This window comes from Pipistrellus kuhlii, unplaced genomic scaffold, assembly GCF_014108245.1.
Source record: "Pipistrellus kuhlii isolate mPipKuh1 unplaced genomic scaffold, mPipKuh1.p scaffold_m20_p_8, whole genome shotgun sequence".
Taxonomy (NCBI): domain Eukaryota; kingdom Metazoa; phylum Chordata; class Mammalia; order Chiroptera; family Vespertilionidae; genus Pipistrellus; species Pipistrellus kuhlii.
Genome location: NW_023425584.1, coordinates 54,019,577 through 54,091,665, shown reverse-complemented (window position 1 = coordinate 54,091,665; position 72,089 = coordinate 54,019,577). Strand labels below are relative to the sequence as shown.

General features: G+C 41.8%; 3 protein-coding genes, 1 non-coding gene and 2 pseudogenes across 4 annotated transcripts; 2 read left to right on the top strand and 4 right to left on the bottom strand.

Annotated features, from left to right (window-relative positions):
• Positions 1-8,114: 8,114 nt before the first annotated feature.
• LOC118711600 (putative tripartite motif-containing protein 75) lies at positions 8,115-9,630 on the bottom strand. The gene has a single exon (XM_036424807.2). It carries the CDS (start codon positions 9,628-9,630, stop codon positions 8,224-8,226), a length of 1,407 nt encoding a protein of 468 aa, XP_036280700.1. The 3' UTR covers positions 8,115-8,223.
• A 7,714-nt stretch (positions 9,631-17,344) lies between these two features.
• Positions 17,345-19,111, bottom strand: LOC118711601 (putative tripartite motif-containing protein 75). The gene has a single exon (XM_036424808.2). The coding sequence runs from the start codon at positions 18,793-18,795 to the stop codon at positions 17,389-17,391; it is 1,407 nt and encodes a 468-aa protein (XP_036280701.1). The 5' UTR covers positions 18,796-19,111; the 3' UTR covers positions 17,345-17,388.
• A 6,172-nt stretch (positions 19,112-25,283) lies between these two features.
• LOC118711928 lies at positions 25,284-25,387 on the top strand. The gene has a single exon (XR_004985880.1). It is a non-coding gene; the product is annotated as a U6 spliceosomal RNA (small nuclear RNA).
• Positions 25,388-29,730: 4,343 nt separating this feature from the next.
• Positions 29,731-31,179, top strand: LOC118711110 (annotated as a pseudogene).
• Positions 31,180-35,927: 4,748 nt separating this feature from the next.
• On the bottom strand, positions 35,928-60,062 carry LOC118711103. Its single transcript, XM_036424057.2, has 2 exons — positions 58,645-60,062; positions 35,928-37,464 (listed from the first exon to the last, which is right to left on the bottom strand). The coding sequence occupies exons 1-2, from the start codon at positions 60,044-60,046 to the stop codon at positions 36,014-36,016; spliced, it is 2,853 nt and encodes a 950-aa protein (XP_036279950.2). The 5' UTR covers positions 60,047-60,062; the 3' UTR covers positions 35,928-36,013.
• On the bottom strand, positions 48,056-50,704 carry LOC118711107 (annotated as a pseudogene).
• Positions 60,063-72,089: the final 12,027 nt, after the last annotated feature.

Genomic DNA, 72,089 nt, shown 5'->3' with positions numbered 1-72,089 from the left:
GACATAATGGAAGCAAGTCCATATGTAGCTCCAGACCAGCTCCATAAGGCGTTTGACACCCGCTAAGATCCGGATGGGATCCTGGTTTCAGAAATTTTAGCAAGCATTCTATTAGACTTAGTACAAGATTCCCCATAAGGAAAGCATGTGTGCTCAAATAACCTCAATCGGAATTCGAATTCCCTCTGGTAGTGCGGACTGGGCCCTTCCAGGGCAGCTGCACAGAAAGCAGTTTTTACCGCCCACAGCTCTGGGCAACTGTGAGCAGCGGGTGTCTGAGGACCTTGGCCTTGGCTTTACCACAAACCAATGTTCTCATTCCTGACTCCTGGGGCATCACGTCTGGATGGATAAAATTTTAAAGGGCATTTAGGTGACTTAAGGTTCCCACGGGGTTGGGGGAAGGGGAGAAAACATAACCGCTTATGTTTTAAAACTAGCCAGTCCCGAGTTTGAATTCCCTTTGGAGGTCTATATCTTTCATTGGGGCACAGAGCAGGCCCTCGGGGAACCCACGGGTCTTCCTCACTCTGGCCTCCCGCACCCACTTGGTCCCAACTCCAGACTCACCAGTTGCAGAGGCGCTTCTCCGTTGTGAAACGCCAAAGGGAGAGGCGAATCTCCCACCAGGAGCTTTCCACAGCGCGAGGCACAGGACTGCCTGCAGGACTGCCTGAGCCCAGACCTGACCCAGGTATATATGCTCCAGTAGAAGCTCCAGCTATTATCCACGCCCACCAAAGCCTATTGGCTGGTCCCCCACCGGGGAGGGGTGAACCAGGGTAAGGGGATTTTCATTGCTTTCTTGAGGCTAAAAAGGATTAAAGCTGGTAATATGCATGATCTGATTTGCATCTTGGCTATTCTCACTTGATCTTCTCTACAATATTTTATTTGTTTAAATAAATTTTTTTACTTAATGTAATCTATCTATATATATTATTGATTTCAGAGAGAGAAAAAGAGAGAGAGGACACATCATTGATGAGAGAGAACCATTGATTGATGCCTCCTTCACACAGCTACTGGAGTAGAGCTGACAACCCAAGCTTGTGTCCTGGACTGGAATGGAACGGGGACACTAGCCTATAGACCACCCCTCTACCCACTGAGTCAAACCAGCTAGGACGTATTGAAATCTTTATTGGTGAGCCCTAGCTCGTTTTTGTCAGTGGATAGGGCTTTGCCTGCAGACTGCAGGTCCCAGCTTTCACTTGGTTCAAGAGTACCTATCTTGATTGCAGGCGCTTCTGCCACATGGAACATGGACAAGGCATGTGCAGGAGGCAACCAATTGATGTGTTTCTCTCACTGGGATGTTTCTGTCTTCTCTCTCCCTTCCACTGTCTCTTAAAATCATTGCTGTGAAAAAGAGTATGGAGTTTCCTCAAAAAGTTCAAAATGGAACTCCCATTTCACCCAGTAATCCCATTCTAAGATTTTATCCCAAGGAACCAAAAACACCAGTCAGAAAGGATATGTGCACCCCTATGCTCATAGCTGCACAATTCACCATAGCTAAGATTTGGAAACATCCTAAGTCCCCATCAGCAGATTAGTGGATTTAGTAATTGTGGTGCATCTACACAATGGAATACTACGCTGCTATAAAAAAAAGAAGAAACAGCCGAAACCGGTTTGGCTCAGTGATAGAACGTCCGTCTGTGGACTGAAAGGTCCCAGGTTCGATTCCAGTCAAGGGCATGTACATTGGTTGAGGGCACATCCCCGGAGGGGGGTGTGCAAGAGGCAGCTGGTGGATGTTTCTCTCTCATCGACGTTTCTAGCTCTCTATCCCTCTCTCCTCCTTCTATAAAAAATCAATAAAACATATTTTAAAAAATACAAAGTTAAATTAAAAAAAATAAATAAATAAAAGAACATTTACCATTTGCAACAGCATGGATGGAACTGGAGAAAATAATACTAAGCAAAATATGCCAGTTGGAGAATGATAAATATCACATGATCTCTCTCATATGTGGAATATAATGATCAACATAAACTGATGAGCAAAAATAGATCCAGAGACAAGGGGCAGGGGAGGGGTATAGAGATCAATCAAAGGACTTGAGTGCATGCATATTAGCATAGCCAATAGGGGGCTGTGGGCTTGCCTTCAGGGGTGGGAGTGGAAGGGTGGGATGTGTCAATCAAGGAAAAAAGATACATGTGCAATACTATAAAAAAAAAAAGATAAACATTAACCCTATTATTTGGAACATCCAAAAAAACCAAAAGAATAAAGAAAAAAGAAAGAAGTTAAAAAAAATAACAATCATTGGGAAAATATCTTCAGTTGAGGATTTAAAAAAATAGGGAAAGAAAAAGTGTGTTAATGTCGTTAAGGGTGTGAAAGTGCTCGCAAAATAACAAAGTAACAATAATAGCCATTGACAAGAAAGAAAAGCTGTTGTTGAATGGATAAACGAAAAGCTATTAGCCAGTGATTACATTTCTAAGACAGTTTTATAAAAAATCTTTTCAGTCTAGTAGGAGGTGATTGGATCAATTTAAGTATTTATTTATAGCAAGCATGTCAAACTCGATGCCCAAGAATACATTTTTCCACCCAGCCAATATAATGGTATATAGGAAAGGTTTTAATAAAAATGTCATTACTTAGCCTTGGCCAGTTTGACTCAATGGATAGAGAGTTGGCCTGTGGACTGAAGGTTCGCAGGTTAGATTCTGGCCAAGGGCATATGCCTGGGTTGCAGGCTTGATCCCAGTAGGGCATGTGCAGGATGCACCCAATCAGTGAATCTCTCATCAATGATATTTCTACCTCTCTCTCCCTCTCCCTCCCTTCCTCTCTGAAATAAATAAAAAAAATGTATTTTTTAAAATGTCTTAACTTAATTTTTACAGTATCCTATTATACATAATTATTAATAACAAACTACAATGTCCCTTATGACTTGATTACTATAATTGTGTTGCATTCATTTCCCTAACACACATTACCTGCAGGCGCACCATTTCTTCTTCTTCTTTTTTTTTTTTTTTACAGATAATAAGAATTATATTATTTTTATTATCACTATTGTTAGTTACCATAAGAGATTTTACTGTCCAGAAATTGACTGATTCATCATAATTCATCTCTTAATAACATTTAATCAATCATTTTGTATTACAACTATGTTTTTATGTACATCATATTTACTTTTCCCTTTTGAGTTTTATTTTTTTTTTCGTGTTAGTCATTTTATTTTATTTTATTTTATTATTTTTTAAATATATTTTATTGATTTTTTTTGCCCCCCTCCCTCCCATACATACCCTCCCTCCCCAGAGTTTTATGTCCATTGGTTGTACTTATATGCATGTATACAGTCCTTCGATTGATCTATTATCTCCCCCAGATCTCCCTCCCCTCCCCACTGTAATTTGACAATCTGCTTGTTGCTTTACTGTCTCTATATCTACCTTTTGGTTCATCAGTTAATGATGTTTTTTTTTTTTTATTATTCTTTTTTATACTTTATTTCTAAATATACTTAAAGTAACATCTTTAGTTTTCATATAGAACTATTGTGAAAATGGGTTTGGTGTTGATATATAGAACATGCAGGCATTTTATCTAAAATTTTAAATTCTGGAATATGTGATAGTATTGAGTGACAAGACGTAAGTTATAAATCTACATACATATACATCTAATTAAGTCCTCAAAGTTCACAGTAGTTATGATGACAAAATGTGACTTTCTAAAATAAAATTTATTGTTTTATAATATTGGAATTGAATAACCTGAGATGGAATTTTAAATATTGTCTGGATGCCTGTGGGTTAATGTGAAGTTTTATTTTCAAAATAAGGATTGGGTACCATAACTAGCTCTTATAGAAATTCCACCTGAAAGCTTACTTTTCTACAGTGTTTTTCACTAGAATATGGAGACCACACTGCTAAACAAATGGCCTGACTAGTTTTAAATCCAGAACTGTCTTAAGATGTATGATATCAGAGTATCTAATACAGTGCCTGACACATAGCAGGTGTGCAACTTGATCCCCTTCTCTTCTTGTAAACAACAGGATCCCTGTTTGAAGTTCCAATTTCCTCTTTACCGTATGCATATCACTAGCACAAAAATCGACTCATTGAAAGGTGGGCCGACCAATTCTCTGGCATAATGGTCCAGCCCAGCCTTCCAGGCTCAACATAATGATGTTCTTTATTATCCATAAATGAGTGAGGTCATGTGGTGTTTCTCTTTCATTGATTGGCTTATTTCACACAGCAAGATGTTCTCCAATTCCATCCAGGTTGCTGCAAATGATGAGAATTCCTTCTTTTTTATGGCAGCATAGTATTCCATTGTGTAGATGTACCATAGCTTTTGGATCCAATCATCTGCTGACGGGCACCTAGGCTGTTTCCAAATTCTGGCTATTGTAGATTGTGCTGCTATGAACATAGGGGTGCATATATCCTTTCTGATTGGTGTTTCTAGTTTCTTGGGATATATTCCTAGGAGTGGGATTACTGGGTCAAATGGGAGTTCCATTTTCAGTTTTTTGAGGAAACTCCACACTGTTCTCCACAGTGGTTGCACCAGTCTGCATTCCCACCAGCAGTTCACAAGGGTTCCTTTTTCTTTACAACCTCGCCAACACTTGTCATTTGTTGATTTGTTGATGTTGCAGGTGCACCATTTTTCCCCCTAATACTAGCAGCAGATATTTTAGCAGCTGACTGCCACATCATTAGTCTTGTACTAACTTGTTTGGTGTGACAAATAGGAAATATTTTGCTTCTAGAGAATAAGAAAAATAGGTTTATTGGCATTGCACTTTTCAATTTGTACATTTATTCTGTGTCAGGTAAGTTAATGTTCAAGAAAAAATATTATTATTTATTATTTTTAAAAAATATATTTTATTGATTTTTTACAGAGAGGAAGGGAGAGAGATAGAGAGCTAGAAATGTCAATGAGAGAGAAACATCGACCAGCTGCCTCTTGCACACCCCTACCGGGGATGTGCCCGCAACCACTGTACATGCCCTTGACCAGAATTGAACCTGAGCCCTTTCAGTCCACAGACCGACGCTCTACCACTGAGCCAAACCGGCTTTGGCGAAAATATTATTTTTTATTAAAATGCTCTATTTGGAACTCCCATTTGACCCAGTAACTGCACTCCTAGGAATATATCCTAAGAAACTGGAAACACCAATAAGAAAGGATATATGCACCCATATGTTCATAGCAGCACAATTTATAATAGCTAAGATTTGGAAACAGCCTAGGTGCCCATCAGCAGATGACTGGATCAGAAAACTATGGTACAAAAAAAAAAGAAAAGAAAAGAAAAGAAAAAGAAAACTACAGTACATCTACACAATGGAATACTATGTTGCCATAAAAAAGAAGGAATTCTTACCATTTGCAGCAACCTGGATGGAATTAGAGAACATCATGCTAAGTGAAATAAGCCAGTCAATGAAAAAAAAAAATACATGATCTCACTCATTAATGGATAATAAAGAAAATTATAAACTGTTGAACAAAAAGATAGATACAGAGATAGTAAAGCCTTAAACAGAATGTCAAATTATAGCAGGAAGGTTAGGGAGAGGTGGGGGAGATAAGAGATCAACAGAAAGACTTGTGTGCATGCATATAAGCATAACCAATGGAGGCAAAACTCTGGGGAGTGAGGGCATGTATAGGAGTGGGGTAGGGGGGCAATGGTAAGATATATACACATATAACACCTTAATAAAAAAAGAAAAAGAAAAATATAATACCTTAATAAAAGATGAAAAATAAAATGAACAAATGTTCTATTATTTTAATGATTACTCATTTAGTTCAGCCTTTGTATTCAGCATGTCTCTATAGAAATAAACCTATGTTTCTATGAAAATTGAAGCTTTTGTTTTTTTGTTTTTTAAAAAATATATTTTATTGATTTTTTACAGAGAGGAAGAGAGAGGGATAGAGAGTTAGAAACATCAATGAAAGAGAATCATTGATCAGCTGCCTCTTGCATACCCCCTACTGGGGATGTGCCCGCAACCAAGGTACATGCTCTTGACCAGAATCAAACCTAGGACCTTTCAGTCCGAAGTCTGACACTCTCATCCATTGAGCCAAATCCGTTTTGGCTGAAGTTTGTTTTTTGAGGGAACACATAAACTTATTAGGCCAGTGCAGGCTTTGAGTTTGACATGCTTGATTTATAGCTTAAGGATTACATGAGACATGTACTGTATATATAAGAAATGTTAGAACAGAGAATCATTTGGGGGTCTGGAAGGTATTAATGCAATGTACATGATTTTTAATGGGAGAACCATGATATAGTTTTTGAACAGCCTCCAGAATGAATTGACTTAGAAAGCCGAGGCTCAAATGTATATCAAGATTTACTTGCTTTTCATTTACATTTATGAAATGCAGGATATATCCACTGTGTACCTAAGTAGATGGGATTTGGATGGGGAAAAAAATTATTTTGAATAGTCCCCGAGCAGGAAAACTGATTTATCACATGCACAGAATGCAATTCAGGGACAGAAATTTTAAAATGTGAGAAAAAGCTGGGAACCACATACACACTAGCCTTTGAAGTTGGCAAGCTACCACTCCTCAAGCTTCTTTGAGGAGACAGTTGAGCTTTCCCTTACAACCAGTCATTCATCCTAGCAGAGACCAAGAAGAGGCATAGGGTCAAGGACCAATGAAGACAGGACCATGAAATTGTTTCAACTCATGTTGCAAATTAACACACATTTGGAGGATCTCAATTCCACATTTCTGTCATCTCCATGCGATCCTGGCAATATCTCCTCAGTCCCTAGCTACATCTGTTGAATGGCTAAAATAATGGCCACGCCAAAACCGGTTTGGCTCAGTGGATAGAGCGTCTGTCTTTGGACTGAAAGGTCCCAGGTTCGATTCTGATCAAGGACATGTACATTGGCTGCAGGCACATCCCTGGTAGGGGTTGTACAGAAGACAGTTGGTCAATGAATCTCTCTCATCCATGTTTCTAGCTCTCTATCATTTTATTAATTTCTTACAGAGAGGAAGAGAGGGGAGAGTTAGAGACATCAACGAGAGAGAAATATCCATCAGCTGCCTCCTGCATGCCCCCCACTGGGGATGTGCCCAAAACCAAGGTACATGCCCTTGACCAGAATCGAACCTAGAACCCCTCAGTCCGCAGGCCCACACTCTATCCACTGAACCACACCTGTGAGGGCTAAAATCAATAAAAAATATTGTAATAGATAGTTGGAAGCAATCAGTAACGTACTCTCTATACACACAAAAATAGGAAACCACTGAAAGCTCCACCCCCCATGAATCTGCCACCTCTCCCACCTGTAATACATAAGGTACTTATGCCCAGAGCCTCGTCCCAAAACAGACAAAATTTGCAATTCATGTAAACATACAAAAAACTTTATTGAACTATGCCTTATAATGAACATTCTAATACAAGATTTCAGAAACACTTGAGAAATAATTGATCATTCAACATTCCAAATAATCCACAACTCCACTTGTACCCACACATCTTTATCTTGAGAAAAATGAGGCAGGGAAAGAGAGAGATAAGACAAGTATTTATATCACAGAAGTGCATTTACAAAATATTGGTGCTAACCCTGCCCAGAGTACCTGAATAAATTGGAGAATTCTCCCATGCACAAAAGGGTGGGCAGGTTCGATTCTGGGTCAGGGGACATACCCAGATTGGGGTTCAATCTACAGTCTGGGTGCATTCTGGAGGCAGCCAATCAATGGTACTCTCTCATACTGATGCTTCTTTGTCTCTTTAAAAATCAGAGCAGCAACAACAAATGTTGATGCTAGATCACTGATAGTTGTATGAAATTCTACCTCCAAAGATCTATGTAATACTTTCATATATATAATAAATGTAAGGTCCAGCTGGTTTAGCTCAATGGATAGAGGTTCAGCCTGTGGACTGAACAATTCTGGGTTCCATTCAGGCAGGGACAAATGCCTTGGTTAGGGGCTGGATCCACAGTAGAGTGTGTAGGAGGCAGCCGATCAATAATTCTCTCTCATCACTGGTATTTCTATTTCTCTCCCACTCACTATCTCTCTCCCTTCCCTCTGACATCTATAAAATTATATTTAAAAATAAAAAGAACAATAAAATTAGGATTAAAAAATTCTACCTACTGTCCCTAAATTACAGGAAGAAAATGAAGCAGAGTGACAGTTCATCCTTCCTAATCTCTAAAAGCACGGACAGTAAGAGGTTTGGGGTCACATCCGATATAGAAGTAAGGCTTTAGCACTTCAGAAAATGTGTCCCTGAAGGAATGGATATGAGACATGTCATTCAAACTGTAAAAGGAAACCTGACCCAACTCATAGTCCAGATAGATACCAATCCCTCTGGGCATTTCCTTCAGCACAAGGGTGACAGGAGCAGACCCTCCTGCCACATAGTCACCATCCAGCAGCTGAATCATCCAACATCTGTTCTTCTGTCTTAGCAGGGGCTGCTTTCTCTCCTTGGAGAGGGAGTCTTTACAGACCCCCACGGCCCACTCAGGCTTGTCATTCACCTGGACCTCCCAGTAATGTCGGCCACAGTCAAACCCTTTAGTACCCAGGACAACTGGGTCAACCATAAATCGCTTTGGATTCCACTGAACTCTTTGCTTTTTCTTCACAAATGTCACAGACTTTCTATCCTTAGACACCAGCAGATTAGGATGTGCAGATTCAGGATCCAGGAATACTTCTTCTCTAAATCTCTGTATAATTTTCTGCAGGGCTGAACATTGTGGAGGAAGACTGAATTCTTCTCTCTTATACTTGAACTGATAGACAGCTGGGGGTTGCAGTTTTTCAAAATGGTGGAAGACACCTTTGATATTCATCATCATTTTTACATCTGACATCACACTCTTCTCTGCCAACTCCTTTAGTAGAACTTTGAGTTTGGAAATGTAGTCTGAAAATGCAGCTTTGTTTGCACTGAGATTCCGTAGAATGTGCTTCTCTTCTGCAGTTATCCTTGAGATAACTGCCTGTTCCTCACACTCAACAGACTCTATCAGCTGCTCAAATTCAGAGGCTAACTTTTCTCTCCTATTTTCCGCCTTTTGTCTCAGTTCTGATAGTCTCCTGCCTTGGGTATCTAGTAGTTTCTGAAGGTCTGCCATCTGCTTCTTCAGGGGCCCAATGTAACTGCTGAGCCTTTGCCTGTGATGAGAGGCAGCCTCCTCTATGGGCCTCACCTGGTGGCCCTGGTGGTCAGGGGGCTGAGTGCACAGGGCACACAACAGCTGTAGGTCCTCCTCACAGAAGAGGGTCAAGGCCTGGTTGTGCTTCTCACACAAGCGTCTCCCTTCTTGCTGCTTCCTCTTATCCTTGGTGATCTGGAGGAGCTTGACCGTGTCTACCATCATTCCCAGCTGGGTGTTACTCCACGTGTGAGAATCCTGGCATGGGTGACGGCACACAGGACATGGGAAAATGGCCTGCAGATCAGCCCAGGACTGCTGGATGCAGGAGCGACAGAAGTTGTGCCTGCATTCGATGGTGACAGGGTCTCTCAGGTTATCCAGGCAGATGGGACAGTTGATTTCTGTCAGGAGTTTTTCCACAGCTTCTTCACCTGCCATTGCGCCCTGAGTGAAGGATGGGACTGAGGTGTGTTTCTCCATGAGGTTGAGTTCTGTGAAACTTCTCCACCCAGAGGCAGATGCACCTTCAGTTCTCGCTGACCTTCCTGTGTAAATTCTCTCTATTAATTAAGGGCAGCCCTTGGAGTCAGATGAGGTCCTTAGCTACAGAGGATGGTGCCCAGAGGAGTTCTTCTGTCCACCTGCAGCCAATCAAAGTAGTTGGAGGACTACTGTCCTTGGAGGCTCAGAGGATATGAATCCAAGTTCAGCAATTCTATTGGTCAGAAAGCAATCGTGACTCTCGGGTATGGATTGGTTCCTGTTGATGAGAAAATAGTTTCATGTTAAAATAAAGATAGATAGGAAGGAAGGAAGGAAGGAAGGAAGGAAGGAAGGAAGGAAGGAAGGAAGGAAGGAAGGAAGGAAGGAAGGAAGGAAGGAAGGAAGAAAGAAAGAAAGAAAGAAAGAAAGAAAGAAAGGAGCTGAAACTGTTTTTTTCTCAGTGGTTAGAGCATCTGTCTGCGGACTGAAAGGTCCCAGGGTTGTGCAAGAGGCAGCTGAACAATGATTCTCTCTCATCTATGTTTCTAACTCTCTATCCTTCTCTCTTCCTCTCTGTAAAAAATCAATAAAATATATATTTTTAAAAACCTATCACAACCCATTTTGTTGTTTTGCATTGGCATTGTTTTGCATTTGCATTCGGCTATTTAATAGCCAGAGTTTTGCTCTTGACATTCAAGTTTTGAAAATAACATGTATGTAATTTAGTTTGTGCATTGGCATTGTTTGCAGTTGTTTTAATTTTAGAGCCCTAGTATTAATGTTTAAATTTTATTTTAATTAGTAAAAAAGGGTGAGATGTAGAGAGCCACCTGAGAAGGTACCTGGACATTCTTTTAATTCTTATCAGCTGAGCCCGAGGGCACTGGCAGAATCCTCTTATTAGTACTGATTTCTTAATCCATGTGCTTGGAATGAGGAACAAATAGGACCTTGACTCACCCAGATCTGGATATGCTAAATCTTGCACAAAAAAATAAGGAGCTCATCCAGATTTTGATGAATAGGATCTGGGCACACCCGAAACTCCTTTTGACCTTAAACTCCCCTTTGGAAGCCAACAATAAATAAATAAAAATAAAAAATCAAACAAACAATGGAATTAAAAGAAACAAAACAAAATAAAACAAAAAACTATCACACTATCACAACCAATGGGTGTGATTCTCTGACATCCTGGTTTCTCTACATTGTTCCCTCTCTCTTCTACTTCTAGTCTCTCTAAAAAGCAATGAGATAATAGCCTTGGGAAATAACTGAAGAAAAAAAAATACACTGCTAACTGTGCTAGGGGTGTGAAAGTGTTCCCAAACAACAATCATAGGCAATTGCAACGGTAAACAAAACTTGTTGATTGGATAAAGGAAGATCGGTTAACCAGCAATACCATTTCCAAGGCAGTTTTATATTTAAAAATCCTTTAAGGCACAGATCTTAGCAGAAACCAAGTAGCTAAAATGACCTCCAGGATGACTCTCCTAGGTTGCCTCAATGCCAAGAAATATTAAAAGCACTATCATGATTTTTTTTCAACTCCTCACAAAATAACACACATTTGGAAGATTTCAATTCTCCAGTACTATATCTCCCTGTGATTCTCACCATGTACCCCCAGCCCCTGGCTAAAGGAAAAAACTGGCCTGAAGTTGGGGTCTCCTTCAGGGACTGAGAGATTTCACCACCTGCTTATACTGTGGGAGGCTCTCTCCAGGCCTATTAAGGAAGATGGAATCAATACCGGTTCCTAGCATCTGGGATGTAGGCCCTGGGCGCTAACCTCTCCCCTGCCCTCCTGTATACAAACACTCCCACCTATCTTGGCCTGCACATGAGCCCCGCCTCCCTGAAGAAGCAAGTCCATTTGCAGCTATAGACCAGCTCCATGAGGCGTTTGAGTTGGGATCCTGGCTTCAGAAATTTTAGCAAGCATTCTATGACTTAGTACAAGACTCCCCATAAGGAAAGCATGTGTGCTCAACTAACCTCAATCGGAATTCGAATTCCCTCTGGTAGTGCGGAAAGGGCCCTTCCAGGGCAGCTGCACAGAAAGCAGTTTTTACCACCCACAGCTCTGGGCAACTGTGAGCAGTGGGTGTCTGAGGACTTTGGCCTAGGCTTTACCCCAAACCAGTGTTCTCATTCCTGACTCCTGGGGTGTCATGTCTGGATATCTAAAACTGTAATGGGCATTTAGGTGACATAAGGTTCTCACAGGGTGACGGGGTGGGGTCTGGAAAACATAACCGCTTTTGTTTTAAAAACAAGCCTTAAAACAAGCCAGTCTCAAGTTCGAATCCCCTTTGGAGGTCTGTCTTTCATTGGGGCCCAGAGCAGGCCCTCAGGAACCCACGGGTCTTCCTCACTCTGGCGGCCCACACCTGCTTGGTCCCAACTCCACACTCACCAATTGCAGAGGCTCTCCTTGGTGCTGAACTGCCAAAGGGAGAGGCGAACCTCCCACCATGAGCTTCCCACAGTGGGAGGCACAGGACTGCATGTGCTCTGGCCTGACCCAGCTATATATATGCTCCAGTAGAAGCTCCAGTTATTATCCACGCCCACCAAAGCCTATTGGCTGGTCCCCCAGGGGGAGGGGTGAACCAGGGTAAGGGCATTTTCAGTGATTTCCTGAGACCAAAAAGGATTAAAGCTGTTAATATGCTTGATCTAATTTGACCCCTGGCTATTCTCTCTGGATCCTCTCAATACCAGGTATTAACCTACGTAGGTATTCTCTCTCTCTCTTTTTTTTTTTTTTTAACAATTATCCTGAATTGTCTTTTATTGATTTTTGACAGAGAGGAAGGGAGAGAGATGAGAGTAAGAAACTGGATGAAAGAAAAACATTGATCAGCTGCCTTCTGTTGCCCTTGACTAAAATCGAACCTGGGACCCCTTCAGTGTGCAGGTCGATACTCTATCCACTGAGCCAAACCATCTACGTTCGTACTCACTTAAAAAAATATCTTTAGCCAAAACTGGTTTGGCTCAGTGGATAGAGTATCAGCCTGTGGACTGAAAGGTCCCAGTTCGATTCTGATCAAGGGCATGTACCTTGGTCGCGGGCATATCCCCAGGAGGGTATGTGCAGGAGGCAGCTAATCAATGATTCTCATTGATGTTTCTAACTCTCTCTCTCTCTCTCTTCCTCTCTGTAAAAAATCAATAAAAATATATTTTAAAAAATAATAAAAATTTTTTAAAAAATCTTTATTGTTGAGCCCTATCCAGTTTGGCTCTGTGGGTAGAGCATTGGCCTGCAGACCTAAGGGTTAGTCAGACTCCATTCCATTTAAGAGCACCTACCTTGGTTCACAGGTCCTCCCCTGCCTTAGCCCTGGTGGTGGTGTACGCAGGAGGCAACCAATCAGTATGTTTCTCTCAAGTCCAGGTTTCTCTCTGTGTGTTCCTTTCTTCCACTCTCTCTAAAAACAAATGAGAAAATATCCTCAGGTGAGGAGTAAAAAAAAAAAAAAAGAAATAAAGAGTGCTAGTGTTGCTGAGGGTGTGAAAGTGCTCACAAAACAACAATCACAGGCAATTGAAAAGGTAGAAAAACTGGTTAATTAGATCAACAAAAGCCAGTGATAGCATTTCTAAGTCAGCTTTCTATAAAAATCCTTTAAAAATAGGTGATTGAGATCAATTTAAGAAGTGTTTAATTATAGATTAAATACTACATGAGACATGTACTGTGTATATAAGAGACATTAGAACAGAGAATCATTTGAGGGCCTGGAAGGTATTTATTCAATTTACATTATTTCTAATGGGAGAAATATGATTCAGTTTTTAAACAAGTAGGCTTTTCCAACAGCCTACCAGGATAGATTAAGTTAGGCTCCACTATATATCAAAAATTACTTGCTGCCGGGACCGGTTTGGCTCAATGGATAGAGCGTTGGCTTGGGGACTGGAAGGTCCCGGGTTCGATTCCGGTCAAGGGCATGTACCTTAGTTGCGGGCATATCCCCAGTGGGGGGTGTGCAAGAGGCGGCTGATCGATGACTCTCTCTCATCGATGATTCTAACTCTCTATCTCTCTCCCTTCCTCTCTGTACAAAATCAATAAAATATATATATTAAAAAAATTACTTGCTTTTCATTTATACTTCTTTTAAAATATATATATATTTTATTGATTTTTTACAGATAGGAAGAAAGAGGGATGGAGAGAAACATCCATCAGCTGCCTCCTGCACACCCACTACTGGGATGTGCCCGCAACCAATGTACATGCCCTTGGCCAGAATCAAACCTGGGACCTTTCAGGACGCAGGCCAACGCTCTATCCACTGAGCCAAATCGGTTTCGGCTCATTTACACTTCTTAAATGCAGGGTATATTCAACTGTGTGCCTAAGTCGGTGGAATTTGGACCAGATTAGATTTACTCTGAACACCAACCCATCTAGGAAAACTGATTTATCACATGCAAGAATGCAATTCAGGAATAGAAATTCAATGTGAGAAAAACCTGGAAAGCAGAAACACACACACATATACATACACTCACAAACTAGCCTTTGAATTTGGTGAGCTATAACTAGTAAAGACAATTGAGCTTTCCCTTATGATCAGCACTGATGTAAGTTGAGACCAAGAAGAGGCTGAAGTGACCTCCATGTTGGGTCTTCTGGTTGCCATAGTGTCAAGGAACAGTAAATGCAGTATCATGAATTTTTTTCAACTCATATTACAAATTAACACACATTTGGAAGATCTCATTTCCCATTACTGTAACCTCTTTGTGATCCTTGCAATAGCTATATCTCCAATTATCTCCTAAGTCCTTGATTAAAGTTGTTAAATAATGAAAATATTTGCCAGGCCTCTGAGAGACTTTGGGCCACCTCCTTATATTGTGGGAGGCTCTCTCCAAGCCAATTAAAGAAGTTGAATCAATATCGGTTCTGAGCAACAGGGATTCAGGCCCATGGCTCTAACCTCTCCCCTGCCCTCCTGTATACAAACACTGCCACCTATCTCAGCCTGCACATGAACTCGGCTTCCCTGAGAAGAGACATACTGGAAGCAAGTCCACATGCAGCTCCAGACCAGTTCCATGAGGCCTTTGTCACCCGCTAAGTTCCAGTTGGGATCCTGGTTTCAGAAATTTTAGCAAGCATTCTATGACTTAGTACAAGACTCCCCATAATGAAAGCACGTATCCTCAAATAACCTGAATCCGAATTCGAATTCCCTCTGGTAGTGCAGACTGGTCCTTCCAGGGCAGCTGCACAGAAAGCAGTTTTTACCACACACAGCTCTGGGCAACTGAGCAGTGGGTGTCTGAGGACCTTGATCTTGTCTTTACCCCATACCAATATTCTCATTCCTGACTCCTGGGGGGTCACATCTGGATATCTAAAATTTTAAAGGGCTTTTAGGTGACTTAATGTTCTGACAAGGATCAGGAAAACACAATTGCATTTAAAAAATAAGCTAATTCCGAGTTTGAATTCCCTTTGGAGGAATTTCTCTCTCAGCTGGGCACAGAGTAGGCCCTCAGGAACCCAGTGGTCTTACTTCACTCCAGCCTCCTGCACCCACTTGGTCCCATATCCCAACTTACCAGGGGCAGACAGCTGAGGTCAGGTCTGCCATGCTAAAAGAAAAGGCAAATCTCACATAAGGATCTTTCTACACAGTCTGGCACAGGACTGCATAAGCCATGCATGACCTGACCCTGATGTTAATAGGTGGATTTACCTATTGCCTGCTAAAGTCCAGTTGTTCCTTCTCCACAGGAGAGGGATGAGCTAGAGTCAGAGGATTTTCAATGCTTTCATCAGGCTGGAAAGGATTCTCTCTGCTAATATGCATGGTCTAATTTGCACCCTGTTTATTCTCCCTTGATTCTCTCAGCACTATTTATTTATTTATTTAGTTAGTTATTTCTATTGAGCCCTAACCGGTTTGGCTCAGTAGATAGAGCCTGGGCCTGCAAACCAAAGGTTCTAGTGTTCGATTCAGAGCAAGGGCAGGACCCTGGTCAGGACTTGTGCATTGGTTAATCGATGTGTTTCTCTCACATACATGTTTCTCTTTGTCTTTCCCTCTCTCTACCACTCTCCCTAAAAATCAGTGGAACATTATCATCATGTGAAAATTAACAAAAATAAATAAATAATAAAATAAAAATACCCTTAATACTGGTTGGAAGCTCCAGCTGGTTTTGCTCAGTGGATAGAGCATGGGACTTTGGACTGAAGGATCTGGGTTTCATACTGGTCTAGGGCACATGCCAGAGTTCGGACTGATGATCAATGATTTTCTCTCATTATTGATTTTTCCATCTCTCTCCTCCTCTCCCTTCCTCTCTGAAATCAATAAATATATTTTAAAAATAGTTGGAAGTAATCAGTTCCTTACTCTCAACATATGCAAAAATATTAGAAACCCACTTAGAGTTCTGCCATTCTATCTTCTTTCCCACATGGAATATGTGATGTACTTATGCATAAAAGCCACATCCTGAAACATAGACAAAATTTGTAATAGATGTAAATATACAAAAACTTTATTGAAGCTGTGACTAACAATACATTCTAATCCTAAAATTTCAGAAACACTTTAGAAAGAATTGATCAATCAAAATTCCATATATTTCACTTTCGTTTGTTCCCACACATCTTGCTCTTGAAGAAAAATGGGCTGAAAAAGAAACATCCCAAGTGTTCATAGAAGTGCTTTTTACAAAATTTTGGTGCTAACCTAGGCTAGTGAAGCCTAGTTAGTTGGAGCATCCTTCTATGTTCCAAAGGGCGGGCAGGTTTGATCCAGATCAGGGCGCATACCCAGACTGGGATTCAATCCTCAGTCTGAGTGCAATCTGGAGGCAACCAATCAATGATCCCCTCTCACACTGACGTTTCTCTCTCTCTTCCTCTCTAAAAATCAACTGAAAAAAATTTGGTGCTAAATCACTGATAGTCATACAAAATTCTACCCAAAGACCTATGTTCTACTTTCAACAATGTAGATTAAAATAAATCTATACTAATAAAAGGGTAATATGCTAATTAGACCAGGTTGACTAGACACTGTCATCCAGTCCTCCTTCCAGACAAAGCCACTGTGGCGGGCCTGAGACAGATACAGTTAGGGGCAATCAGGCTGGCAGAGGAGGGCACTTAGGGGCAATGAGACAGGCAGGCAGAGGGGTTAGGAGAGATCAGGCAAGCAGGCAGATGAGTGGTTAAGGAGCCAGTGGTCCTGGATTGCAAGAGGGATGTCAGATTGCCAGTTCAGGCCTAATCCCACCTGACAATCCCAGATTGGAGAGGGTGCAGGATGGGCACCAATTTAGTGCACTGGGCTTCTAGTGTGTGTGTATAATACAAATAAGGTCCAACTGGTTTTGCTCAGTGGAGCTTCAGCCTGTGGACTGAAGGGTTTCAGGTATAAGATTCGGTCAAGGGCACATGCCTAGGTGGGGGCTGGATCCACAGTAGGGGACATGTAGGAGGCAGCTGATCGATGATTCTCATCACTGATGTTTCTCTCTTTCTCTCTCTCTCTCTCTCTCTCTCTCTCTCTCTCTCTCTCTCTCTCTCTCTCTCTCTCTCCGTCCTATATGAAATCAATAAAAATACATTCAAAAGTAAAATAAAATTATGACAAAAAAAAATTCTACCTAGTGTCTGTAAATTACAGGAAGAAAATGAAACGAAGTGACAGTTCATCCTTCCTAATCTTTTAATGCACAGATAGTAAGAGGTTTGGGATCACATCCGATATAGAAGTAAGGCTTTAGCACTTCAGAAAATGTGTCCCTGAAGGAATGGATATGAGACATGTCATTCAAACTGTAAAAGGAAACCTGACCCAACTCATAGTCCAGATAGATGCCAATCCCTCTGGGCATTTTCTTCAGCACAAGGGTGACAGGAGCAGACCCTCCTGCCACATAGTCACCATCCTGCAGCTGAATCATCCAACATCTGTTCTCCTGTCTTAGCAGGGGCTGCTTTTTCTCCTCGGAGAGGGAGTCTTTACAGACCCCCACGGCCCACTCAGGCTTGTCATCCACCTGGACCTCCCAGTAATGTCGGCCACAGTCAAACCCTTTAGTACCCAGGACAACTGGATCCACTTCAAATCCCTTCGGATTTTGATGAACTCTTTGCTTTTTCCTCACAAATGTCACAGACTTTTTATCCTCAGACACCAGCAGATTAGGATGTGCAGATTCAGGATCCAGGAATACTTCTTCTCTAAATCTCTGTATAATTTTCTGCAGGGCTGAACATTGTGGAGGAAGACTGAATTCTTCTCTCCTAAACTGGTAGCAATAGACACCTGGAGGTTCTAGTTTTTCACAACGGTCGAAGACATCTTTGATGTTCATCAGCAATTTCACATCTGACATCACACTCTTCTCTGCCATCTCCTTTAGTTGAACTTTAAGTTTGGAAATGTGGTCTGAAAATGCAGTTTTGTTTGCACTGAAATTCTGTTGAATGTGCTTCTCTTCTGCAGCTAGCCTTGAGAGAACTGCCTCTTGTTCATGCTCTACAGATTGTATCAGATTTTCAAATTCAGAGGCTAATTTATCTCTCCTGTTTTCCACCTTTTCTTTCAGTTCTGATAGTCTCCTGTCTTGGGTGGCTACTAGTTTCTGAATGTCTGCAACTTGCTTCTTCAGGGGCCCAATGTAACTGCTGAGCCTTTGCCTGTGATGAGAGGCAGCCTCCTCTATGGGCCTCACCTGGTGGCCCTGGTGGTCAGGGGGCTGAGTGCACAGGGCACACAACAGCTGTAGGTCCTCCTCACAGAAGAGGGTCAGGGCCTGGTTGTGCTTCTCACACAAGCGCTTCTCTTCTTGCTGCTTCATCTTGCCCCTGGTGATCTGGAGGAGCTTGGTGATGTCAACCATCCTTCCCAGCTGGGTGTTGCTCCTCATGTATCTCTCTCTGCATCGGTGACGACACACAGGACAAGGGAACCTGTCCTCCTGAACAGCCCAAGACTGCTGGATGCAGGAGCGACAGAAGTTGTGCCCACATTCAATGGTGACAGGGTCTCTCAGGTCATCCAGGCAGATGGGACAGTTGATTTCTGTCTGGAGTACTGCAAGAGCTGCTTCAATTGCCATTGCGCCTGAGTGAAGGATGGAACTGAGGTGTGTTTCTTCAGGAGGTTGATTTCAGTGAAACCTCTCCACTGAAAAGCAGATGCACTGTCAGATCTCACTCGCTTTCCTGTGTAAATTCTATCAATTATGGGCAGCCCTCGGAGTCCGGTGAGGTCCTTAGCTACAGAGGAAGCTGCCCAGAGGAGTTCTTCTGTCCACCTGCAGCCAATCAAAGTAGTTGGAGGACTACTGTCCTTGGCAGCTCCGAGGATATGAATCCAAGTTCAGCATTCTCTTGGTCAGAAAGCAGTCATGACTCTTGGGTACCAATTGATTCCTGGAGATGAGAAAATACAGTTTCATGTAAAAAAAAAAAAAAAAAAAAAAGGAGAGAGAGAGAGAGAGAGAGAGAGAGAGAGAGAGAGAGAGAGAGAAGAGAAGAGAAGAAGAAGAGAAGAAGAAGAAGGAGGAGGAGGAGGAGGAGGAGGAGGAGGAAAGGAGGGTGGGAGGAAGAGAAATGGAAGGAAGGAAGGAAGGAAGGAAGGAAGGAAGGAAGGAAGGAAGGAGGGAGGGAGGGAGGGAGGGAGGGAGGGAGGGAGGGAGGGAAAGAGAGAGAGAGAGAGAGAAAGCAAGCAAGCAAGCAAGCAAGCATGAAAGAAAGCATGAAAGAAAGAAAACGAACCACTTACTATTTGCCTTGTGGCCCTACCCTGTTAACTGCCACCTTTGAGGGAACAATTGATTTCTTTTCCCCAGCACTACAGGTCACCTATACCTACATTAATAACTGTGGGTCTGCATGGAACTGCAAACGGTGTGAGAATGTTTCCTTCTAGATTCTCTGTCTGTGGGCTAGGTTTCAGCTTTAGTAACCTAATATCTAGGGGGTTAGGGAAAGTTCTTAACATCATTAACATTAAGAGAGTCAAGTTAACAAATGTAAAAATCCCAGCATCCATCACTTCCAGTTTTTGAAAAACCTCAGCAATGGATTTGGCACTTTTTGTTTTAAAATACAGTTATTTCTGCCCTGGCCAGTGTGTGCCACTGATTACAGTGTTGACCCGATTACCCAAGAGTCTTGGGTTTTCTGTTCAAGAACATATACCTAGCCAAAACTGGTTTGGCTCAGTGGATAGAGCGTAGGCCTGCGGACTGAAAGGTCCCAGGTTCGCTTCCAGTCACAGGCATGTAACTTGGTTGCAGGCACATCCCCAGTGGGGAATGTGCAGGAGGCAGCTGATCGATGTTTCTCTTTCATTGATGTTTCTAACTCCCTATCTCTCTCCCTTCTCAATGTAAAAAATCAATAAAATATATTTAAATAAATAAATAAATAAATAAATAAGAACATATACCTGGTGCAGGTTTAATCCTCTGCTCTGCTCTGATGGGAGAGAATTCAGAAGACAACCAATAGACTTGTTTCTCACAGCAACATTTTTCTCTTTCTCTTTCTCCTCTATCCCATTCCTTTACTGCCTTCCACTCTCTAAAAACAGCAATGGAAAAATATTATCAGGTTAGGATTAATAAACAAACAAAAAACAACAGTTATTTTTGTTAGCACTGAATTCATGATAGAATCAAACCTCATCTCCCACCCCAAACAATTCAGTTCTCTCAACCAAATTGTTCACAGAAAATGTCTCAGTTGTCAACAAAACTTCAGTTTTCCACCTGACAGCTCAATTATGTTTTCACCTCAGCAGGTCAAAAAGTGTCTCAGATCAAAAACAAAGAAAAGAATGCTTTTGTTACTGACTAAATCAATGATTAGCACAATTATAAAACATGAAGTGATCATCAAAAGTGCTAATGTTGCCGTAGCCAGTTTGGCTCAATGGAAAGACTGTAGGCCTGTGGACCTAAGACTCCCAGGTTTGTTCATGTCAAGGGCATGTACCTCGTTTGCAGGCTCTTCCCTAACCTTGGCTTTGGTCAGGGTGTGTGAAGGAGGCAACCGATCCTTGTGTTTCTCTCACATTGATGTTTCTTTCTGTTTTTTCCTCACTCTTCTACTCTCTAAAAATCAATGGGAAAACCTCCTCTGGTGAGGATTAAAAAAAAGAGAGAGAGTGCTAATGTTGCTAAGGGTGTAAAAGTGCTCACAAAATAATAATCACAGGCAATTGAAAAGGTAGAGCCTGGCTGGCATGGCTCAGTGGTAGAGTGTCAACCTATGAACCAGGAGATCACAGTTAAATTCACAGTCAGGGCACAGGCCTGGGATGCAGGCTCCATCCTCAGTGTGGGGCATGAGGAGGCAGTGGATCAATGATTCTCTCTCGTATGTTTATCTCTCTCTCTCTCCCTTCATTTCTGAAATAAAAAAAATATATTATTTATATATATATTATATATATATATATATATAATATATATATATATATTAGAAAAGGTAGAAAGACTGTTGTTGATTGGATAAATGAAAAGTGGTTAACTACTGATAGAATTTCTGAGGCAGTTTTATATAAAAAAATTTAAGGCTAGTATTCAATGATTGGATCAATTTATGCAGTGTTTATTTATAGATTAATTACAGTTCCTGAGACATGTATGATATATATAAGAAAGACTAGAACAGAGAATCATTTGGAGGTTTGAAAGATATTAAATCAATTTATACTATTTCTAGTTTTATTATTTCTATATTATTTTTGAAAAAAATCCCTTTTCAAATATTCTTCCAGAATGAAGTAAGTTAGAGTACCAAGGCTTCACTATATATTAAGATTTACTTAAAAAAAAAAAAAAAAAAAAGAGATTTACTTGCTTTTGCCAAAACTGGTTTGGATCAGTGGAAGAGCGTTGTTCTGGGGACTGAAAGGTCCCAGGTTCGATTCTGGTCAAGGGCATGTACCTTGGTTGCGGGCACATCCCCGGTGGGGGTGGGTGTAGGAGGCAGCTGGTCGATGTTTCTCTCTCATCAATATTTCTGGCTCTCTATCTCTCTCCCTTCCTCTCTGTGAAAAATCAATAAAATATATTTAAAAAAAAAAAGATTTACTTGCTTTTTACATTTACACTTCTCAAATGCAGGGTATATCCAACTCTGTACTTAAGTAGGTGGGAACTAGACCAGATTAGATTCACTTTGAACACCTCCTCACGTTGGAAAACTGAATTATCACATTCATAGAATGCAATTCAAGATCAGGAATTCTAAGTTAGGAAAAGCTGGGAAAAGCACACACACACACTAGCCTTTGAAGTTGGTAAGCACAATTAGTGAGCCCTATCCTGTTTAGCTCAATGGATAGAGTGTGGGCCTTCCGGACCTATGGATCCCGGGTTCAATTCAGGTCAAGGGCTTGTACTTGGGTTGCAGTCTCCTCCCCTGCCTGGGGCCTAGTCAGAGTGTGTTCAGGAGCTAACTAATCGATGTGTTCCTTGGACATAGATGTTTCTCTGTCTTTTCCTCTCTCTTCCACTCTCTCTAAAATCAATGGAAAAATATCCTCTGATGAGGATTAAACAAAATAATAATAATTCTTCATTGTTGAAAGTATTTCATAAGTACTCCTCCCCATCCCCCTTCCCCCCATTAACCTCTTCCAGCCTCTCAACACCTTTAATCCCATCTTTGCTGAAGAAGAATAAATCTGAAAGGAGACCTGCTCTTTTTCTCACCCAAAAACATACAACTCTGGAACTCTCCAGTTTCACCCTCTGTGCAGTCCTGGCCTCTCTCTCCATACTCAGGTTATGGCATCCCCTACCACAGAACTTTACACAAGCAGGTTTTGTCCATGGCAGCTCCTTATCCCTTACACACTGTTTACTTCCTTTGTACTGGCATTTTTCTTCAGATCCCAGCCTAATTGTTACTTTCTTTGAAAAATATTCTTTGAGCTTTAAAATTCTGCCTCACAATTTATTTTTGGCAGATTACTTATTAGGCGAATTGATATTCATATAGATTACTAAAAAATTAACCAAATACTTTCCCCCCCCCCACATACTTTATTTTTCAATTATAGTTGACATCACCCACATTAAAAAAATATTCAAACATTTATTATATGCTATTAACCTGTAAAACAGTGAGTCCTATAAAGCAAAAAACAGTGCTAAGGCAGTTTGGCTCAGTGGATAGAGTGTTGGCCCTGGATTACATTCCAGTCAAAGGGATGTCACCTTGGTTGCAGGCTCCACCCTGGCCCTGATTATGTGTCTGTCTCTGTCTCTCCCCCTCCCTTCCACTCTCTCTAAAAACAGCTCTTAGGCAACATAGCCACAGAAATCTTTACCAACTGAGCTCCTCGTCCCCCATTCATTCCATTATATTTAGATTTTACTCCAAATGATTCCTTCTCTAATGAATATTACAAATGCAGGATGTTAGAGTATTGAGGCTTCACTGTGGATCTAAGGCTCCCAGGTTCGATTCATGTCAAGGGCATGTACTTTGGTTGTAGGCTCCATCCTGGCCCCTTATTTTACTTAAGAGAAATATTTCCAATGTTGAGGAAAGTTATTGAACAACTGCCATACAATTAAGCCAAAATAATGTAAATTTCTGTTAATTTCTTTACAAGTTCTAAGTGGAGAGTTTTAATTCTGGCACTCATCGTTAATATAAATTTAACAAAAATTTAATTGGATTCAGAAATTATGCAAACAGAAGCTTTTCACTCATGTATTCTTGAATTTTTGTATGCATGTATTTTTACCTGGCACTTGCAGGTAAGTGGGACTTTACAATCGGTTTTAGAAAATGGAATACAAGAAAATGCGTGTCACTTCGTAGTGTTGGCCTTCAAGTCTCAGTGTGCTCCCTCTTTTGTTCAGTTAGAGTGACCCTTTGCTGTGATAACCCATGACTGAGGAGTTAGATCCCTGGGTGGGTAATGGAGCAGCGCCCTGATGACCTACCCTGCGCTTGGCAAGAATGAGCCCCTGAGGTCACAGGGCCACTCTGGTCAGTGCAGTGGTCCCTCGTCCCTCAACGAAAGCCCGGCTGAGCACCTTTTCAAGATACGGAGACCGACACACAGGACATTGATATGCAAAGTCAAGCTCTATTTCCCAACACCATAAACAATACACCTACAGACTTCCAAACAGAAGCATGTTCTAACATGTCGGCAGTTTCACATGTTAAACACTAAAGTATCCACTCTGCCGCCAGAGAACCTGCTCTAAGATACCCAGTGAAATAAAATAATAAAATAAAAACAGAAAACAAACTATCCAATGAGAACCTCCGGCCGCCAGCACCCCGCACAGGGCGCTGACGGCCATTTCCGCCATGGCCGTTCTCACTCGCCTCCAGAGGCCTCAGGGCCGTCGCCCGGCCGCACCCCCACCCCGCCAGGCCCCGCGGCCCCGCCCGGTCCGGTCCTTCCTGAGTCCCGCCTCCCGCGGCCTGGGACCCGCTCACCTCCCCGCGCTGCCCGGTCTCTGCTCAGCGCTGAGGGCGGAGCGGAGCTGTGTCCTCAAGGCCCAGGAGGCGCCGTGAGCTCCTCTCCGGCACTGCGAAGCCAGCCTCTTCCACTTCCGGGTCAAAGGGCGCGACGCTGCCCCAGCTTCCGGTTCACGGGGAACTGGTCCACTGCACTCTCTGTAGGGCCAGCGCCTGGGAGGTGACAGGCCCTCTCTATGACATTTTCCACCTTCCTCTCTGACTTTCCACCTCTGATTTCTGTGGCGGTTCATCCCCCCCCCACCCACTCCAGTTCCGTCAGTGTCTGGTTCAATCCGTGCTTGAATATCTTGAAAAGCCCCCATTTTGTTTATCTCAAATGAAATTGCCTAGGGTGGGAGGGTGGGAAGAGATCAACACGACAACGTGTAGGCATCCATGCGCCATCCATGGACACAGACTATAGGGTGGTGAAGGCCAAGGGGATTAGCGGGGGACGACGGGAATGGGGGGGGGGGGCGGAGGACGGAGATGGGCAATAGGGAAAAATAGGGGGAAGGGGAATGGGGACACATGAAATAAATACTTTCCGCAATAAAGTTTGTTTGTTTGTTTGTTTGTTTGTTTTTTCAAAAAGAAATTGCCTTAAAGTCTCAGCCTGTTTCGTGAGGGGTACTCTTAATGGCTTCTGCCCTGCCCGGTTTGGCTTAATGGATCAAGGGACGGCCTGCGTTCCATTCTGCCATCACTATAAGCAATACACATACAGACTTCCAAACAGAAGCATGTTCTAAACGCCCCACTGCGGCCTCCATCTCCCTCTGCAGGGGGCGTGCAGGAGGCAGGCAATGATTCTCACCATGGATGTTTCTATCATCCCTCTCTGAAATCAATAAAAACATTTTTTTTTAAAAAATAGCTTCTGCCCTTGAAGGAGGTGTTTCCACAGCCTGTCCTTGTCTCGTTTGGTGCTTCACAAAACCATCCTGCGGTTCTCAGCCTCCACAGGTTCCCGCGCAGCAGACCAGGCTCCGCCGCACCGTTTCTCCTGTCCCCGCCCCCGGGAGAGGGCGGCCTGTGGGTGCGGAGGGGCTGTCACAGGCCCCAGGCGGGCGTGCCCGGTGCTGAGGAAGAAAGGCCAGTGCTCGCTTGGGCAGCGCCTATACTGAAACTCGAGCCCTACGGAGAAGATTGGCATGGCCCTGGTGCAAGGATAAGAAAATTCGTGAAGCATTACATACTAGTATTTTTTTCTTTTTAAAGGTTACTATTCAACATCAGAGTTTGGAGCAAGGACAGATTTATTGAGGAAGGAGATGGGAGAACCAATTCTCAAATCCATTTTAAGAGTGTCTGGAATCCAGGCATCTTTTATTGTTAAGGGAAAATAGGGGGGAGCGAGTTGTGGATGCTGGCCCCTTCCTTCCATAAAATCCAGAATGTTGGAAAATTTTTTACTCTATTTTTTGTTGACACATCCAGTAAAAATGTGCGTACTGTGCACATTCTATGCACTTCCATCAGTCTATAGAGGATAACATTTGTTTTTTTTTTTTTTTGTTTGTTTTTTTTTTTTTTTTTATAAGAGAACACTAGAAATAAGGTTTTGGAATAAATAACTCCTGAAGTCTCTTTATACTCTGAGGTGTTTTTTGTTTGTTTGTTTGTTTGTTTGTTTGTTTTTTAATTTTTATTGATTATAGAGAGAAAGGAAGGGGCAGAGATAGAGAGATAGAAACATCAATAAGAAGGAAACATTAATCAGCTGCTTCCTGCACACCCCTTAAGGAGGATCAAGCCCACAACCTGGGCATATCCCCTGACCAGGAATAAACCAGTGACCTCCTGGTCCATTGGTCCACGCTCAACCACTAAGACACACCAGCCAGGCAATTTTATTTTTTAATCTATTAATTTCTTACTCATTTGTTTGTCATGGGCACTGACCTAATGCTAGTATTATTTATGGAATAGCTATTTTATGTCTGTTACTACGATAGTAAATATCCTCTTCCATTATAAACACCATCACTATGACTTTTGTTGGCGAAGAGAAAAAAGAGCATAAGAGGGTTCTAGGGATGGTAACCTCACAGGATGATCTTGATCATAAATTCCTAACAGGGCAGGTCATGGTGGGTAGTCAGGTCCCAAGCATATAACGTATATATGCTTTACACTCATACGTACATTCTCGTCCGATAATGTTTTTATTGATTTTAGAGAGAGGAAGGGAGAGAACTGTCCATTGATTGCCTCCCTTACCTACAAGAGGATGGAATCTGCAACCTTTTTGGTGCGCCGGATGATATCCCAACTAACTGAGCCACCTGGCCAGGGCTATACGTATAACTTCTTCACTAAAAGGCTTATCTTTGCCTCAGGCAAGCCCCATCTTTGTTTCTGTGCATCTAGGCTAACACACGGTCATGTAATTTTCCTACCTTCTCTCCTTAATTTCAAAAGTATAAATGAAACTGCAAAACTCTTCTTCTGTGGAGTGTTTGAGTTTCTGCTCCCAAGCATATGTCCTCAGTTTGCCTCATAAAAATTATTTACAAAGAAAAATACATTCTTTGCAGTTTTGGAGGTTTTACATTTATTTTGTATAAAGAGAAACTCAACTTCATAGGAAAGATTTATAACCTTGTGGCTGAAACAATCTAGTCCTGGAGGCTCCTGCTCTTTACCACTCCCCACCCCTATTATCTATAAACTAGTCCTGGGCACCAGGAGACTCACACCATCTGCAATTTCCGCTCCAACCAGCATGACTAGTCATCTGAAATGATTATCCCATGCCTACTTTCCTATTCCTGTACTTCCTCCTTTCCCTCATAATCTTTGTCCTTCTACCCAAAATAAGCAGCTGGTTTATGGGGAGCGGCAAAGCAGAGTTTTGTGGATGACCTGCTGCTCTCCCATACTGCCAGCATTATTGGAATTAATACTCATATATGATTTATCCCTTACAACCCTGCCGCAGAATCTGCACCCCACACTCTACCTCTGAGAATTCTAACCGCCCGCCTTCCCCTGTGCTCTCTGCCAAATCTCCACTCCCATGACTGCCAGCAACCTAATTTAGTGAGAGAGTGGCTGGCCGTTCCCTTCTCACTTTCTGATCTTCCTGAAATCCTGAGAATGTGAGCTCCAAAACAGCCTTTCCCATCTAACACTCATTCTCAGACCACCCAAACACTGCCTTCCACAACAGCTTCTTTTATTCCCATGTCCATTCTACCCCTGAGGGAGGCAGCAGGAATTGAGGGCATACTCCGAGTCCACTTCCCATTCTCTATGTCCAGTCTCACAAATTGAGGTGCTCTTAGGAGGGTCCTCTGTCCTAAAGGATTAAATGTTATCTGTTGGGAGGAAAGGTCAGGGGGTCCAAACTGCTTAATCGGCATTTCACTAGGTAAGGAAAAGTCACCCTGGGGCCAGGGTCCCATCCTACAATTTATTGTACCTTCCTGTGGGGCTTTCCACCCTGATGACCTTCTGTACTTGGTAATCTTTCTCTGCTCTTATCTAACTGCATACAACAGATTAACAAGAGATAAAATATTTTAAATTACATTCTTTTATAGGTAGATAAAATATTTTATTTTATTTATTTATTTTTTAAATATATTTTATTGATTTTTTACAGAGAGGAAGGGAGAGAGATAGAGAGCTAGAAACATCGATGAGAGAGAGTCATCGATCAGCCGCCTCCTGCACACCCCCCACTGGGGATATGCCCGCAACCAAGGTACATGCCCCTGACCGGAATGGAACCCGGGACCTTTCAGTCCCCAAGCCAACGCTCTATCCATTGAGCCAAACCGGTCTCGGCAGGTAGATAAAATATTTTAAATTACATTCTTTTATATGTAGGAATTTCACAAAGATTTGAGAAGTGAAACAGGCTAGGGGTCAGGAGCTTCTGAGGTTGTGGGTGGCTATTCACTGGAAGGAGAGAGGAAGAAATGTTTGATAAGCAAAGGTGGTCCAGTTAAACTTGTAAGCCGAGAAGAAAGTTTTATTTTGTTTCAATAACACAGCACTGATAATGTGATTTGCACTTTGCAAGCAGGAGACCCAGGAAAGACAGTGGTATAGTTAGAAGGCCTAAGAGTTTGAGAGCAGATGGTTCAGATTCCAGAGAGGGTCTGAGGGGCTGAGAACCAGCAGCACCCAGGACAGGAGGTGGGGGTGCTACCTTATTCAGTCCAGCAGAGAGTGAATTCAGCCTTCTCCCAGGTTTTGTTCTGTTCATGCCAGTGGATTTGATAATGCCCACTGACAATGGGGAGGCCTATCTGCTTTGCTCATCTACTGATTCAAATTCTAATCTCCAGAAATCTCACAGTCACACTCAGAAGTAGTGTTTCCCCTGCTATCTGGGCATCTAGTGGCTGAATGAAGTTGGCGTATAAAGCTGACCAGTTCATCCTTCACATCTTTCTCTATCCCTTATATTTCTTGAAAATGGGTAATTTGGAACTCTATTTGTTAGGTTCATTTTACTTACAAATCTTCTTCACAAATAATGGTATATAGTCCCTTCAACAGTTCTATGATATCTGATTGTTATTTTTTATTATTTTTAGAGAGGGAGGGAGATAGAGAAAGAGCCAGAGAAATATCAGTGAGAGAAACACCTTGATTAGTTACCTCTGTTAGTATCCCAACCAGGGATGGAACTTGTGACCTTGTGATGCATCAGGCAACACTCCAACCAACTGAGCCACACTGGCCATTCTTAAAAAAAAAAAAAAAAAAAAAAAAAAAAAATATATATATATATATATATATTGGTTTTTAGACTGGGAGGAACAGAAGAAAGAGAGAAAGACAGAAAGAGATTGATTTGTTCCAATTATTTTTGCATTCATTGTTTAATTATTAAGTGGGCCCTGACCATGAACTGAACCTGAAATCTTGACACATCAGAACCATGCCTCAAACAACTGAGTCAACTGGCACACATCACTTTTTAAAAATTTATTTTATTTTATTTTTTCATAACTTTTTTAAAAATGTATTTTTTTATTTCAGAGAGGAAGGGAGAGGGAGATAGAAACATCAATGATGAGAGAGAATCACTGTTTAGCTGCCTCCTGCACACCCGTTACTGGGGACCAAGCCCACAACCCAGACATATTCCCTTAATTGGAATCAAACCTGGGACCTTTTAGTCCACAGGCTGACACTATCCACTGAACCAAACTGGGAGGGAATTTTTTTTTTTCAATAATGATTGAGACCAATGATAAATTTGCCTAGATTGACTAATTCCTTTAAAGTTAAAAATAGATAGTCTTTACTTCTAGCTCCTCCTAAGATATTGTCATGATTAAATGATTTGGTCTACCTGACATAGTCTTTATATAGGGATAGAAGGATTAATGCTGCTTGAATCTTTAAATGGCTGTATCTTTTTGTTCACAGACACTACATATGATTTGGATAATGCTTGTTTTTTTTTTGTTGTTGTTGTTTTTTTACCAAAGTCCACAACTGATTTTCACTTGGGGCAACCTGATATTAAATACAGAAGGAGAAGGTGACAGGAAGACTGGACATCGGCTGGCCACTGGGATTGTGTGTGGAAGCTCCTACTGACTTCCACAGGGAAGGAGTCAAAAGCCAAACATTTCCTTGCTCCTGAAGGATCGCACTGATGGAAGAGTCTCTTCCTACAGATACCTTCACTGCACAATGGCCTTTGCAGTTTCCCTGGCTGAGCTCCAAGCAGAGGCCAGCTGTCTTATCTTCCTGGATTACCTGAGAGACCCAGTGACCATTGAGTGTGGAAACAACTCCTGCATTCTCCAGCACTGGGAAGGTCTACCTTTCCCTGTCCTGTCTGCCTCCGCCACTGCCCTGACAGGATCTTGAAAAGGAACCCCCAATTATGTCACATGATTGAGATTGTCCAGCAGATCCCCACCTCAGGGAGCCAGAGTAAACTTAGGAAGAAATATCCCTGTGTGGGAAGCACCATGACGTTCTGACCCTGTTCTGTGAGAGGAAATGAGCTGTTGTGTCCCCAGTACAGGGTCTTGTCAGACCACCAGGATCAGCCCTTGATACCTACCTATTGAGGAAGCTATTCACAGGAGGATGCTCAAATTTTACATGTAGGCCCAGATGATGAATGTTGAAGAGTATGAAGCTGCGTATAACATCTAAGAAGGAAAAACTTCCCAAGTGAAGAGATGGATGACAAAATAGAGGGGAAAATTGGAAGATGACTGTAAGAACTTAAGAGTTCCTTGGAAATGCAGAGAAATGAAATTAAAGATAATCTACTTATTGAAGAGAGAGATGTTGAAGAAAACCTACCTGAAAATGGAAGGCAAATTTTATACCATAAGTTCAGAATAAAAAACTGCTAGGTGAAATTGAAGAGAAGTACTTGCAGACAGACGTGGATTTACTTACAGGTATTGAAAGTATCTACCGCACGTTTAGAAACCTAGAGGCCCCTGCAGATTTTATATAATTAAAGAAGGAGATTTTCACTCTTTCCTCCACATTACTTGGGACTCCAGAAAATGATAAGCATGTTTCAGGTACATTTGACACAATCCTGAAACTGCACACCCAAGTTTCATTATCCCGTGATAGAAAAAGTGTGACATATAGGAGACCAGATGGTACTCCTAATCCCCAGGCACTTACTGCTTACCCAGCTGTCCTGAGTTCTGAGGGATTGGATGCTGGCAGGCATTTTTGGGGAGGTAAAAATAGGAGGCACAGGTGAGTGTTTCTTAGGTGTGTGTAAGGAATCTTTTCCCAGAAATATTCATATATCATCATCCCCAAGGAATGAATGCTGGACTAATATATTTGGCTCTTCCCCTATAGGATAGTGTAAGATTGGCATTTTTCTGGACTATGAGTTGGGAGAGGTTTCATTTTATAATTTAAATAACACGTCATACTTGAATGGGTTCACTGATACATTTAGAGAAAAACTTATGCTTTATTTTTCTAGTACATCTTCTTCAGAATCTCATACAATCCATATCATCAAAATCCAATGATGAAAAATATGTAGATTTTGTATGTGCTTAAGGTAGTTTCTTCCCTTATTATTGAAAGGAGAACATAATAAAGATCCCGATTCCAGTTTTGATGTTTGAATGTTTTTTATTTTTATTTTTTAATATATTTTATTGATTTTGTACAGAGAGGAAGGGAGAGAGATAGAGAGTTAGAAACATCGATGAGAGGGAGTCATCGATCAGCTGCCTCTTGCACACCCCCTACTGGGGATATGCCTGCAACCAAGGTACATGCCCTTGACCGGAATCGAAACAGGACCCTTCAGTCCCCAAGCCAACGCTCTATCCATGGAGCCAAACCGGTTTCAGCAGGAGTATAGTTTCTTGAGGAAATCTGGCCCTAGCAGGTTTGGTGCAGTGGGCAGAGCATTTGCCTATGGACCAAGGACGCCTGGGTTCATTTCCAATCAAGGGCACATACCTTTGTTGCAGGCTCCTCCCCAGCCCAAGGTCGGTTCAAGGTCTGGTCTAGGGGAGGCAACCAATCAACGTTGTTCATTATAATCCACAAATGAGTGAGGTCATGCCTTATTTATCTTTCCCTGACTGGCTTATTTCACTTAGCATAATGCCCTGCAGTTCCATACATTCTGTTGCAAATGGTAAGAACTCAAGTTTTTTACCTCAGCATAGTATTCCATTGTATAGATGTACCACAGTTTTTAATCCACTTATCTGCTGATGGGCATGTAGGCTGTTTCCAAATCTTAGCTATGGTGAATTATGCTGCTATGAACATTGGGGTGCATATATTCTTTCTAATTTGTGTTTCTAGTTTCTTGGGATATGTTCCTAGAAGTGGAATCACTGGGTCAAATGGAAATTCCATTTTTAGTTTTTTTGAGGAAACTCCATACTGTTCTCCACAGTGGCTGCACAAGTCTGCATTCCCACCAGCAGTGTATGAGAGTTCCTTTTTCTCCACATCCTCGCCAGCACTTGTGGTTTATTTATTTGTTGATGATAGCCATTCTGATTGGTGTGAGATGGTACCTCATTGTCGTTTTGGTGTGCATCTCTCAGGTAATTAGTGACTTTGAGCAGGTTTTCATATATCTCTTGAACTTCCTTCCGTCGTTTTTTGAAAAGTATTTAGGTTTGATACCCATTTTTTTTTTTTTTTTTTTTTGGTTGGCTTGTTTATCTTCCTTTTGTTAAATTGTATGAGTTCCCTGTAAATATTGGAGATTAAACCCTTATCAGTGATAACATTGGCAAATAGGTTCTTGTTGTTTTGTTGACGGTTTCTTTTGCTATGCAAAACCTTTTCATTTTGTTGTAAATATCCCTTTTGTTTATTTTCTCTTTAGTTTCCATTGCCCTAGGAGCAGTATTAGTGAAGAAATTCCTGATTTCAAAAGTCTGAGATTTTGCTGCCTGTGGATTCCTCTAGTATTTTTATGGTTTCCCTTCTTATGTTTAAGTCCTTGATCCATTTTGAGTTTATTTATTTTTGTGTATGGTGTAAATTGGTGGTTTAGTTTCTTTCTTTTTTCTTTTTCTTCTCTTTCTTCTTTTTTTTTTTTTTTTTTTTTTTTTTTTTTTTTTTTACATGTATCTGTCCAATTTTCCCAACACCATTTATTGAAGAAGCTGTCGTGACTCCATTGTGTGTTCATGCCTTCTTTGGCAAATATTAATTGAGCATAGTTTTTTGGGTTGGTTTCTGGGTTCTCTATTCCATTCCATTGATCTATATATATGTCTGTTCTTGTGCCAGTACCAGACTGTTTTGAGAACAGTGGCTTTGTAATACAGCTTATCTGGTATTATTCTTCTTTCTCGGGATTGCTGTGGCTATTCAGGGGTCTTTTTTATTTCAGATGAATTTTTGGAAAGTTCATTCTAGGTCTGTGAAATATGCCAAGATCTGATTGTTTTCAAACTCCCTCACAGGTAATTTTATCAGGAGCAATGGGCAGAACACAACATATGAGAGTTTCCATCCAAACCAAACCCAAGTGTTTGCTATTAAGCCCCTAGGGAAGCCTGGCCTGGATGGCTGCTGCCCCCCAAGCTGCTTGGTAGAATATCAGTGCAGTGCAATGAAGGTGTAACTGTTTGGTGAACCCTGTTCTTCCAGGGAGGCCTGGGCTGAAGAGGAGAGAGAGGAGAGAGAGGGGAGAGAGAGAGAAGGAGGAGGAGAGAAGAGAGGGGAGAGGGAGAGGGAACATAGGGAGAAGGGGAGAGATAGAGAGACATGCTCTGACTAGGGATGGAACCCACAACCTGTACATATGCCTGACCAGGAATTGAATCATAATGGGATGATGCTTCAAACAATGGAGTTACCTGGCAAGGGCAAAACATTTTGAAAACAGAACTTGTGTATTAACTCAGTAATGTTCATGTCATAACATCATAGCCATCTCCCATGGAGCCCTGTGCTCAATTACATTTTAAGTGGTAGATTCAAACCCAAATGATCTGGTTAAATAGTTTTGGTCTTGTCCTGACCAGTGTGGGTCAGTTGGTTAGAGAATCACCCCATACACCAAAAGGTACTTGGTTTGATTTCATGTCAGGGTAAACACCTATAATTTTCTATTCCAACCCTAGTGGTGGTATGTATGGGAAACAACCAATTAATGTTTCTCTCACATCAATGTTTTTCTCTCTCTGTCTTTCTAAAATCAATAAGCATATCCTCAGGTGAGTATTAAAAAATAAGAAAATATATTTTTTTTTATTGATTTCAGAGATGAAGGGAGAGGGAGAGATAAAAATATCAAGAATAAGAGATCATTGATCAGCTGCCTCCTGCACACCTCCTCCTAGGAGTTTGAGCCCACAGCCACAGCATGTGCCCTTGACCAGAAGCATGTGCCCTTGACTGAAATTGAACCTAGGACCTTTCAGTCTGCAGGCCAATGCTCTGTCCACTTAGCAAAAGTGGCTAAGACTCAGGTGAGGATTAAAAAAAAAAAAAAAAGTATGTTTATAGTTGTTAATACGCAAAAGTTTATTCTTGTATTTTTTGTTATTAATTACTATACATATCTGTATCACTACTGTCAACCTGCTTTTGCTCAGCACTGTACATGAAAATTTTATAAAACCTGAGACAAAAGCAAGACAATTAAAATTCCAAAAAAAATTATATGGAAAATAATACCAAGCAAATAAAATTAGTTTCTTTAAAAAAAAAAAAAAAAGTATATATATATTATTGATTTCAGAAAGGAAGGAAAAGGTAAAAAGATGCAAGCATCAATGATGAGAGACAATTGGCTGGCTCCCACACGGGCCCTACTGGGAATCTAACCTTGAATCCCTGGCTCATGGTTCGATTCTCAATTAATGAGCTATACTGGCTTGGCGAAAATGTATTATTATTATTATTATTATTATTATTATTATTATTATTTTACATAGGTAGGGGAGAGAAAGAAACATGGTTTTGTTGTTTCACTCATCTGTGCCTTGGCTGGGGATTAAATCCCTAACCTTGTTGTAGCAAGAATATGCTGTAACCAATTCACTACCCTGCCAAGGCCATATGATACAGGCAGTAGGGAACAAACAAAAGCAACCAAAAGCAGACCAAGTTTGTGAAGCAGAAATTTATTTCTATTTAAAAATGCTCAAGACTTTAAAAAGTCCCAAAAGCCCAAAGATGTCCAAGTTTAATTTAAGATCATTCTGACTTGATGTCCTTCTGTTTCTCCCTTTGTGAGGCATTAATTTGACCCTTGTTAATGAGACACCTTGGTAATTCTAGTTGGATTGTGGTGACTTCCAACATTTTCATAAATGGCCATCAGGTTATGAATGATGAGAAATGTAATACCAGAAATAATCAGAAAACGTCTGCAGATTTTACTTGGATATCCTTTCTGAATTATTATTCCCAAACAGGTGCAGTGATCATCAATTTGAGCAGGGAAGATCATGATGTCACCTGCAAAGACTGGTATTAAATGCAGATCTTTCAGAAAAAAATCAGCAAACACCCTTCAAGATGAAACAACTGTATTTTTTAAAATATATATATTTTATTGATTTCAGGGAGGAAGGGAGAGGGAGAGATAGAAACCTCAATGATGAGAGAGAATGATTGATCAGATGCTTCTTGCATGCCCCCTACTGGGGATCAAGCCTGAAACCAGGCGTGTGCCCTTGACTGGAATTGAATCCAGGACCCTTCAGTCTGAAAGCTTATGTTCTGTCCACTGAGACAAACAGGCCAGGGCTAAATGTATTTCTTATCAAAACTTCTAAATCTACAACACAGACTCCATAAAACTCAGCGAATGCAGCACAAACTACAAGGACACCCATACAGGACACCAGAGTGCATTACCAAAGCCAGAGGAGGAAGCCCCGGGGTCTTCATATCTGCATAATCCTGCTCTCAATGTCAAAGGTGGTGACCAGCTTGCATAGTCATGGTGGAGCATCCAAAATTGGTTTCAAATCTTCACATTGATGATGGCTCACTACATACCACGAGAGTATGAATAAGTTATTTCACATATGATGAGGTTTTGTGGGGTCAGAGGGTCTTAGAATAGGAATTAAAATGACCGAGAACACAGAGAAAAGGGACTAGCTTGTGGTGTTTATGTTGGTTGCTGGGTGTTGCCGATGGAAACTTGCTTGATTGGAACTTCCCACCTGCACCCAAGGATGGAGCACCTGGTCTTTCCCATCAGCTTTCCCAGGTATAAGGTCAGGGCGGAGAGAAGGATGCATCCTAAAAGCTTTCAACATTCAAACATCAAAACTGGAATCAGGATCTTTATTATGTTTTTTCCTTTCAATAACATGGGAGGAAATAAGCACCTACAAAATTTCATCCAAATTGCCATTACTATACTCTGATGATGCTGATTGTAAGAGATTCTGAAGAAGATGCAATGGAGAAATAAGGCATAAGTTTTTCTGTAAATGTATCAGCAATTCCATACACGTATGACCTGTTATTCAAATTATAAAATGAAACCTCCCCCAAATCATAGTCCAGAAAAATGCCAATCATCCGTTCCCCTACAGGGACAGTGCCACATGTCCGGGTCAAGAGCTGATATTCCCAGTATCCATTGTTTGCCGATGGTGATATTTGATTATTTCTGAGGAAAGATTCTTTACACACACCTAAGAAATATTCACCTAGGCCTGTTATTTTTACCGCCCAAAAATGCCTGCCAGCATCAATTCCCTCAGAACTCAGGACAGCTGGGTAAGAAGTAAGATCTTGGGGCTTAGGAAAACCATCTGGTGTTGTATATGTCACACTTCTTCTATCACTTGACATATTGAGGTCAGGATGGACAGTTTTAGGATCCAGTGTCAACTCTACCTGAAACATGCGGATCATTTTGTGCAGGCCCAAATAATGTGGGGGGAGAGTGAAAAACTCCTTCTGTAATTTACATGACAAGACTGCTGGGGTCTCTAGGTTTCCATACCTATTCTGGATACTTGCAATATCCGTGAGTAAGTCCAGGTCTGTAGGCAAACACTTGTCTTCTATTTCACTTAACAGATTGCTTCGCCTGAAAATATGGTACGAAATTTGCCATCCATTTTCAATTAGTTTTTCTTCAACATCATTCTCTTCTATAAGTAGATCATTTTCAATTTCATCTCGCTCTGTTTCCAAGAAACACTTAAGTTCTTTACATTCAAAGTCCAATTCCTCCCTCCATTTTTCCATCTTTCTCTTCACTTCCGAAGTATTAGCAACTTGTCTTTTGTATACAGTTTCAGCAACTTCAAGGTGATTAGTGAGGGCCCCAATGTGCTTTCTGAGCATCCTCCTGTGATTAGCAGCAGCTTCCTCAATGGGGACCAGGGGGTGATTCTCGTGGTGGGACACAACCCTGCACTGGGCACACAGCAGCTGCAGGTCCTTCTCACAGAACAGAACCAGAACCCTACGGTGCTTCTTACACAGGAGTTTTTCTTGACTTTTCCTCTTTCTCCTCATGGTGGGGATCTGCTGAACAATCTCAGTCATGTGACATAATTGGGGGTTCCTCTTCAAGCTCCTGTCAGGGCAGTGGTGGAGGCAGACAGGACAAGGAAAGGTGCCCTGTAGACCTTCCCAGCGCTGGTGGATGCAGGAGGGACAGAAGTTGTGCCCACAGTCAATTGTCACTGGGTCTCTCAGGTGATCCAGGCAGAGGGGGCAGCTGGCCTCTGCTTGGAGCTTGGCCAGGGAAGCGTCAAAGGCCATTGTGCAGTGAGGGTGTCTATTAGAAAGGGCTCTCATCAGTCCGTGTGATCCTGCAGGAGTGAGGAAAAGTGAGAAGCTGAGGTCTGCTCAGGCCTCCCGCTCTTGGGAAGTCAGTAGGAGCTTCCAAGAAGAGTTCTAGTGGCCAGCTGATGTCCAGTCTTCTGTCACCTACTCCTTCTGAATTTAATGTCTGGATCCTCAAGTGAAGATCAGCCGTAGACTCTGGTCAAAATCCAAGCACCACCCATGTCATAAGTGATTTCTTTGGACAAAAAGAGATCCATATTTAAAAGTTCAATCAGCATTCATCTTTCTCACGCTATATGAATAGTATGTTACCTAGACCAATTCGTTTCTCATCACAATATTTAAGAAATTTTTATTTATTTATTTTATTTATTTATTTATTTATTTATTTATTTATTTATTTATTTTGGGGGGGGGGTGTCAGCTGTTTATTTACAAAGTGAGACCGGGCCCTTCAGGGGCTAGTAGAGCCAGGCCGCTTCTTCTTTCTCCGTCTGGTTTGGAAGGCCCCCAATGTCTGTTCCAAGTCAGGGAGCTTGTGCTTGGCAGCTGCCTCCAAAGAGGCCCACAGTTCATCTGCCTCTGTGTCTTCTGAGGACAACTGACTGGGCTCATCCTCCCAGTTATCCTGGCCTTTCAGGATCCCGGTCTCGAATTTTTTTATTTTTTATTGATTTCAGAGAGGAAGCGAGAGAGAGAGAGAGAGAGAGAGAGAGAGAGAGAGAGAGAGAGAGAGAGAGAATATCATGGATCGGCTGCCTCCTGCAGGACCCCTACTGAGGATGGAACCTGCAACCCTGGCATGTGCCCTGACCTGAAATCAAACTCAGGGCCTCCTGGTTCATGGGTTGAGCCACACCGGCTGGGCAAGAGTTTCAATTTTCATTAGCATTTATTAAATTTATTCATGCGGCTGAAACCAGTTTAGCTCAGTGGATAGAGTGTCAGCCTGTGGACTGAAAGGTCCCAGGTTTGATTCCGGTCAAGGGCCTTGGTTGCACATGTACCTTGGTTGCACATCCCCAGTAGGGGGTGTGCAAGAGGTAACTGATTGATGTTTCTCTCTCATCTATGTTTCTAACTCTCTATCATTCTCTCTTCCTCTCTGTAAAAAATCAATAAAATATATTAAAAATAAATAAACAAATAAATAAAATAAAATTATTCATGCAGAAGGGTGTGTGACAGAACACACACTTTTTAAAAAATTTTATTTATACTTTTTGTCATTGGATATGGGTTTTAAATGGACATTGACTGTATCAATTAAAGTAATAATGAAAAAAAAATATATATATATATATATATATATATATATATATATATATATTTTTTTTTTTTTTTTGCAGGGGGGAATGATATTAGCTAGTAGCTCAGTTGGTTGGAGTATGGTCCAGATATGTCAAGATTTTGGGTTCTAAAAAAAAAAGATTTCAGGTTCTTCTTGTGGCCAGGGAAATGAATGCAAAAACAAGTGGAACAAATCTTTCTCTCTCTCCCTCTCTTCCCACCATTCTCCTCACAGTAAAAACCAATTATGAATAGTAATATATACATACATATATATATATATATATATAATATAAAAATTATACATATATATAAAAGAGTGATCAGAGTGCTCAGTTTGTTGGAGTGTTGTCCAATGCACCACAAGTTCAAGGGTTCCATCTGCAGTTGGGTCATGTAAAAGAGGCAACTAATCAAGGTATCTCTTTAACATTGATATTTCTCTGGCATTCTCTCTCCCTACCTCTTTAAAAAAATAAATAATAGCCGAGACTGGTTTGGCTCAATGGATAGAGCGTCGGCTTGGGGACTGAAGGGACCCGGGTTCAATTCCGGTCAAGGTCATGTACCTTGGTTGCGGGCATATCCCCAGTAGGGGGTGTACAAGAGGCAGTTGATCGATGACTCTCTCTCATTGATGTTTCTAGCTTTCTATCTCTCTCCCTTCCTCTCTGTACAAAATCAATAAAATGTTAAAAAAATAAATAATAAAAAACAGATATTAGCTAGCACATCCATCCCTATCCTGGTTTTCTTGGTTCTTAGTCATTAAGACTCACACTGAAATCTACCATCTTCTCTCAGACTCTCAGCCTTCCAACTACACAACTAACTTTCTTGGGTTTCTTGTTTATAGAGAACACAGATCATAGGATATCTAAGGGTCCACAACCTTGTTAAACAATATTTTTTTTTTTTACATTTTATTTTATTTTAAAATATATATTTTATTGATTTTTTACAGAGAGGAAGGGAGAGAGATAGAGTTAGAAACATCGATGAGAGAGAAACATTGATCAGCTGCCTCCTGCACACCCCCCACTGGGGATGTGCCCGCAACCAAGGTACATGCCCTTGACTGGAATTGAACTAGGGACCTTTCAGTCTGCAGGCCAACGCTCTACCCACTGAACCAAACCAGTTTCGGCACCAATACTTTTTAATAAATGTCTTTCCAGATATATACTATTGGTTCTGTTTCTCTGGCAAACCTAAAATAATGCATAGAGTTAAGTAATCAGTAAAATACAAACTGTAATAAACTACTGAAAATTCTTTTATATTGCTTCAACACAAATATAAAGAGAAAATTAAAAAAAAAGTCTTTCTAATTTTCAATCTCTCTGTCTTCACCCAATCTCTCACTCTCTATAAAAAAATAAATAAAATTAAAAAATTAAAAATTTTAATGTAGAGCATATAAATTAAGAGTCTCTTTTAGAAATAGATAATGAAAAGTTTACAGGTAAAATGGTAGAGATTCCCTGCTCAGAAATGGCAAAAGGTTGATACAACTCTAGGAAGAAGTTGCAAAAGATTAAAGAATATGGGTTATTCATACATGAGTTCATATAATTTCCTCTCCTATTCTAACATATTCAATAATTTACTTTAAAAAATTTTAACATTTGCCGGAACCGGTTTGGCTCAATGGATAGAGCGTCGGCTTGGGGACTGAAGGGTCCCGGGTTCGATTCCGGTCGAGGGCATGTACCTCGGTTGCGGGCACATCCTCAGTAGGGGGTGTGCAAGAGGCAGCTGATCGGTGACTCTCTCTCATCGATGTTTCTAGCTCTCTATCTCTCTCCCTTCCTCTCTGTATATAATCAATAAAATATATTTAAAAAAAAAAAATTTTAACATTTGAACTTTGTTTCATTGTTTCTGTGCGCTCTTCTAGCCAAGAGGCTTTCTCCTACTCTCTTCCGAAGCTTTGTCCCTTTTGCCTTCACCTCAGAGCTCAGATTCATACCATCTCCTTTTTTCCTCACAGTTGTTTCAAAGTGGTCCCCTTTCTCCACTCCAAATCTATCATCTGCTTCTCCACCCAACAAATCTCTTCTATGGAGACAAATCAATATTAAAGGAAGACCAAGGTTGGCATTTAAGTTCCATCTGCTTGTAGGTTATGTGGTCTGGATTTCAGGTCCGAACTGTCTGCCTGTGAAAGTGGAGATGTTTTTTGTTTGTTTGTTTTTTCCCATGGTTCAAAGTTAAGCTTTTATTTGGTTTTAAATTAAAAAAAATAAATTTCATTATTAAATAATGAGATGGAACTAATGTTCAGATAGTAACATTATCTTATAATGTTATAAGTTAGTATTTTCTGACTCGGGAATATACCACCAGGGGTACAATTAAGGGGCGGGTCACCTAAACTAAAATCATTTGTTGTGTTGTCATGTCTATTGAAAGACCTACAGAGGCATAATTCAAAATAAACAGAGATACAAAGGTTTTTAATCCCCTATTCTTTCAGAGACACATGAAACGGGAAAATAACACTCAACTTCCCTTTCAGTTTGGTGTCAGCATATACTTCAATTAGGTAAACCTCTTGGAACCTCTAGTTTTAAATAAAAAGAATTTGACACCAGACATCCTAGAAGAGGATCCCACAGGCAGCTTCAGACCAGCCTGCTAGGGCACTGTGCATGTGCAGATTTTGGCACCCCTTAGGTCAGATTGCAATCCCAGTATCTATATGTTTAACAAGCATTTAAATGACATAGGGCAAGGCTAATTTAGGGACACTAGCAATAATAAAAGCATATGTCTTAATATAACCTGAATCCAAGATATGATTAGCTTACGAGGTAAAGTCAAGGCCCTGCCAGAGTAGCCACCCAGAAAGCCAAGGGCAGGGAGCAATACCTCATGGCTCTCAGTTTGCTCCCACCTCCTGCACCAGTATCATCCCGACTCCCGGCTTACCTGGAGCCTGCTCCTTTGAGAGAGTCCCTGAAGCGTGTTTCCAAGAAGCCAGGCTCCTACCAGTTAAATGGTTAATAATGTGACTCTGGCCTATATATACCATAAGAAGGGTTTATCTCTTTAAGACCTTACCCACCAAGGTTCCTCCCTGGAGGTGAGACATGTGGACCAGAGTGGAGGTATGAGAATGTTCAGAAGTCTGGTTGATGAAGGACTTGTATGCATGCATATAAGCATAACCAATGGACGCAAAAGTCTGGGGGGCGGCGGTGAGGGCATGTATGGGAGTGGAGGGGTGAGGAGGCAATGGTAAGACATGTACACATATAATACCTTAATAAAAAAAAAAATGGGGGGGAAAGAAGTCTGGTTGATGGGATATCCTCTTATTCCTGCAGGCTAGAGGGGACTAATCCTATTAATATCCATTATGTAATCTGCACCTTTGTAATCATCTCTTAAAGTTCCCTGTACACTTTAATCTCATTTTGCTAAGGAGGAAACTGAAATTAAAAGTTAAATCTTTTCCTAGCTGATTTGGATCAGAGGATAGAGCATTAGCCTGCAAGTGAAGAGTTCCAGATTTGATTCCAAACAAGACCACATACTAGGGTTATGGGCTCAGTCCTCAGAGGGGGGTGTGCAGGAGAAGCTGATCAATGATTCTCATCATTGATGTTTCTATCTTTCTTTCCTTCTCCTTTCATCTCTGAAATCAATAAAATATATTTTAACAAAAAGTTAAAACAGCATCAGCCTGTGGACTGAAAAGTCCCAGGTTTGATTCTGGTCAAGGGCGTGGACCTTGGTTGCAGGCACATGAGGTGTGCAGGAGACAGCTGATCAATGTTTCTCTCTCATCGATGTTTCTAACTACCCCTCTTCCTCTCTGTAAAAAAAAAAAAAAAAAAAAAAAAAAAAATTAAAACATTATATGCTACCAATCTATGAAAGAATGATTCCTACAAAGCAAAACACTAGTATAGAATCAAAGTTGATTCTAGTCAATCTCATTGCCAAGAACAGAGTCATTAAGCAAAGTGACCTGAAGACTAACTAGTATTCAAGGGACTTTGCTGTAAGATGACTAATGAAATCACTAAAAACTATTTCAATCAAGTTGTAAGCTTAGGTATAAGACTGCTTTTGGTTACAGTGTAAAGAGGAGACTAGGATATAAATATGTGAAATTTCCTGTTCTAAAAGATATCACCCATGTAGAACAATTGTCTCCTTAAGTCAATTCCATCAGGCAAAGTATTTCTGTATTCTAACCCTTCCTACCCACAAAAATGGGATTTATCACACCTGGAGAAGACATTTTTCTGGAAAATGTCAGTAGAAAAATGAATGTGAAAGGTCCTTTAATGACAACTCAGGAAAATGAGGCCTGTGTTATATGATACTGAAGAAAGGTGATTGTTGTTGTAAAGGGCCAGAAAACCTAACTTAGTGGAGTAGTACCATGGTGTGGAAGGCAGACTTTGTAGGTGATGAACTGATGAGGAGAGTAATCCTCTGGGGCTGGAGACCTCACCCTTTGGGTCCATATTATTCCTACTTTAAGAATTACAGTTCAGGAGAAACCAAGATGGCGACATAGATAAACATCTGGTCTGCCACTTGCACAACAATTTTAAAAATTAAAACTAATATAAAGGACATTTATCATCCAAAACCACGGGAAGGCTGGCTGAAAGAGAGGGAAGTGCAAGCACTGAAAAGCTGAGGAGCCTAGGTACAGAGGCATGCGAATCGGGCTGGTGGTGGTGACTGGGCGCGGCGCAGCTTTTCTTTTTTTTAAAATATATTTTATTGATTTTTGTACAGAGAGGAAGGGAGAGAGATAGCTAGAAACATCAATGAGAGAGAGTTATCGATCAGCTGCCTCTTGCACAATCCCTACTGGGGATATGCCCACAACCAAGGTACATGCCCTTGACCGGAATCGAACCCAGGGCCCTTCAGTCCCCAGCGGCTTTTCTTTTCAACCCAAAAGGAAACAAGCTCTCTATCACTTTGAAATCCAGTTTCTGGGGTCACGTGGGTAACTCAGACACCAACAGGGAGAAGCTGGTCTGTTGGCCATCAGGTCAGAAGTGAGGGCGACTCTTGCAGAGGTGTGCGCAGTAATCATTGTTTACTGCGCTGGATCCCAGGGAAGCAGGGACTTGGAAACACATGGAAGGACAGGGATGGCAGACATCGTTGTTAGCCCAAGCCCCAACCTAGTGAGGTACTGAGATCCCGCTCCACCCTGAGGCCCTGCCTCACCCTGAGACCCTGCCCTGAGGCCTCGCCCACACATTCTACAGACCCTCCCAGGCACCACACAGCTGCTTTTACATAAGAATAGCCTGTATTGAGGCAGCTTAACCAGATATAAACTGCAGCTCCAGCAAAAAAACAAACAAACCACCAAGTCCCAAGCAAACAGGAAAAAACTGTAGTTCACACTGTAGCTCTTGCAGGGAGACACTAACTGAACTGAATCCCATTGGAGATCCAGAAGCCAGTGTTCCTAGTGGTCAATTTCAACCACTCACACCCATAAGTGACGCATTTGGGAGATGGGCTCAGTGAGCACCAAAGCCCCACTGAAGCAAACCGAGTCTCCAGCACAGCAGTTCTTCCTTTATAGACAGAGCCGGTCCTCACAGACAATTGGCTTGGAGATCAATTCCTCCCAGAGTACCAACAGCAAACAAGGCTTAATTACACCAAGACTTTGCACTCAGCCTACAAAGAGATATACCAAAAGCGACCACCCCAGGTGATTGGGGAAGCTGATAGGTCACCTACAACACAAAGCCACTCCATCAACACAGGGAGGAGACACAGAAACATGTCACGAATGGGAGATATGGAGGAAAGCAAACTACTGGATGACACAGTGTTCAGAATCACATTTATAAGATTACTCAAGAATCTTCTAAAAACCACTGAGAAACTTGATGAGACCTCCAAGAAGCTTGGTGAGACCTTCAAGGACCTTAAAGAGAATACCAAAAAAATGGAAAAGGACCAATCAGAAATTAAGCATACATTGTCTGAAATAAAGAATATACAGAAACTCAACTATAGATCAATGTACCCCAAGAATCAAACCAAAGATCTGGAATATAAGGAAGAAAAAATCACCCAACCAGAGAGGCAGAAAGGAAGAAGAATCCAAAAGTGTGAGGATAGTGTAAGGAGCCTCCGGGACTGCTTAAAATGTACCAACATCCGGATTTTTGGGGTGCCAGAGGAGAGCGAGCAGGATATTGAAGGACTATTGAAAGAAATAATGATAGAAAACTTTCCCTACCTGGTAAAAGAAATAGACTTACAAGTTCAGGAAGCATTCAGAACCCCAAACAAGAGGAATCCAAGGAGGGACACACCAAGAAACATCATAATTAAAATGCCAAGGACAAAAGACAAACAGAGAATCTTACAAGCAGCAAGAGAAAAACAGCTAGTTACCTACAAGGGAGTACCCATACGACTGTCAGCTGATTTCTCAACAGAAACTATGCAGGCCAGTAGGGAGTGGCAAGAAATATTCAAAGTGATGAGTAATAAGAACCTACAACCAAGATTACTCTACCCAGCAAAGCTATCATTCAGAATTGAAGGACAGATAAAGAGCTTCACAGACAAGAAAAAGTTAAAGGAGTTCATCAACACCAAACTAGGATTATATGAAATGCTGAAGGGTGTTCTTTAAGAATAGGAAGAAGAAGAAGAAGAAAAGTAAAGGTAAAAATTATGAACAACAAAAAGACATGAAATACCTACCTACCAACAAGTGAATCTAAAAATCAAGTGAATAAAAAGTCTGAAGAACAAAATGGACTGGTGAACATAATAGAAATAAGGACATAGAAAGGGATTGGACTAACAATTCTCAGGAGGAAGGGAGTCTGAGGGGTGAGGGAAGAGACTGGACAAAAATCTTACACCTATGGATGTAGACAGGGGCAGGGATAAGGGCATGGGGTGGAGTTGGGAATCAGGTGGAGGGGAGCTATAGGTGAAGAGGGGAGAAAGAGGAACACCTGTAATAATCTGAACAATAAATATTAGAAAGAAAAAAAAAGAATTACAGTTCATATGCTATGTAGAACTGAAATTTAAACCTGCGATGTATACTTGGGTTGTTTAAGTAACCATAGCGACTGAATTTGTGCCCGTTGAAACAAACACTGTTACATGTGAATTGAATATGGGAGTGTCTACTGTAAACATACCCTGTTGTCATCACTGGATGTCACAATGTCACACCCATCAGTTGAGTAACTCCTAGGGCCCTGGCCAGTTAGCTCAGGTGGCTGAGCATTGTCTCATGGCCCAAAAGGTGGCCAGTTTAATTCCCCATCAGGGTACATGCCTAGGTTGCAGTTTCAATTCCAGGTTGTAGCATGTATAGGAGGAAAACAATTGATGTTTCTCCCTCTCTGTGTCTCTATTCCTCTCATTCTAAAATCAGTAAAAACATATTTTTTTTTAAACAAACATGTCCTAAGAACTATTTACTTATTTAGGGTTATTATTATTTTTTAAATTAAAAAGTGTTGTTTTTTTCAAAGGTAGCTCTGAGCGCCATCTGGTTTGGTTCAGACTGCTCACTGAAGGGTCCCAGGTTCAATTCTGATCAGGAGCACATACTGAGGTTGTGGGCTCCATTCACAGTGGGAGCTGTGCAGAGGCAGGGAATGAACGATTCTCATTCAACATTGATGTTTCTATCTTTCCCTCTCACTTCCTCTCTGAAATCAATAAAAATATATTTTAAGAAAAAGGTAGCTCTAAAAAAAAAGGTAGCTCTGAGTCTACTTGTCCACAGAAGTCTCTCCCAATTATACTTTTCATCCCATTGTGTATATAATTTCTCAATCATTCATTTTCTAATGAATCACCAAAATTTCAAAATAATAGTGCTTTATATTTCTACCTAATAAATAATGTCTTAAGACTTTACTTAAAATAAATATCTTCTTTATACCTGACTTATTGAACAACTGCTATAGGATTAAGTCAAACTTAATTTATAGTATAAATTCCTCTGGTAATATTTTTACCAGTTCTACTGACTTTTCATTCTAGCACTCATCATTAATGTACATTTCACTAATGTCTAATTGGAATTAGGAATTGTGGTAAAAAGCAGCTTTTCACCTCCCAATACATGCATTCTTTTTCACCCCTTGCAGAGAAGTAGGGCCTTGCAATGGCATTTGGAAAGTGGAGAAAGAGAAAAGAGTGTCTCTCTTCCTGGTGTTGACCTTCAATGCTCAGGGTGGCCCCTCAGTGCTCCCTCTTTCCCTAGTTGTAGTGACGCAGTGCTTTGACAACATGTGACTGAGGGAGTTATATCACTGGGTGGGTAATGGAGCAGTGCCTAAACTGCATTTTACAAGAATAAGCACTCAGTATCACCACAGCATAGCAGGGTGACTCTGATCAATGCAATGGACCCTTGTACCTCAATGAAAGTCCTGCTGAGCATCTTTTCAAAGTATGGAGACAGACAAACAGACAAACAGTACAGAGATATGCAAACTACAACTTTATTTCCAAACATTGTAAACAATGCCATACAGACATTCATACGAAATCATGTTTCAAAGGTTGACAATTTCCCATAATGTCAAAAATGAGTACCGGTATGTGACCTTTGGAGGTCATACAATGTTGTCAAAGGCCTGGACAGGGGGCTCAGTTCATTGGAATGTCTTATCATTCACCAAAACGTCTGCAAATTTGATTCCAGTCAGGATACAAAGGTTTCAGGTTCAATCCCCGGTCAAGGTAAGTATGGAAAGCAACTGATGGATGCTTCTCTCTCACATTGACATTTTTCTCTCTGTCTGTCTCTGTCTCTCTCCCTTCCTCTCTTTCTATATATCAATAAACATAATCAGGTGAGAATTTAAAAAAAATAAGTGTTTACAGTTGTTAGCAGGCAAAAGTTTATCTTGTATTACTTGTTACTAATTACTGTACATATTTGTAACACTACTGTCAACCAGCTTTAGCTCAGCCCTTACATTAAATTTTTGTAAAACATGAGACAAAATCAAGACAACTAGAATTCCCAAAAAATTACATGGGAGATAATAAATAATAAATATGTTTTTCTTATAGAAACTTGACCAAGAAAAGTTAAATCTACAACACAGACACCATAGAACTCGGAAAATGCAGCACAAACTGCAAGGAGCCAGGGTGTGTTACTACATAAAGCCATAGGACGCTCTGGTGGGTGCGCTTCGTATCTGGAAAATTCCGCTCAATGTCAATGGTGGTGACCAGTTTGCAGAGTCAGGGTGGGGCCACCCAAAATTGGTTTCAAATCTTTACACTGATGACTCACCACATATCAGAATACGAATAAGATTATTGCTCACATGATGAGCTTTTGTAGTGTCAGTGGGTCTTAGAAAAGGAATCAAAATGACTGAGAGCACAGGGAAAAGGGACTAGCTTGTGGTGTTCATGTTGGTTGCTGGGTGCTATTGGTGGGAGCCTGCCCACACTGATGGAAACTTGCTTGACTGGAACTTCCCACTTGCACCCAAGGATGGAACACCTGGGCTTCCTCATCAGTTACCCAGGTGTAAGGTCAGGGGGGAGAGAATGGAGGAGAGTCCTTAAATCTTTCAACATTCAAATATCAAAACAGGAATCACGATCTTGATTATAAGTATTTGTTTCAGTAAAAATGGAAGAGAATAAGCAATACAAAATTTCCCAAAAATTGTTCATCACTTCACTCATATGATACTGATTGTAAGAAATTCTGAAGAAGATGCAATGGAGAAATAAGGCATAAGTTTTTCTGCAAATGTATTTGTGAATCCATACAAGTATGACCTGTTATTCAAAGTATAAAATAAAACCTCTCCCAATTCATAGTCCAGAAACATGCCAATCTTGTGTTGTCCTCTAGGGAAAAGACCAATGTACCAGTCTGCTGCTGATATTGCCAGCAGCCATTGCTTGGGGGTGGTGATATCAGACTATTTATGAGGAAAGATTCTTTACACACACCTAAGGACCATTCACCTGTGCCTCCTATGTTTACCTCCCAAAAATGCCTGCTAGCATCAAATCCCTCAGAACTCAGGACAGCTGGGTAAGCAGTTAAGTGCCCGGGGATCAGGAAGACCATCTGGTGTCCTATATATTACATTTTTTTCTATCTCTTGAGATAATGAGACTTGGATGGGCAGTTTCAGGATCCAGTGTCAAATCTACCTGAAATGTGCTGATCATTTTATACAGGCCCAAATAATGTGGGGGGAGAGAGCAGTTCTTCTTTAATGCAAATGAAAATACTGCTGAGGTCTCTAGGTTTCCATAGCTAATGTGGATCTTTTCAATACCAGTGAGAGTAAATCCTGGTCTGTCTGCAAACACTTCTCTTCTTTTTCACTTAACAGAGTGGTTAACCTGAACATATGGTATGAAATTTGTCTTCCATTTTCAGGTAGTTTTTCTTCAATATCCTTCTCTTCTCTAAACAGACTGATATTAACATTATACCTCTCTATTTCAAAGGAATACTTAAGTTCTTTACATTCATAATATAATTCCTCCCTGAACTTATTCATCTTTCTCTTCACTTTGAAAGTTTTTGCAACTTGGTTTTCACATTCCATTTTAGTATCTTCAAGGTCAGGAACTCAATGTGCCTTTTGAGCATCCTCCTGTGATTAGCAGCAGCTTCCTCAGTGGGCATCAGGGGGTGATTCCCATGATCAGATGAGGCCCTGCACTGGGCACACAGCAGCTCCAGGTCCTTCTCACAGAACAGAACCAGAACCTCACGGTACTTCTTACACAGGAGTTCCTCTTGCCTTTTCCTCTTTACCTTCATGGTGGGGATCTGCTGAACAATCTCAGTCATGTGACATAATTAGGTGTTCCTCTTCAAGCTCCTGTCAGGGCAGTGGTGGAAGCAGGCAGGACAGGGAAAAGTGCCCTGTAGACCTTCCCAGGGCTAGTGGATGCAGGAGGGACAGACGTTGTCCCCATACTCAGTGGTCACTGGGTCTCTCAGGTAATCCATGCAAATGGGGCAGCTGACTTCTGCTTGGAGCTTGGCCAGGGCAGCTGCAAAAGACATTGTGCAGTGAAGGTGTCTGTCCCAAGACCGTCTCTTCAATCAGTGTGATCCTCCAGGAATGAGGAGAGTGAGAAGCTGAGGTCTGCTCAGGCCTCCCTCTCTATGGAAGGCACTAGGAGTTTCCAAGAATTCCAGCCACCAGCTGATGTTCAGTCTTCTTGCCGCCCTCTCCTGTATTTAACACCACGTTGCACAAAGGATATAGAGCGCTCCTGGTCAAAAACCAAGCTCAATCCAAGTCATATGCGGTTTCTGTGGACAAATGATATTGCCATTTAAAGGGCTGTTCAAGCAGCAGTAACATCAGGTAAACAAAATAATTTATCATGACAATATCTAAGGAGATGTTTGCAATTAAAACTAAGATCTATTTTGCAACTCTAAAGGAATTAACTGTTTTAGGGAAAATTATCATTATCAACTATCACAGAAAGAGTGACAAACAGGTACAGAGAACTGTTGAAGGGATGATATAACATTATTTGTGAAGAAGTTTTTCCAGAAAAATTAACCTAAATCTCAGCAAACATGTTCCAAACCACTTATTTACAGAAAATATGAGGAGTAGAGAAACATGTGAAGAATTACCTTCACATGTTTCAATTCTAACATGCCAACTTGATTGGTCCACTGTATAGTCAGGTAAACACTAGTTCTGGTGTGACTGTGAAGAAATTTCTGAGATTAGTATTTGAATCTATGGATGAGCAAGAGGGTGGCTCAGCCCAATGTCAGTGGGATCATCCACTCCACTGAGGGCCTGAAGAGAACAAAAACTGGGCAAAGCTGCATTCACTCTCTGCTGGACTGAATAAGCTAGCACACCCACCTCCTGTCCTGGGTGCTGCTGGTTCTCAGCCCCTCAGACCCCCACTGGAATCTGTACCATCTGCTCTCAGACTCTCAGGCCTTCCATCTATGCCACTGTCTTTCCTGGGTCTCCTGCTGGCAGACGGCAGACCATGAGATATCTCAGGACCCAAAACCTTGTGGGCCACTGCTTTTTTTTTTTTTTTTTTTAATTGAGCCACTGCTTTTCAATAAATATCTTTTTAGATTCATGTTACTGGTTCTGTTTCTCTGGTAAACCTTGAATAATACACTAAATAACCAGTAAATTCTGGACTGTAATAGACACTATTGAAAATTCTATCATACTGCTTCAACACAAATATAAAGAGAGAAAACAAAAACTTAGAAAGAGCCCAGCTGGTATGGCTCAGTGCCTGAGCATCCAGTTATGAACAGGAGATTGTAAAAAGAGGAAAAAAAACAACAGGAGGTTGTAGTTCAATTCCCAGTCAGGGCACATGCTTCCATCCCCAGTGTGGGGCGTGCAGAAGGCAGACGATTTAAGATTTTTTCTCATCATTGATATTTTTATCACTCTCTCCCTTTCCTTTCCTCTCTCAAATCAATAAAAAAATATTAAAAAAAAAAAAAACACCGGGAAAGAGGTTTCAGAAATTAAAACAGACTTCAAAGCCACACTACTCAGTAATTTCATTTTGGAATATTTGATCATAATTCAATTGGAAGTTGGATATTTGAGGATTAAAAAACAAAAAACAAAACAAAATCCTGACTGATAATTATGTGCCATTGCGATATTGAATAGCATTAGAAGTATGTAAATTGCCATATACAGTAACTCCATTGGTCCCAATATGACAAGGTTGGATCCCAGATTAGGGTGCTTAGGAGGAGCAAACAATGAAAGCATGGCTGAATGGAACAACAGTTCAATGTAACTTCCTCTTACTCAGTTATTCATTCTCTTCTCTTCTCTTCTCTCCCTCCTTCCCTCCCTCCCTTCCTCCTTCTGTCCCTCCCTCTCTCCCTCCCCCTGAGTGTGTATCTCCCTCTCTCTGTCTTTAGGCCTTCCTATCCCTATCGAAAATTTTTTAAGCAAAGTAATTTTAAAAATATTTTAACACAGAGCTATGTAAATTAAGAGTCACTTTTAGAAATATATAAAATTTAGAAAGTAAAATTATAGGTATGACCTGCACAGAAATGGGGAACGGTTGGTACAACTATAGGTAGAAGTGAAAAAAGATTAGTTATAGCATATAGTTTCTTCATGCATGATTTCATAGTATTTCCTCTCTAATTCTGGATACCTAGAATATTCTGTAACTTAATTTTTCAATTGGCCTTTTGAATTCTATTTCAGTGTTTCCCTGCTCTCTTCTAGCCAAATATTTTTCTCCTACTTCCTTTCTTAAGCTTCATCCATGTCCCTTCATCTCAGAGTTCTCAGATCCATTCCATTTCCTTCCTTCCTCACAGTTGTTTCCTTTTTCCTCCTCTTCAAATTCATCATCTTCTTCCCTGTCCTCACTTCCTTCCCACACAAAAAATCTCCTTCTATGGAGATAAATTGAGATTAAGGAAACATCAAGGCTGGCATTAGAGTTCCATCTGCTTGCAGGTTATGTGGGCTGAATTTCAAATCTGAACTGAATGCCTGTGTCCTGAGGATGGATTTTTGATCCCCTATTCTTTCAGTGACACATGAAACATAATGCTCAGCTTCCCTGTCAGGTTGGAGTCAGAATACACTTCAATTTAGGTAAACCTCTTGGAACCTCTGGTTTTAAAAAAATAAGAATTGATCACTAGACACACTAGACATTCTGGAAAGTGGTCTACACAGGCTTCAGCCCAGCACTTCTGGGCACTTTATCACATACCCATGTTAATCACCTCTTAGATCAGATGGGGGTCACAGTAACTATTTTTTTTTTTAACCAGGTACTTAGATGATTTAGGTCCAGCTCACATAAAAACTAGAAAAATAAGAAAGGCATTTGTCCTATATTTACCTGAGTCCAAGCTAGGATTGACTTGCCTGTTGAGGTCCATGTCCTACTAGAGCAGCCGCATAGGAACCCAAGGCTCTCACAGACTCACACTTCCCTTGAGCACATACTCTGTCTGGATCCCCAGCTCACCTGGTGCCAGCTTTCTGTGGGCCAGTCTGTGGAGTGAGTCTCCAGGACGGGTCTGAGATGTGTCTTGTACCAGTTGTGAAGTTAAAGCTGTGACCCTGGCATCTATATACACTGCTAGGAGGGTGGAGCTATGAGGACTTCCCTCCATCAGACTGGTGGCTCCACCCTGGAGGAGGGAAATGTGCCAGGTGGGGCTTAGCAGCTGTTCAGAGTTCCTGGTGAATGGGAGGAAGTGGATTTCCCTTAAGATCAGTTCAGCAGATCTTCATTTTCATTATCTTATCTGGACTTTTGGGATTCCCTGCCCACCTTTTCAACAATCTTTAATCCCATCTGTGCTCATTAAGAAGTAGACACCAGCTGAAACTGGTTTGGCTCAGTGGATAGAGCGTCAGCCTGCAGACTGAGAGGTCCCAGGTTTGATTCTGGTCAAGGGCATGTACCTTGGTTGCGGGCACATCCCAGCAGTGGGGGTGCAGGAGGCAGCTGATCGATGACTCTCTCTCATTGATGTTTCTAACTCTCTATCCCTCTCTCTTCCTCTCTGTAAAAAAAATCAATAAAATATATATCGGTGAGAAGGAGGAGGAGGAGGAGAAGGAGGAGAAGGAGGAGAAGAAGAAGAAGAAGAAGGAGGAGGAGAAGAAGGAGAAGAAGGAGGAGGAGGAGGAAGAGGAGGAGGAGGAGGAGGAGGAGGAGGAAGAAGAAGGAAGAAGGAAGAAGAAAAAACCTGAAGGCTAAGGGAGGCCCATTTCTTTTCCCACCTTGGAATGTGAGAAGCCCACCACTTTCACCCCGTCATCCCCAGCACTCTGCAGTCCTGCCCTCTCCTTCCCCCCCCCCCCCACACACACACACACTCAGGGCCTGGCACCCTCTGCCACAGCACTTTACACAGGCAGGTTGGTCCGTGGCAGACCCTTGCCCCATATGCACTGTTTACCCCTTGCACTGGCATTCTTTTTTCAAATCCCAGTCTTGTTATTTTCGAGAAGCTTCTTTGAGCTCTAAAATTCTTTATCAATGACTTTGGGTCATATTGCTTATTAGGGAATTTGGTTTTTATACTGACTGCCAAAAATTTACAGTGTTTCTCTTTTTTTAATTTATTTTCAATTATGGCTGACACCACCCTCATTTTTAAAAAATTAAACATTTGCTGAGTTGGTGTGCCTCAGTCGCTGAGCATGGACCTATGAACCTGGAAGTCGAAGTACGTTTGTGGGTGACAGCACATGCCTGGTTTCTGGTTTGATCTCAATGGTAGGCATGCAGGAGGCAACCTTTCCATGATTCTCTCTCATCCTTGATGTTTTTATCTAATCTATCTCTTCCTTTCCCTTCCTTTCTGAAATCAGTAAAATATATTTTAACTAAAATTCAAATATTTATTATATTCTACCAATCTATAAAAGAGTGATTCCTATGAAGCAAAAAACTAGTGCAGAAACAGTTGACTCATTTCAATTCTATTTCCAAGAAGAAAGTCTTTAAGCAAAGAGACATAAATAATATAGAAATAGTATTCAAGGGACTTTGCTGTTAGAGGACTAATGACATTACCAAAACCTGTTTCAATCAATTTGTAAGCTCAGGTATAAGACTGCTTTTTGTTATGGTGTCAAGAGGAGACTGGGATATAAAATGTTTGAAATTTCCTATCCTAAAAGAACAATTCCATTGGGATTCTGTCCCTCCCCCCTAAGTATTTTTGTCTTCTAAGCCTTACTACACACAGGAATAGGATTTACCAGCTCAACAGTGAGGCTTTTACAAATAAGATAAATTAGCCCTGGAGAAGACATACATTTTCCAGAAAATGTCAGTAGAAAAATGAATGTGAAACATCCTTTGGTGACAACTCAGAGGAAAATGAGGAACATGATATATGACACGGAAGAAAAGCTGATTGATAGAAAACATAGCTTAGTTGTGTGGTACCTTTGTGCGGAAGGCAGACTTGGTAAGTGATGAACTGCTGAGGAGAGTAATCTCTGGGGTGGAGACTCCATCCTCTGGGTCCATTTTATTCCTATTTAAGAATTACAGTTCATAAACCATGTTTAACTGAAATTTAAACCAGTGATGTACTAGGGTTAAGTAACCATAGCAACTGAATTTTCTGCCGAATGAAATATTGTTACAGTGCTGTAAACATACCTAATGGCACCACTCGCTTTCACAATGTCATTCCAGTCATATAAGTAAATTCTAGGGCCTTGGTCATGGTGGCTCAGTTGGTTGAGTGTTGCCCCATGACCTGAAAGGTGGCCAGTTTGATTCCTTGTCAGGGCACCTGCCCACGTGGCAGTTTCAATTCCAGGTCAGGGCATGTATGGAGGCAACCAATTGATGTTTCTCTCTCTCTCCCCCTTTCCCTTTCTCTCTAAAATGATCCTAAGAATTATTTTTTAAAAAGATAGTTCATTCCCAAGATGGTTTGGGTTTGTGGATAGAGTGTCCACTTGCTGGCTGAAAGGTCCTGGGTTTCTTTCCAGTCAAGATCACATGCCCTGGTTGTGGACTCTATCTCCAGTAGAGGCAGCCAATCAATGATTCTCTCTCATCATTGATATTTCTATCTTTTTCTCCCTCTCCCTTTCTCTCTGAAATCAATAAAAATATATATATTTTTAAATTAAAATTAAGTTTTTTTTTCTTTTTGTAAATCCTCATTTGAGAATATTTTCCCATTGATTTTTAGAGAGTGGGAGACAGGGTGAGAAACATCGATGTGAAAGAGATACATCAATTGGTTGCCTCCTACATAAGCCCTGAACAGGACCAGGAGATTTGCATCTGAAATCCACGCCCTGGATTAGAATCAAACCCGGAACCTTTCAGTCCTCAGGCCAATGATCTATCCACTGAGGCAATCTTCCTAGGGCTAAAATAATTTTATTTTATTTATTTATTTTTTTATAGATAGGAAGTAAGAGGGATAGAGCTAGAAACATCGAGAGAGAAACATCGAACAGCTGCCTCCTGCACGTCCCCCACAGGGGATGTGCCCACAACCAAGGTACATGCCCTTGACCAGAATAGAACCTGGGACCTTTCAGTCCACAGACCAACTCTCTACCATTGAGCCAAACCGGTTTCGGCTAAAATAACAATTAAAAAAAAAAAAAAAAAAAGGTATCTTCTAGGCTACTTATCCACAGAAGTCTCTCCATTAATGTTTTTTATCTCATTATGTTTATACATTAGTCTCAAGGATTCATTTTCTTTTCTTTTTTTTTCTCTTCAAAGATTCATTTTCTAATAAATCAAATTTCAAATTAGTAGTGTTTTATTTTTCTACCAAATACAGAAAGTTTCAAGGCTTTCTTTAGTTAAAAGAAATATCTTGCTGAAAACAGTTTGGCTCAGTGGATAGAGCGTCGGCCTGCAGACTGAAAGGTCCCAGACGGTTAGATTCCAGTCAAGGGCATGTACCTTGGTTGTGGGCACATCCCCAGTGGGGGCGTGCAGGAAGCAGCTGATTGATGATTCTCTTTCATGGATGTTTTTAACTCTCTATCCGTCTCTCTTCCTCTCTGTAAAAAATCAATAAAATACATTAAAAAAAAAAAGAGAAATATCTTCTTTATTGGGGGAAGTTATTAAACAACTGCTATAGGATTAAGTGAAACTATTGTAAATGTATATGTTAATCTACTTATAAGTTATAATGAAAGACATTTAATTCTAGGATTAATCTTTAATGTGCATTTCACTAATGCCTAATTGGATTCAGGAATTGTGGTAAATAGTAGCTTTTCATCTCACAATACATGCATTCTTCACCATTTACAGGTAACTCGAACCTTGAAACTATTTTGAAAAAATGGAAGAAAAAAAAAGTGTGCGCCTCCTCCTGGTGTTGGCCTTCAAGGCTTAGTGTGGCCCTTTAATGCTCCCTCTTTCTCTAGCTGTACTGACCCAGTGGTGTGACAACACATGGCTGAGGAAATTTGATTCCTGGGTGGGAAATGGAATAGCACCCTGCCAACCCATATTGCACTTTACAAAAATAAATACTAGGTTGTCTTGCTAAGTAACTGAGATTACCACAACATATCATGGCTACTCTGGTCAGTGAAGTGGTACCTTGTACCTCAATGAAAACTTTGCTGAGCATCTTTTCAAGTTATGAAGAGACAAACAGTACAGAGATATGCAAAGTAAAGTTTTATTTTCAAGCATTGTAAACAATACACATACAGGCATCCAAACAGAAGCATGTTCTAAAAGGCTGGCAATTTCACATAACATCAAAAATGAGTATATGACATTTGCAGGTGATAGGGGAGACCCATAACCTCGTAGATCGAGCACCTGAATCAATCTGAAAAATAACCATATATTTTAATTCTTAGAACACATACTTATGTGAATAGGGGATTAAGTTTCTTACATATGAATAGGGGGTTAAGATTTTCTTAAAGTTTCCTTTTCAAGGCCTGTATGAAGGGACTGGGGAGGTGACTCAGCTGTGAACCCAGCAAGCAGAACCCACCAGCCTGGTCAAGCCAACCCACCAGGAGTCAAAACATCATCTCATCAGCATCATCTTTTCGCCCGATGACAAATTACAATAGCTGATGTCTTCGGACCCCAGGCTAGCATGTAGCTACATTCCTCACCTCAGCTCCTCCCCCTTTATAATCCTGTCCCCCTGAATCTTGCTGGGAGGCAGGATTTGCTTGTAAGCAACTTGTCTCCTTGGCTGTCTAGCCTTCTCAATAAACACCTAATATGATTCAACCCTCCATTATTGGACACAGCGACAGGCAGCCCAAGCCCAACCATAGGTTTCCATGTAACACAGGTCATACAGGATAGTCAAAGATAGGTTTATAGCCCTGGCCAGGTGGCTCAATTTATTGAAATGTTGTCTCATATACCAAAATGATGCAGATTCAATTCCCAGTCATGGCACATAGGTTTCATGTTCAATCCCTGGTAGTGGTGCCTATGGGAAGCAACCGATGGATGTTTCTCTCTCACATCAATGTCTCTCTCTCCCCCCTTCTCTCTCTTTCTCTCTTTGTATCTCTCTCTCTCTCTCAATTTCTCTCTATATTTATCAATAAATATATCATCAGGTGAGGATATTTATACAAAAGTATGTTTACAATTAGTACACAAAAGTTTAATCTGATATTTTTATTAATTACTGTATTATTTGTAACACTACTGTCAACCTGATTTTGTTCATCTCTGTACATAAAAAGTTTATAAAACAGGAGACAAAAGTAGGACAAGGTATTCCCAAAAATTATATGGAAAATAATAAAAAGTAAGTAGAATATGTTTCTTATCAAAACCTCTGACTTAGGTCAATTAAATCTATAACACAGACTTCATAGAACTCAGCAAATGCAGAACAAAGCTGAAAGGACACCTTTGCCTAGGGAATCAGAGTATGTTACAACCCAAAGACAGAGGAGGAAGCCTGGTGGGGGTGCTTTATATCTGTAAGATCCTGTTCACAATGCCAATGGTGGTGACCAGATTGCATGGTCAGGGTGGAAGCCATCCAAAATTGGTTTCAACTATTCAGACTGATGATGACTCATCACATACCAGAAGAGTATGAAAAAGTTTATTACTCACATGATGAGGTTTTGGGGGGGAAGGTAAAGTGGGTCACAGAGGAGGTCCCAAAATGAGAGCACAGGGAAAAGGGAATAGTTTGTTGTTTATGGTGGTAACTGGGTGCATTGGTGAGAGCACACTGGCACTATAGGAGCTTGCTTCACTGCAACTTCCCACCTGCACCAAAAGCTTTCTCATTAGTTTTCCCAGGCATGAGGTAAAGGGAGAAGAGAAGGGTGAATACTAAATACTTCCCAGAAACATCAAAACTGGAATCAGAATCTTTATACAAGCATTCCTTTCAATAACAAGGGAAGAAAATAACCACATACAAAATTTCCTCCAAGTTATTCATCATTCATCTCTGATAATAAATGAAAGAGATTTTGACAAAGGTGAAGTAGAGAAATAAGGCATAAGTTTTTCCCTAAACTTACCAGTGATTCCATACAAGTATGATCCATTATTCAAATTATAAAATGAAACATCTCCCAACTCATAGTCCAGAAAAATACCAACCCTCATGATGTGTCCTCTAAGGCATGTTCCACATATACTAGCACAAAGATCAACGTGCCTGCAGCTATTGCTTGGGTATGGTGATATTAGACTATTTATGAGGCAAGATTCTTTACACACACCTAAGGACCAGTCACCTGTGCCTCTTACTTCCACCTGCCAAAAATGCCTGCCACCATCAAATCCCTCAGAACTCAGGACAGCTGGGTAAGAATTGTGTGCCTGGGGATTAAGAAAACCATCTGGTGTCTTATATGTAACACTTTTTCTATCTTTTGAAACAATGAGACTTGGATGGGCAGTTTCAGGATCCAGTGTCAAATCTACCTGAAATGTGCTGATTATTTTATACAGGCCCACATAATGTGGGGGAAGATTGCAACTCTCCTTCTTTATTTTATATGAAAAGACTGCTGGGGTCTCTAGCTTTTCATACCTTTTGTGGATATCTTCAATACCTGTGAGTAAATCCACATCTGCCTGCAAATACTTCTCTGCTATTTCACTTAAAAGATTGTTTAGCATGAACATATGGTTTGAAATTTGTCTTCTGTTTTCAGTTAGTTTTTCTTCAACATCTTTCTCTTCTATAAGTAAACCAGCATTAAATAAATCATGCTCTATTTGTAAGGTACACTTCAGTTCTTTACATTCATACTGCAATTCTTTCCTCCAACTTCTCACCTTTCTCTGCACTTCAAATTCTTTTGCAATTTGTTTTTCATATTCCGTTTCAACTTCTTCAATCTCCACCATCAGTTCCCCAATATATCGTTTGAGCTTCCTCCTGTAATTAGCACCAGCTTCCTCAATGGGTATCAGGGACTGATCCTGGTGCTCTAAGGGGACCTTGCAATCAGGACACAGCATCTGCTGGGCCCTGCAATGAGGACACAACATCTCTTGGGTCTTGTCACAAAAAAGTGTTACAACTTCATTGTGCTTCCCACACAGGGGTTTTTCTTCCTGTAATTTTCTCTCGCTCCCTGAGGTGGGGATCTGCTTAACAATTTCAATTATGTGACATAATTGGGTGTTCCTCTTCAACTTCCTGTTAGGGCAATGATGGAGGCAGACAGGACAGGGAAAGGTGCCCAGTAGATCTTCCCAGCGCTGGTAGATGCAGGAGTGACAGAAGGTGTGCCCACATTCAATGGTCACTGGGTCTCTCAGGTAATCCAGGCAGATGGGGCAACTGGCCTCTGCCTGAAGCTCAGCAAGGGAGGCTGCAGACTCCATTGTGCAGTGAAGGTATCTGACCTTCAGCAGTGTGATACTCCAGGAGTGAGGAAAGTGAGAAGTTGAAGTATGCTCTGTATGCAATACAGTAGGAGAGTCCAAAAAGAGTCCTACTTTTCAGTTGATGCCTAGACTTCCTGCCACTCTTGCCTGTATTTAATGCCTTTTCCCCCAATTGAACATGGGCTGTAGAGTCCTTGTGGTAAAAAACTCAGCACAATCTAAGTCATATGTGGTTTCTGTGGACAGAACAATATTGCCATTTAAAGAACAGTTCAATCAGCAATTAATCCTTACATTCCTATATAAAAAAAAAAGTATCTCTGGTAAACCAAATTATTTACCAGGACAATATTTAAGAAGGAGTTAGCAATGAAGACTGTCATCTATTTTCCAACTCTAAATGAATTAACTGTTCTAGGGAAATTTATCATTGGCCTCAACTATCAGAAAAAAATGCCCTCGCTGATTTGGCTCAGTGGTTGAGCATCAACCTGTGAACCAGGAGGTCAGGGTTCTATGCCCAGATTGTGGGCTAGATCCTCTGTGTGGGGCATACAGAGGCAGGCGGTCAATGATTCTCTCTCATCATTGATGTTTTATCTCATTTCCTTCCCTTCCTCTCTGAAATCAATAAAAATATATTTTTTAAAAAGAGTGACAAAACACATATCATAGAATTGTTGAAGGGACTACATAACACTATTTGCAAAGGAGTATTGACAGAAAAATTAACCTAAACCTCTACAGAGTTCTAAAACACCTATTTATAGGAAATATAAGGGATGGAGAAACCAATGAAGGATAATCATGTTAAACTTGATTGGGCCACAGGAGATGCAGATAGCAGGTGAAAAACTTGTTCTGGGTGTGACTATGAGGAGATTTCTGGGAGAGATTAGTATTTGAATATGCGGATGAGCTAAGCAGATAGCCCTCCCCAATGTCAGTGGGCATCATCCAATCAACTGAGGGAAAACAGAGACCCAAAACTGAGGAAAGTCTGAATTCACTCTCTGCTGGACTGAATAAGCTAGCACATCTATCTCTTATTCTGGGTGCTCCTAGTTTTCAGTCATTCAGACCCACACTGGAATCCATACAATATGTTCTCAGACCCTCAGGCCTTACAACTACACCACCGTCTTTCCTGGGTCTCCTGTTTGAAGAATATAAATCATGGGACATCTCAGACTCCACAACCTTGTGAGGCAATACTTTTTAACAAATGTCTTTCTAGATTCATACTATTGGCTCTGTTTCTCTGGCAAACCTTTATTAATATACTGAGTAATTAGTGAAATCCAGACTGATAAACTACTGAAAAGTCAACCATTTTTTGACACAAATGTAAAAAGAAAATAAAAAAACCTATGAAGGAAATATACAGAAATTAAAGTACATGTAAAGATCATAATAACCAAGTACAATGTATAAACTTAATTTCATTTTGAAATATTTAGCCAAAATTTAACTTAGGGTTAGATATCTGTAGTTAAAAAAATTTTAATGATGATTATGTTAGGTTGAGATAATGAATGGCATTATAAGTTTGTAAGTAAAGTCTCTTTTAGAAATATATAATAAAAAATTTAGAAGTGTAATCCTGTGATATCTTTGGATTTGTTTAATAAAAATGGCAAGAATTCAGGAAAACTAGCCCTAACCGGTTTGGTTCAGTGGATAGAGCATCAGTCTGTGGACTGAAAGGTTTGATTCTGGTCAGGGATATGTGCCTTGGCTGTTGGCACATCCCCAACAGGAAGTATGCAGGAGGCAGCTGATTGATGTTTCTCTCTCATGGATGTTTCTAACTCTTTATTCCTCTCTCTTCCTCTCTGTAAAAAATCAATCCTATCTAATAAAAGAATAATATGCAAATTAATCACCACTCTGCTACACACACAAGCCATGCCCACCAGCCAATCAGAGAGAATGCAAATTAACTCCAACCAAGATGGCTGTGGCCACAAAGTGAGCAGGAGGTAGGCTTGCCAAGCTTTCCACACACCCTGGCAGGACCAGGTCTCCACTCAAGGCTACAAAGTTTCAATTATAGAAGATAAACAAATCCCAGATACCAGGGCCTCTGCTTGGGTAGCCAGGGGGCATGGCCAGCATGAAAACCACCACAGGCCCTTCACCCAGGCTGCCCCATACTCCAAGAGAACCCCCACCATGATCCAGAACACACTTCAGGGCAAACCAGCTGGTCCCCACCCATGCAGCAGGCCTTATCCTATCTAATAAAAGAGTAATATGTGAGATCCAAGATGGCGGTTTAGGTAAACACACCTAAACTGCTGCTGTGCACAATAATTTCAAAATTATAACTAAAAGACAAAATGTCTATCACCCAGAACCACGGGAAAGCTGGCTGAGTGGAAGCTCTACAGCTAGACTGAAAGAGAAAGGAGCATTCAGGGCACAAAGGCTGAAAAACTGAGGTAAAGGGGAGCACACACAATATGGGCTGCTGGCAGATCCCAGCTGGCGGAGGGCATTGCTTTCTTCAACCTGAAGAGACACAAGCTCCCAATCTCTCTGAAATCCAGTTTCTGGAAAGAAGCTGGACTATCTGCCATCAGATTAGAAAGTGAAGGTGGCTTGCTTTCAGAGCTGCACATAAGAATAATTGTTTGCTGTGCAGAGGCGCAAGACGCAGGGACGTGGTCAGAGAGGCAGAGACAGCTGACTGGCACCCATCACTGTTTGCCATGCCCTACCCTAGAGACGCCCTGAGACTCCACCCAGCACAATCTACAAACACACCAAAGCTCCAAGCAATGGCTTTTGCATATGAATGGCCATCTCTATTGCAGTTTAACCTAGCAAATTTGCAACCTGGTGCAGACAGCTCCAAAGCCTCCAAATTCCAAGAAGGGAGAAGAGGACTGTGGTTCTCGCTGTAGCTCCTGCAGGGTGGCCTCAGACAGTAGCTGAACTGCACCACATTGGAGATTCAGAAGCCAGTGTATCGAGTGGTCAGTGTGAGACACCAGATTTCAACTCCTCACATCCATGAGTGACACATTCAGGAGGTGGACTCAGTGAGCACCAAAGCCCCACTGAAACAAGACCTGCACCATAAGCGTGTCTCCAGCACAGCAGTTCTTCCATTATAGACCCAGCAGGTCCTCACAGCCAGTTGGCCTGGAGGTCAATTCCTCCCAGTGTACCAACAGCAGTCAAGGCTTAACTATACCAAGACTTTGCACTCAGCCCACAAAGAAGTGTACCAAGAACAACCACCTCGGGTGATTGGGGAAACTGAGCTACTGTCCCCTATAGGTGACCTACCACACAAAGCTACTCCATTAACACAGGGAGGCAACAGAAGCATGTCTCAAATGGGAGAGATGGAGAAAAATAAACTACTGGATGACACAAAGTTCAGAATCACATTTATAAAGTTACTCAAGAATCTTCTAAAAACCACTGAGAAACTTGAAGAGACCTTCAAGGACCTTAAGGAGAATAGCAAAAAAATGAAAAAGGACCAGTCAGAAATTAAGCATACACTGTCTGAAATGAAGAATATACAGAAACTCAACTGTAGATCAACGTATCCCAAGAGTCAAACCAAAGATCTGGAATACGAGAAAACAAAAAACATCCAACCAGAGAGGCAGAAAGAAAGAAGATTCCAAAAGTGTGAGGATAGTGTAAGGAGCCTCTGGGACAACTTCAAGCATACCAACATCCACATTTTTGGTGTTCCAGAAGAAGAGAAGAGCAGGATATTGAAGGCCTATTGAAAGAAATAATGACAGAAAACTTTCCCTACCTGGTGAAAGGAATAGACTTACAAGTCCAGTATGCACACAGAACCCCAAACAAGAGGAATCCAAAGAGTACCACACCAAGACACATCATAATTAAAATGCCAAGGGCAAAAGAGAGAGAATCTTGAAAGCAGCAAGAGAAAAAGTTAGTTACCTACAAGGAAGTACCCATATGACTGTCAGCTGATTTCTCAACAGAAACTATGCAGGCCAGAAGGGAGTGGTAAAAAATATTCAAAGTGATGAACAGCAAGAACCTACAACCAATATTACTTTACCCAGCAAAGCTATCATTCAGAATTGAAGGTCAGATAAAGAGCTTCACAGACAAGAAAAGTTAAAGGAGTTCATCAACACCAAACCAGGATTACATGAAATACTGAAGGGTATTCTTTAAGAAGAGGAAGAAGAAGAAAAAGGTAAAGGTAAAAACTATGAACAACAAAAAGACATAAAATACATACCTACCAACAAGTGAATCTAAAAATCAAGTGAATAAAAAATCTGAAGAACAGAATGAACTGATGAATATAATAGAATCAGGTACATAGAAAGGGAGTGGACTGACAATTCTCAGGGGTAGGGAGCCCAAAGGGTGCGGGAAGATATTGGACAAAAATCTTATACTTATGGATGAAGACAGTGGCGGGCAGGTAAGGGTTTGGGTGTGGTGGTTAATCAGGTGGAGGGGAACTATAGGGGGAAAAAAGAGGAACACCTGTAATAATCTGAACAATAAAGATTATATTAAAAAAAAAAAAAGAGTAATATGCAGATTGACCATCACTCCAACACACAAGATGGCTGCCCCCATGTAAACACAAGATGGACACCACAAGATGGCCAGCAGGGGAGGGCAGTTGGGAAGGACCAGGCCTGCAGAGGGCAGTTGGGGGTGATCAAGCCTGCGAGGGAGGGCAATTAGAGGTGACCAGGTCAGCAGAGAAGGGAAATTGGGAGTGACTGGGCCTGCAGGGAAGGGCAGTTGTGGGGGATGACCCAAGCCTGCAGGGGAGAGCAGTTGAGAGGGATCAGGCCTGCAGGGGAGGGCAGTTAGGGGTAACCAGGCCTGCAGGGGAGGGCAGTGAGGGGCAAACAGGCTGGCAGAGGAGCAGTTAGGTATCAATCAGGCTGGCAGGGGAGTGGTTAGGGAGTGATCAGGCTGGCAGGTAGAAGCGGTTAGGGGGCAATCAGGAAGGCAGGCAGGCAAGCAGTTGAGAGTGAGAGGGATCCAAGTTTGGAGACGGTGCAGGCTGGGCCAAGGGACACCCCCTCCCCATGCATGGATTTTATGCACTGGGCTTCTAGTAAAATATATTAAAAAAAAAAAAAAAAAAAAAAGAATTTAGGAGAGCTATAGGTAAATAGTGGCAAAAAGTTCATAATTATAAAACCTGGGTTCTTCATACCTGGGTTCACAATATTCACTCTCCTTTTATGTGTACCTAAAATATCCCTTGATTTTTAAAAAGTTTTTAAAAATATTCTATTTCTTGATTCTCCTTTCTTGAAACTTCACCTCTTTCCATTTATCTCAAAGCTATCAGACCTATTCCATCTCTTTTCTTCCTCACAGTTGTTTCAAACTTGTCCCCTTTCTCCTCCACTCCAAATCCATTGTTTTCTGTGTTTCCACTTCACATCTACACCAAAATCTCCCAAGTTATATAAATTGAGACTGAGAAAAGACAAGAAAGGCATTAAAATTCCATCTGCTTCTACGTTATGTGGGCCGCCGGATTCTAAAGCTGACCTCAGACTATCTGTGTCATTGGAATGGGTTCTTTAATCCCCTTTTCTTTCAGAAACACATGGAACAAGGAAAGTAACACTCAGGTTCCCTTTCAGTTTTGTGTCAGCATAAACATAAATAAACCTCTTAAAACCTGTGTTTTTAAACAATAAGAATATGTGTGACACAGAACTTAAGAATTTCTGCACAGTATTTCCATTCTTCTTTTATGATATAACTAGAAATATATACTACTCTTTGTCCTTAATTTCCATCACAGAGCTCCTAAAACCCTTGAAATTTCCTGAGTGATTGATAGGGGTATATTTTAGTAGTTATTAGGAGCCCCATTTGAGCACATCTGAACTTATCTTAATGATGTGACTGCATGGGGCAAGATGGGACACTTCAGTAGCTTGGTCACCAAAAGACCAATTGATGAGATTAGACCTTTGGGGCCCACCCACCAAATTCTAGGAGGTTAGGCGGGGGCTAGACATTAACTTCTGTGAAAACAGTACAAACTGTTGGAGATTTGAAGAGTGTCTGTGTTGAGGAGCATGTGCAAATGCCAGGAGGGTGGCACACTCCAGTTCCACAGGGATAGAAGCTCCTGCCCTCCACATATTTCCAGATCTCTCCCTTTGTACCTCTTCATCTGGCTTGTCATCTGTATCCTTTGAAATAAAGGTGGTAAACCCAAGTAAAGGCTTGAGTTCTGTGAGCCCCACTAGCAAATTAATGGTCCTCAAAGAGGGCATTGTGATGACCTCTGATTTAAGCTAATGGATCAGAAGTACAAGTAGGAACCTGGAATTTGGACTGGCTTTTGCAGTGGGAATCTGATGCTATGGGGTCTGACTCTATCTCTAGCTAGCTAGTTTCAAATTCACCCTGTCAGTGTCTGCTGCTTTTTGGAGAATTGCTTGGAGGTGTATCATCCTTATTTGGATGATTTAATTGTAGGTCTGCTGATTTTTCTCAACACTGACAAAATGCATTTAATGTACAAATTCACTATGAAGTCCTTGGAAAACTGAATACCTTATGATTTTACCAAAACAAATTCTAGTTTGTTGCAGAGTAAAAAGGGAACATATGAAGCTATAAAAATACCAGTAAATATTTCATCTTCAATTAATTACACATATATATAAAACCTTAGAGCCCAGCCAGTGTGGCTCAGTCCTTGAGTTTCCACTTATGAACCAGAAAGTCAGGGCACATGCTCGGGTTTCGGGCTTGGTCCCCACTGTGGGGATCATTTATGTTTCTATCTCTCTCCCTCTCCATTCCTCTCTGAAATGAATAAAAATATATTGTTAAAAACAACACCTTAGCCGAAACTGATTTGGCTCAATGGTAGAGCGTCGGTCTGTGGACTGAAAGGTCCCACGTTCGATTTTGGTCAAGGGCATGTACCTGGGTTGCAGGCACATCCCCAGTAGGGGATGTGCAGGAGGCAGCTGGTCAATGTTTCTCTCTCATCGACGTTTCTAGCTATCTCTCTCCCTTCTTCTCTGTAAAAAATCAATAAAAAAAAATATATATATATATATTAAAAATCCTAAAATACCTTAGCTGAAACCAGTTTGGCTCAGTGGATGGAGCGTCCACCTGCAGACTGAAGGGCCCCGGTTCGATTCCGGTCAAGGGCATGTACCTTGGTTGCTGGCACAATCCAGTGAGGAGTGTGCAGGAGACAGCTGATCAATGGTTCTGACCCTCTATCCTTCTTCCTTCCTCTCTGTAAAAATCAATAAAATATATATTTAAAACACACACACACACACACACACACACAAAAACCCCACAAAAAAACAGCACCTTAAACAGGGAGTACACGGATAAAGAAAGTGGAACAGCCATGAGCCCAGGGCCTGGCACCCAATGTCCTCACCAGGAGCCCTGGGGCTTTGACGCAGCTCCCTGGGCTGGGGCCCGGAGGAGGTTGGGGGAGCAAGGGGGGCTGAAGTCGGGGTCCCTCCGCAGCCACCGCCGGAACTTCCCCTCCGGCCTCCTCCTCTGAACCGCAGGACCCACTCAGCGGCCAGAGCACGGGTTCCAAACGCCCAGTGAGAACCGCAGCCCCACAGCCCTCAGCGCCCTGACGGCCATTTCCACCATGGCCGCCCTCACCACCACCAGGGGGCGCCAGCGCCGTCGCCGGGCCGCACCCCCGCCCCGGCCTCCCGCACCCCCGCCCCGGCCTCCCGCACCCCTGCCTCGGCCTCCCGCATCTGCTCCTCCTGAGTCCCGCCCTCCCGCGGTCTGGGACCCGCTCACCTACCGCTCCGCTCGGCCTCTGCTCAGCGCTGAGACGGGTCCTCGAGGCCTAGAGGTCGCTGTGTGCTCCTTCCGCCCGCAAAGCCAGAGTCTTCCACATCCGGGTCAAAGGGCGCGACCTGGTTCTCCTCCTCCTCGACCCCGCCCCCCGCCCCCCGCCCCATTTCCTTTCACCACTTAGGGTGGCCCTAAGGTGTCAATGGGAGGGAAAAGGGCAAATATGTAACACTTCCCTCAATAAAGGTTTAAAAAAAAACAGAAAGAAATTGCCTAAAAGTCTCAGCCTGTTTCTTTAGAAGTTCTCTAGGTGTTTCCACAGCCTGTCCTTGTCTCGTTTGGTGCTTCACAAAATCATCCTGTGGTTCTCAGTCTCCACAGGTTCAGGTGCAGCAGACCAGGCCCCGCAGCACCGTTTCTCCTGTCCCCGCCCCCGGGAGAGGGCGGCCTGTGGGTGCGGAGGGGCTGTCACAGGCCCGAGGTGGGCGTGCCCGGTGCTGGGGAAGAAAGGCCAGTGCTCACTTGGACAAATATGAGTGTGACTTAATTTATGTTTGTATAGGGAACATTGTCCCTGTATACCTTCAAAGGAGAGCAATCTACATATCCTACACCTGCCTATGTTTCACATACTTCCATCCTGTATCAGCACATTGTCTTATTTTTCATTTATATATATATATTCTTTATTTTAGTGGGAATGGAAGGGAGAGGCAGACAGTGAAACATTGATGTGAGTGAGAAACATTAGTCTGCTGCCTCCTGCACCCCCCACCCCAACCGCCACCCCCCTACTGGGAATCGAGCCCCAAATCCAGGTATGTGACCTCCTGGTTCATAAGTTGACCCTCAACCATCGAGCCAAACTGGTCAGGCTGATTGTAACCAAATATGTCCGTCACTTTGGTTGTCACTATACAGCAGCGTTTTTCAACCGCTGTTCCGCGGCACACTAGTGTGCCGCGAGATGTTGCCTGGTGTGCCGTAGGTGCAGACAAGACAAGAATTTTATAATTTTTCACTATTTTGTTTACTTAATATTTCATAATAAAGTGATTATAAAATACTTTCTTTGTGTTTATTTGATTCCTATTCAAGAGAATTACTTTATATATAGTCAATATAGGCACAGAGTTAAATTTTTTAACATTTTCTAATGGTGGTGTGCCTCGTGATTTTTTTTCATGAAACAAGTGTGCCTTTGCCCAAAAAAGGTTGAAAAACACTGCTATACAGTATTCTGTATGTCCCTCTGTTCAAAAGTTTTCCAGCAGATGGTGCTAGACACTATTCAGGCACAGGTCTGGAGAAAAGGAATTTGTGATCCTGAAGAAAAGCTGAATTCTCTCCCTGAATAAATGGTCATCCACACAAAAGCAGGGCAAAATCTGCATTGCTCTTTTATGTCTCTTCTCCCTGGGTGGACACTGACTATTGTCTCTGTGGCCAGGATTCTATTGATTAAGTTTTAAATGAGCATGTAGTTTGTTGAATGGAGGGCTCAGTGAATGAACTGATAAGGAGATGATTGGATCTATAAGAAAATGCAGCCCTAGCTGGTTTGGCTTAATAGAGTGTTGGCCTGTGGACCGAAGAGTCCCGAGTTGGATCTCAGTCAAGGGCACGTACCTTGGTTGTAGGCTCCTTCCCGGCCCAGGCCCTGGCCCCAGTTAGGGCCCATGCAGGAGGCAACCAATTGATGAGTTTTTCCCACATTGATGTTTCTCTCTGTCTTTCTGTCTCTCTTCTGCTCTGGTTTGTGCATAGATGGGAGTGGACGGATTACAGCCTTGAGCCCTGATATACTAGTTCTTCAACCCTTTGATCTTCCTTAATCTAACCATCTGCTTGCTTGCAGGCACTTTTTTCACAGATCTGTGGGGAATACAGATCTCAAACCTGCATGGGTTTGCAGCAGTCAAAGGGGAATTCGTGATTCTGTCCTACCGTTCTAACTCGGGGTTAGGGGAAGTGAGCCATCATGGAGTCTGGGGAAGCTGGGATGAGAAAGAAGTGACAATGCCCTGGGAGCTGGCCTCAACACTGGAGACAAATAAGGGGGTCTGCCTGTACGGATGCTGGGATCAGAGGGAGCTGAACCTGCTAGAAAGGGGAAGGAAGGTGACAGGTGCACAGCTTGGTACTGGCATGGGCCCCAGGCAGGACGGCCTCAGCAAGGAAACAGGCAGACTCAGAGCTGGTATCTCTGTGTGTACATTATACAGCCAGGCACTCAACTTTGTCTGTTGGTCAAATCCATTGCATCAAAAAACATGTTCCCTTTCTTCTCTTTGGGCCCTTACAGCAAATACAGGCCAATTGGAAGACTCAGGCCCCAAAATCACCCTGAATTTAAGCCTGAGACAACTGAGTAGAAAGCTCCAAGGAACAGAACACACTGTTTTAGAGTCTTAACTCTTCCCCTAAAATGTGCCCAGCTGCTTCTCTTTCGCCAGGGTAGACTGAACTAAGGAACCAAAGATCGAGTTTCCTTTGAGGTGGGGTCCACTGAGGATAGAGGGCAGCTGCCTTCCCCCCAAACTTGGTGTGCTCTGAGTGAGCCTGTGTCTGGCAGTGCCGGGTCCTGGGCTGCTGGTCAGGTGGCAGGTCCACAGGGTTTCTCTCTGCCGCCTTCCTGGCCTCCAGAGCAGTACCCTGTGGCCCAGCACGCCAGGTGGCGTTCGCTAAAGCTGGGATTCGAAGACCGAATTGGCTAGCCCATGCTTACAGGTGGCCAGGCTGTGCCCCCAACCCTGCCTCTCTGTCTCGCTGGCATGGATGGGGCCAAAACCCGCTACCTGAGATTGGTACCACCACATGGGAAGGCTCACAGCAGGGAGAGGTTCGCCCTGGCCTACCAGCCTTGGTTATGATCATCTCAGTGCCCAGTTGATTGAATTCGTCCCACAGAGCCTTCATCTCAAGCTGCACCCTCACACTGACCACCTTCGCGTTATTCTTTACCAGCGCCTTGGCAGCGGCCACCTAACTGGCCCCTGGGCCCTCGGACTCAACAGTGGTGCTGGTGGGGACGCCTGTGGCCAATGGGTCATCGTAGTCATAGCAACCAATTGCCCCAGTCGTTCTGTCTTAATGGTCTCTGGGCTTTTATTATAGATATTTTTAATCCTTACCCGAGGATATTTTTCCATTGATTTTTAGAGAAAGTGCACAAGAGAAGGAGAGACATAGATGTGAGAGAAACACATTGATTGTTTGCTTCCTGCGTGTACCTCAACCAGGGCCAGGGAGGTGCCTGCAATCAAATACATGCACTTGACCAGAATTGAACTCCGGACCCTTTGGCTCCCAGGCTGACGCTCTTCCACTGACAACTGATATTTCTAATGTTTCCACTCTTTTGAAGTTTAAACATGTGCGGAAGAAAACATCTTTGTAGATATCTATTTTGTTTGTTTTTTTCTTTCTTTTTTTGTATATTTTTGATTATTTGTTCAAGTTGCATGTGTGTTAAAGGTGACAGAAGGTCACCAGGGTGGAAAGCCCCAGGTTCCCAGCAAGGTCCAATCAATTGTAGGGTGGGGCCCTTCCCCCAGGGTGACTTCCTCATCTAGTGCATTACTGATTATGCAGTCCAGACCCCTTGACCTTTCCTCCCTACAGATAACATCTATGCCTTAGTTGTAATTCAGCTCCAGGCCCAGATAAGCAACAAAACTAGTCTCGGGACTAGCTGTTTTGAATAATGACCCTTTGCCCCAGTGCCTGACGATCAATCAGTGGAGACCACAACCCTGAAAGGACGTGCCTGGAAAACTGCTGAATATTCTATTAAGATCCTTCCCTGGGACAAGCCCTAAAATCTCTAGCCTTAAGACCTTCAAGACAAAGGATCCTCCTCAGAGCATCCTCTGCCCTTCCCCACTCCCGCCCCAGGCATGTTACCATTAACTTCCTCATTCTCAAACTCCTAGGGCTCTTCCTTTATCCCCATAATTTGTTTCCTAAACCCATTTGTTCTAGGAATTACTTCTTCTGTCTCTGTGATTTACCAAATAAATTTCCTCTTACAATTTGGGGTCTTGGCTCTGAAGTCTTTCCCAGCCAGAAACCAAGTTTGGGTGGACCCCACCAGTCAGACACCTGGTGCTGTTCCTACCGCCCACAACAAATCTATTTTACGTCAATTTAATTCTTAGACCACCCACAGAACCTATTTTTTTTCTCTCTCCTACAATCCCAAACTCTTAAAATCAGGTAGCCTATCTAATACAGGGTAATA

Coding starts and splice junctions, on each gene's coding strand:
- LOC118711600 (XM_036424807.2), bottom strand. CDS start 9,630: ATGGCAGGTGAAGAAGCTGTGGAAAAACTCCTGACAGAAATCAACTGT.
- LOC118711601 (XM_036424808.2), bottom strand. CDS start 18,795: ATGGCAATTGAAGCAGCTCTTGCAGTACTCCAGACAGAAATCAACTGT.
- LOC118711103 (XM_036424057.2), bottom strand. CDS start 60,046: ATGGAGTCTGCAGCCTCCCTTGCTGAGCTTCAGGCAGAGGCCAGTTGC. Junction 37,465..58,644: donor ATTTATTATCAGAGATGAAT/GATGAATAACTT, acceptor AGGCCTGAGCAG/ACCTCAGCTTCTCACTTTTC.